General features: G+C 49.1%; 5 protein-coding genes and 1 long non-coding RNA gene across 8 annotated transcripts; 3 read left to right on the top strand and 3 right to left on the bottom strand.

Annotated features, from left to right (window-relative positions):
* Positions 1-12,349: 12,349 nt before the first annotated feature.
* Positions 12,350-14,139, bottom strand: LOC122372077 (extracellular matrix organizing protein FRAS1-like). Its single transcript, XM_043348950.1, has one exon. The coding sequence runs from the start codon at positions 13,952-13,954 to the stop codon at positions 12,398-12,400; it is 1,557 nt and encodes a 518-aa protein (XP_043204885.1). The 5' UTR covers positions 13,955-14,139; the 3' UTR covers positions 12,350-12,397.
* Positions 14,140-22,504: 8,365 nt separating this feature from the next.
* Positions 22,505-23,984, bottom strand: LOC122372078 (extracellular matrix organizing protein FRAS1-like). Its single transcript, XM_043348951.1, has one exon. It carries the CDS (start codon positions 23,621-23,623, stop codon positions 22,916-22,918), a length of 708 nt encoding a protein of 235 aa, XP_043204886.1. The 5' UTR covers positions 23,624-23,984; the 3' UTR covers positions 22,505-22,915.
* Positions 23,985-26,938: 2,954 nt separating this feature from the next.
* On the top strand, positions 26,939-41,453 carry LOC122372079 (coiled-coil domain-containing protein 6-like). 3 transcript variants are annotated; one of them, XM_043348954.1, is made up of 10 exons: positions 26,973-27,438; positions 27,611-27,760; positions 32,696-32,839; positions 33,253-33,341; positions 34,858-35,096; positions 35,573-35,708; positions 36,361-36,479; positions 37,089-37,285; positions 40,202-40,211; positions 40,589-41,453. In XM_043348954.1, exons 1-10 carry the CDS (start codon positions 27,223-27,225, stop codon positions 40,630-40,632), a joined length of 1,344 nt encoding a protein of 447 aa, XP_043204889.1. In that variant the 5' UTR covers positions 26,973-27,222; the 3' UTR covers positions 40,633-41,453. The 3 variants fall into 3 exon arrangements, with proteins under 3 accessions (XP_043204888.1, XP_043204889.1, XP_043204887.1); XM_043348953.1 differs by lacking the exon at positions 40,202-40,211 and having other exon boundaries at positions 26,939-27,438; XM_043348952.1 differs by lacking the exon at positions 40,202-40,211 and having other exon boundaries at positions 40,849-41,453.
* Positions 41,454-41,835: 382 nt separating this feature from the next.
* LOC122372082 (ring canal kelch homolog) lies at positions 41,836-58,888 on the top strand. The gene is made up of 17 exons (XM_043348956.1): positions 41,836-41,993; positions 42,348-42,448; positions 44,761-44,907; positions 45,239-45,345; positions 45,775-45,893; positions 46,306-46,402; positions 46,730-46,808; positions 46,963-47,059; positions 47,310-47,387; positions 47,727-47,805; positions 48,106-48,218; positions 48,572-48,684; positions 49,016-49,193; positions 49,923-50,063; positions 50,574-50,688; positions 55,822-55,962; positions 58,884-58,888. The coding sequence occupies exons 2-17, from the start codon at positions 42,396-42,398 to the stop codon at positions 58,886-58,888; spliced, it is 1,662 nt and encodes a 553-aa protein (XP_043204891.1). The 5' UTR covers positions 41,836-41,993; positions 42,348-42,395.
* Positions 58,889-60,823: 1,935 nt separating this feature from the next.
* Positions 60,824-64,864, bottom strand: LOC122372074 (transient receptor potential channel pyrexia-like). Its single transcript, XM_043348947.1, has one exon. It carries the CDS (start codon positions 64,190-64,192, stop codon positions 61,283-61,285), a length of 2,910 nt encoding a protein of 969 aa, XP_043204882.1. The 5' UTR covers positions 64,193-64,864; the 3' UTR covers positions 60,824-61,282.
* A 1,376-nt stretch (positions 64,865-66,240) lies between these two features.
* LOC122372080 lies at positions 66,241-67,498 on the top strand. Its single transcript, XR_006254813.1, has 2 exons — positions 66,241-66,351; positions 66,706-67,498. It is a non-coding gene; the product is annotated as an uncharacterized LOC122372080 (long non-coding RNA).
* Positions 67,499-70,174: the final 2,676 nt, after the last annotated feature.

The raw sequence follows: 70,174 nt of genomic DNA on the forward strand, positions 1-70,174 counted from the left end.
TGGGCTTTTGAGTCAATTATTTTCCATGCGACACCAATAGGCTTAATGATCATTTTCAGAGATGTTGGGGTTGCTGCTACAACCCCCTTTTGGGTTCCTGCTACAACCCATTTTATATATAAAGTTGCACTCGTGCTGTTCATAATTCCTCCCGATCCACCCAACAACGCCCGATCCCATCCGACCGCTTCCGAATCTCCGACTAGTCGGCGAGCGATCCACTCACGGCCGTAAGTTATCGTCCAAAGTTTTATAATCTGTGTCAATATTGTGTGCATACTTGTGCCACGGAATATATAGTCTACGGCATGTCGATATGTCGATATGTACCTACTACGATATGTCGTAGACTATATATTCCGTGCTTGTGCGATTTTATGTGCACCGCGGGAGTATCACCACTGAGAGGGTTGTGGGTCCCTACTCTCTCCTCTCTCTCTCTGAAGAGTCGGGGGGGGGGGTCGAGCCCCGTTTTTTACACATTATTTGAATGCCATCCTGACTTTTTTTGCAGAATAAAGTGGCCGAAATCTGGGGAGAAATCGAAAATGGGGGGGGGGGGGTTATGGCTACGAAGGTCAGTCCATGTCGCTGCCCAAGTGGCCCACCAGTCAAAATTCCTTAGCCGAGGCCCTGTTAGATGCTATGCAGATTGTAATGTGCATCAGGTACTCAGTGTCTGGCAAATGAAACATGCGATCATTCCATTGCTACTGGAGGAGAAAGCTTGGGTCACTAAATCCACTTTATGTTGATTTTGATGTTGATCATCATCACTGTATTTCTTGAAAAAAGGATTGTAGTAAAATTGTCAATGTGACAATCCATGCAACGATGTGATCATATTATGTGTTCATAGTCATTCGTGATAGTCATTATTGGTCCAATATACAATGGCAAAGCTCTCAGTCTCAGCTTTTCTTCCTGTGGATGGCCAGCAGTGACTCAGAGCTTAGAAGTATTAGTTTTCTTCACAGGGCTGGGATAAAAAGTACTGAGGGTAATCTTCCACCAAGGAACTCTACATTGACATGGTATGAGATGTAGGCACAAGTAGGTAGGTGCTCAGTTCCTATATAGTCAGTAGTTGTGTATGTTTAGTCGGGTTAGCTTAGATCAGATTGTTAGTTTTTTAATTTGCCAAATGTCCATAAAAATGTGTCCTGAGCAATGAGCATACCTGAACCTGACTAACCTGACAGCTGACCTAACCTCAATCATCACACATACCTATTTGCAGCCTACCCAAGACCTGCATGGCAGTAGCACCCAGTTATAGGTAGGTACTCACCCTAACTCAATCTTACCTGCTAACCTTCAACTTGCCAAAAGTTAGCTCACATTGCCAAGCTGTGTCTGCAGGGAAACAGTCAACTGAGGAACTGGCTCATTGGGTGGCTGGGCTGGTGTGAGTCTGTGCATTTAAAGTGTTTCTTCTCTGAAGCTGCTCTGCACTGCTGTATGTCATGTTAGATGCTCAGAAAATGTGGGAAATGATTACTAAGCTACTTTAGTGCTTTGTTAATGCTCGAGACATGAACAAGTACAGATCCTGCAGGGTACAGCCATGAGTTAGGTGCTAGGTGAGTATGTTCAGGGGCCCGGGAACTACTTTCCGACTGGGGGGCACACCATAATAGAGATTAACCTAGGGTACCCCCAAATCTAGTTTTCTCACCGGTTTTAGGCCACTTATTTTTCACCTCTCGGCTTTTTCAACAAAAAAAGAAAACATTTGCAAAAAAAGTGTGGTATTCCGTCTCAAAGCTGTGGGGGCACCGCCCCCACTGCCCCCCCCCCCCGGCTCCCGCGCCTATGAGTATGTTATGTGAATGTGCTGTTCCCTGTTTGACTGTAAGTATACAAACAAGCACAGGGTCACAGTTATATTCAATCTCCACATAAACATACAACAAAAACGGCCGTATAGCCTAACTCCGAACACACCACAGATAACTTAAGCCTTTGAAGGCACAAAAATGTTTTGATTAACAGGACAGGTTTACAATATATCCTCTGTCCTTGGGGGATCTTGCTGCCAAGTTGAGGTATGATGACTGAACTTCAGGATTGATCAACCTTTTCTTAGCCACTGCTTATATACGAGAAAGACCAAATGCTTGTTTGTTTTGATTTACAGGACATGTATACAATATATCCTCTGTTGCTGTCCTTGGGGGATCTTGCTGCCAAGTTGAGGTATGATGACTGAACTTCAGGATTGATCAACCTTTTCTTAGCCACTGCTTATAAACAAGAAAGATCAAATGCTTGCTCGTAACCTGCGTTGAAACCTGCGTTGATCCACCTTCAATGCTAAAACTGCAATATAACAGCACTATATGCTTCTTGACAAAATGCAATAGTATTAAAAATTTAGCCCTGATGGCATTCACTCTTGGTGGAAACGTAATTACAAAATATTTTGTAGTAACTATTAAATTCCGGCCGAAAACAGTGCACGGTTTAAAAAAGAATCATTCCAATGGCGGTCCATTCTTGCGGTCCTGAAATCGCCACTATTTCCGGCCTCTCCAACGCAACTCGTTGTCCAGACGTAAATATGCTCCAAAAATATGTGCTGAGCCAAGAACATATTTTTAAGTTTTATTGTTAATTTTTTTAATATCTTTTATACCTATTTTTGATATATTTATATTTTTATATAAAATATTAAAATACCTATATTCATATTTAAAAAAAAAAAATATAAAAATATAAAATACAACATCCCAGCCAGCAATTCGTCCGGGATGCGGTTGGGGACGGTCGGGATAGGCTCCGGATGTCCCGACTTGTCCCTACCGGGTTGGGTAGGCTTGGGTTGTCCCAATCGATACCGGACCTCAGAGGCCGGCGGTAGGGGCGACTCGGGATTTCCGGACCGCATGCTTAATCGGTTGGGACGCGATACGGATAGCCCAATCGAATCCTATGTTTAGACAGGCTTGTGATTTACGTTGTTATCCCAACCGATCTGAGAAGGCGCTTCGGGCACCATATCCGGTGGCCCAGAAAGCCTGGAAAAGCAACCAGATGGGCCGCGTGCAGGCAGACGCGTCCTCTGAGCGCAGCGGCCAGTCTCGCTGCCGCGTTGGTCAAGTGTCGATCCCTCCCTTGAGCTGCTGCCTCAGGATATTGCTTTTGAACTGGCTCTAGCAAGCGGTCGGTTCAACTGTTGTCGTTGCAGGGAAATCAGTCCGTCTTTGAGAACAGGGTGAGTATATGTAGTGCACACTTCATCCGTGATGTAGGGAGCGGGAAAGCTATAGGTAATACAAATTGTTATGTTCGTTGTGGTTGTACGGCATGTGAATTACACTCGTGCTGTCGCATGTTTGATCAGTTATCATGGACAGAAGATGTTTGGTCTCATTGTCAAATGTCGTTAATGGTTGCATTGTAGGTTTGAAACCTGAATTACCAGGCATACCTACCATGTAAAATGTCAGATGTGGGTTATTTTTTAGTGATTTTTAGTGTGTCCCAGACTTTGATTAATTACCTCTTGGTCATTTTCAGATGCTCTCTTCGCACAGTGGTGAACCGCCCGACCAGATGCCAGCCGTCTAGTTTCGCGGTGGCTCTCTGAAGCCCGTGACGGCAGACAGACACACTGTCCGCAGAGGAGCCGACACGAACAAGGCGCAGGCCTGCTATAATGACTGTGAACACCGGAAGTGAGCCCGCTGTGCCAGCGCCTTGCAAGTTGCAGTGGCGCTAAGATGATGGCCGACGCCACGAATGTGCTGGCCAGGCTGTGAATTTGTAAAAATTTGACCTGTGTGCAACCAGTAAATTTGTGAATATATTTCAGTGTCCAATGTAATTCATTTTGTCGTGCAGGCATTAGGTATAAAGGTAGAATTGGAGAATAGTGAAGAGGCGAGGGGCTTGCGGTGGCGCAAGCAAAGTGGTCGCATCTGCATAACAGCAATCTGCGGTTATGAGACTGCGGTTAATATGTCAGATGCCTGCGGTATTCCCGAACCGGCCGTGCGGGCCGAGTTGGGACATCCCGATCGGGATCGGAGTTCATCGCTTGTTAAAATGCCATAAGGCGGTCCGGATGCGTGCGGGATTTCCGAGCCGGCTGTGCGGGGAGATTTGGGGAATCCCGATCGGGATCGGATTTCAGCGCTTGTTAAAACGTCATAAGGCGGTCCGGATACGTGCGGGATCTCCCAACCGGCCGTGCGGGGTAGGTTGGGATATCCGGACCGTTCCAGCCCGTACAAAGTGTCTCATTTCCCAATCCCGTCCCACTCCGGTCCCGATCGGGGTGGTGCGGGCTGAGTCCGAAAATCCCGATCGGGAACGGAGTGGGATTGCTGGCTGGGATAAAAAAATAAAAAATATAAATTTATGATCATTAATAAAAAACATAACACAAAATAAAACTATCAAATATAAATTTAAAATATAAAAATATTTTCAATTTTTTTAAATCTAATGTTTTTTCATGTTTTTGATATTTTTATATTAACCCGCGCCCTGCTGGGGGGGGGGGGGTGTTTATACACCCCCCCCCCTTGTAATATTTCGCGAATATCTCAAAAACGCTACACATGTTGTGAAAATTTCAGACCAAGGTCATTCAAGGTCAGGTCACCAGGTCACTTGAAGTGACCTCACCTCATAAAAAGTTTCAATGTCTGTCATAGCTACACCGAGTGACCGATTGCTTTGAAACTTTCAGCGATTGCTAAGAGCAAATGCATGTACAAAATGTATATCTCAGAATTTTGATATCGATGACCTAAGGTCAGGTCAATTTTGCGACCTCCCCATTATAAGTCAAAGGGAGAAAATTGAAATGCGCCTCTTTTGGACAAAAGACATTATAAACACTCCCAAACACCGAATTACAAGTGGTTTAGACACACTGAACATGAAAATGGTGTCCGTGACCCTTTTTTATGCCCTGAGGTCATCTTAGGTCACGAATGGTAGGTATCTAACAGTTTTTCGCAAATAACTTTTGATAGAGGCATGCTAGAGCGATAAAAACGCCTTAGATGTGTTCAGCTCGACGATACGGATCGACTGATCTGCAACATGACCCTTTCCGGTCAGGTCATGACCTTGACCTGAGGTCAAATTTTCAAATTGACCTTTCAAGGTCAACTTATAGTTCATTCGATGCGTCTTGACGAGAGGAACACAATGCCGGTAAAGGTAAGCTCGTACAAGGCTTGGGTCAAAAGTTATTGCAGAAAAACTGTTTCCGAAAAAATCCGCTATTTTTGCAGTTGCCCCCTGCAGGCAAAACCGTTGAAGTTAGGTCAAATCTGAGAGAATTACTCAGAAAGGGCTTTAATAGGGCTATCAAATGCGCTTTTCCGCGGCGCTGTAGCGCTATTGGTTCTCGAGTTATGCGTTGGCTTCTTGGAAATTTTCGACATTCGACCTGGAAATCGGCGAAATTTTGCCTTCAATGACCTCTCGTGACCTTACCTTTGACCTGACCAAAAAATTGACCGAAGTGATTTCGTCATTATTTTTTACGCTCTTTCGAACGCCGCCTTCCGCGTATCGCTACGTGGCCCAGGAGCCGAGTTACAAGGGGGGGGGGGTGTTCAAACACCCCCCCCCCCCAGCAGGGCGTGGAAATCCAGGACCCCCAGCCGGGCGCGGGTTAAGCATAAAAACATATTTTATCTCAGCATATATCTTGGGAAAGGAGGAAAGGTCACGATAACAAAGAAGTACTTGATTTTTACATTTAATGATCCTCAACAAGCACTAAAACAGATATACAGCTCTTACATTATGACGCAAATTCTTGAGCGGAGGAGCGATCTGCCGGAGAAACTCCGACTGTAAGCTTGATATGGAACAGACTATAAAGACCGTCACATAAGTTTCTATTCTTATCTTACAGCAGTTTGTCGGAAGGAGCCATGAATTATAGCTAATCCATTTCTCAAGGTTTTCCACCACTATGGCTGAGATGGGCGGAACCTGCCGCATGTTAACGACTCTATGCCAATTACCATGTTCCCGGCGATGCGTGCTTTCTTTTAGATGATTCCATTAGTCTTTGCCTCTAGGGACAATGCCTCTAGGAATATTTAACACAGAATAAAAATTGGCCCGACTGAAGGTATGAGTTTTGATTGGACATACTTTCTCTTGCATGTTTGTCCTGCGCTTAACTATTAACCCGCGCCCCAGTGGCGGTCTCAGCCAACTTCGCCCTAGTGAGGGGGGGCATATGTTACCACCCACCTCTAACTCAAAAACTAAGAAGGCTAGAAAGACGCGGTAAAAAGCAGTCGATAGCTCTCAATGCGTACGTTTGAAAGTATTTCGGTCATTTTTCACCTTAGAGCAATATTGGGGTCACCAGAGGTCATCAAAGGTCAAAATTTGCAAATTGTCATTATATTTTTCAGAAAACATGCCGCTATCTCAGGAACTATGGTAGCTAGAAAAACGCATGGAACAACAAACGATAGCTTTTAAACTCTTCTTTTGAAAAGGTCATTATCAATATTAACCTCAGGTCAACGGTTTAGCCTCCAGAGGGCAAAAACTCCAAAAATAGCTGTTTTTACGAAAAGTGTTTTTCAACAATAACTTTCGACTACAAAAAGCCACGACATTTCTATTGCCAGAATCGTGTTCCCCTCGCCGAGACGCGTCGAATGAACTATAATTTGACCTTGAAAGGTCAACTTGAAAATTTGACCTCAGGTCAAGGTCATGACCTTACCGGAAAAGGTCATGTTGCATATCAGTCGATGCGTCTCAACAAGACAAACACAATGAGACCATCCCCAGCGTTCTATCTCTTTCCAATCGCGAGTTATTGGCAAAAAACTGTTTGTAGCCTCAAGTGACCTCGGATGACCTGTCTAGAGGCTATCAGTAAAAATGACACCTTGATCATTACGAGTGGACTAAATCATTGCAATTCTGAAATATTTGGACTGTTCCGATGCGTACACACGGATCTAGAGGCATTTTCATTTTTCTCCATTGACTTGTAATGGAAAGGTCACGCCACTGACCTGACCTTAGGTCACGGATATAAAAAATCCGAGATATACAAATTGTAGGCGCCCATAACAGCATGCAATCCACCAAGTTTAAAACCTTTCTGACAAACACTGCAGGCTGGACATGATTGCAAACTTTTTTTTAGGCTTGGTCAGTTAACTTGACCTGTTGACCTGACCTGACATGACCTGGGGTCAAAAATTTCACACATTGTCCAAAATTGATGTACCAAAAGCTACCCCAAGCGGCGCGGCGCTACGCGCCGCGGTTTTTTATTCACACGCAAAAAACGCGACAGGGTGGTAACATATGCCCCCCCCCACTGGGGCGAAGGTTAATGACCACAGCACCAATGGAATCCCAAGACAATTGAGAGCATTCGCAGGTAATTTGAACTTGGACGGTGCTGCAATTGCTTTCTTGATAATATATATTCACCTGAGTCCTTATAGCATTTCGTTTCCAGAAATGAAACATCAAACGTATTTTCACGTGGAATGACATTGGAATAAGTACCTATATTACACCAGCTACAAACTGCATGCAATACCAGTTCATGACAAGGCATCATGATTTTAAATGCATGCTACTAAAAGTTGAATGGACCGGTTGTTATTTAGTTAAACGTCATATTGTCACACTTTAAAGCGCAGAAACAATTTTTGATGACTGAATAATATGCTAGCCTACGGCAAACCGCTGAACTCAAAGCAGTGCGCGTATACCGGATGTCAGTCGCTAAGTCCTAGGTACCGGAAGCGGCAGTATGCGATCCAAATCCTCCCTCCCGGGAACTGAGGCTTCCCGTTTTAGCATAACACTCGTTATATCTAGGTATCTGTAGCAAGAAACACAATTAACTTTCAATGGCTGGTCCAACATCCATTTCACAAATCTATTACATTGTATTTCGTGGGTCACCTTTGTAAGTATTTCAAAGCTTCCATCCGTATTCTGTCTGTCGTTTCTCTCTCTCTCTCTCTCTCTCTCTCTCTCTCTCTCTCTCTCTCTCTCTCTCTCTCTCTCTCTCTCTCTCTCTCTCTCTCTCTCTCTCTCTCTCTCTCTCTCTCTCTCTCTCTCTCTCTCTCCCGTGTGTATTTCAAGCACCCGTTTTCTCTCTCTTTCTCCGCAGATATTCCTACCTACCGATGTGCCTGTCCGGTCGGCTTCAGCCGCTGTGCCGGCCGCTGCGTAACCCGACTGAACCAGACTGCAAACTACTCCACCGCCGAGAGGCTTTGCTCAGAGATCAACGCCCACCTCTTCACCCCTCACACCGACGAGGAGAACCAGTGCGCGTTTACTCTCCGCGCCGGGCAGTGGGCCTGGCTGGGTTACTCCGATAGGAGGGTAGAAGGGGAGTTTTTGGCGGCGGATGGGTGCGGTACGTACGCCTCTACGGGTGTACGCTGGCGGCCTGATGAACCAGATAACTGGCTGGGTGCTGAGCACTGCGTCGGGATGATAGCGTATGATGAGTGGAATGACCGGCCGTGTGGGGATAATATGTATCCACTCTGTCAGCTGGGGAACTGCCTGAGACCAGAGTGTCCCTAGGAGACGGTTTGAAAAAAAAAAAACATTTTATGCACGTATCATAAGGGTAACTAATTTTGTCAAAAGGTGGAATGTCATAAAGTTACGATATGTAAATATTGCTTGCTGCCAAAAGTACCATGAACCCACTGCACATTTGGTGACCACGGCCGAATCACCGGTGTAACTTATGTTGAACGTTTGATGCACTTTAGGTAGATTGCGGTAAGTCTTCTCGGGTGCATCGTATCAGCTGTTTTTAGGGCCTTGCTATCACAATCATCAACTGTATTTGGCATACATACGTTGAGGTTTGACAAGGTGGGCAATGGGCATCATCGGGATTCTGAGACAATAGGTTACACAATCGGCACTACCGTTAACAATATAAAATGTCTTCATGAAAAAAAAATGTGCTTAGCCTATAGGTATGACGATAGTTACGATAGATTCAGTGGCGAAGTTTTTAAAACTTCATCCATTTTAACCCTAGAACGCCTAGGGGGGGGGGGGGGGTTGTATCAACCCCCCCCCCTGAGGTTTTTTCGAAGTGCACGCTAAACGGCTTGTCGTAGCGGGCTGAAATTTTCAATACCCTTTGGGGCAACCTTTGCGCATCTTTTGCCGAAAAAAATTGATCGGGTCATGTCAGGTCACGGAGTTATGACGTCATAAGAGGTACAGCCTCCGGCCGGATTTTCACAAACTGAGTGCCAACGCCCGAGGTTTCCTGCCGGTGGTACGAACATCGGTTGATGGATCGTGATGAAACTTCCCATGCATGTTGGGGCAAGTATTGGCTATCATATGGTATAAGAAATTTGACCGGGTCAGGTCAGGTCACGGAGCTATGACGTCACAAGAGGAACAGCGTCCGGTACTATTTTTGAAAAGCGCCCGAACCACTATTTTGCTAATTCTTGTCACCTCAATGGGAATATGCAGCAATATTAGCTTCTATAGGGAGCAAATGGACCTCCCAAATCCAAAAATACAATCAGATTTCAAAAATTTAAATTTTGATTTTTCGAATTTCTGCCGCCGACTGTGACCTTGCCGACTTCCGGCGCTCCCAACGCGCCATTTTTAGAGCTAGGGAAACGAAATACATACCAAACGATAGAGAATTGATCAAGGAACACGATAGTGAAGGTTTGAAGTCGATATCTCCCACCGTTTTGCCGCAATCGCCGCCGAAAGTTGAAAAAGTCTATTTTTCCGAAAATTTGACCTTTGACCGGTCAAAAGTAGGTCAAATGTTGACCTAGGACCAAAAAATATACCACCAATCGCGAGATCTCGTTGAGAGCAATCCGTTGGTTTTTTCCGCTAAGCTCTACGACCTTCCGTTTCGAAACGCCAGGGGGGGGGGTCGTAACAACCCCCCCCCCCTGGTCGTTCGTGTTATGAGAAATGGCCTGGTCGTGCGAGGGTTAAGCTGCCGATAGGGGTACTTTCCGTGCAACTTAATTTGTGCGTTTTTCTGTATTTCTGATTTAATGTCAAAATTCTTTCAAAACTTCTCAAAATTTTCAAAAGCGTTAGCCATGGCATTCATCGCTCGATTTCCCATCACCTTGAGCAAAAATGACAAAAAAATATCAAGCGGTTTTCATTTTCCAGCGATTTTACTAAGCTTATAAATACTGTTAAATGGGGCTATTTGAGGCAGTTATGTAATGACATCAAATAGCCCCACTTAACGGTATTTAGAAGTTGTTTGTAGGGATTTGCTATTCCTTGCTAGGATTGCCCTAGCAAGGAATGGCTCTAAAATGGCCACATATCAAAGTGGAACAAAGAATGGGTTATACTTTGTCTTGTCTTATGTAAGTGATTTTCCAGCTCGAGGATTCAAGACATGGTCCTGCGAACTGAGGAGCGCGCACTACGGAAAGCCATCAGGGCGCGGTGCCTGCGGTCCTACCACGTACCGTCATGACAGCATTTAGGGAACGCTGGATGTAAAGCAGGACTGAGTCTGAGTGGTCATTAACAGCAGTTTCCGCACGTGGTGATAAGGTGTCCGAAATGAAATGGCTCTACAGTCATTTTGGCGTGCCCCTGACGGACTTCTAGGTTAGTGCATGCATACGTAATCACATAGTGTCTATACGTGCATTGGGGTGGAGTGGAGCGTCGACTGACGTTTACTCAAACTGAGTGAACCGCACTTACAGCACGCGTCGCCCTGCGTCCCGTGGCGCCCGTTTTTCAATTTCTTACTGGCTTTTCCTTTTTAGCTGAACTCGCATCCGAGTAAAAAAGAAATGGGGAAAAAGTTCCCAATAGTTTGAAATTGGCGGACTAAATATTTTTTTTTTGCATTTGGCTCGGCTGACTGATGCCTACTTTTGGCGGATAGTTTGCAACTAAATGGGAGAGTTCTTAGCTGCCGATTATATCTATTATCTAGATGAAACACGCACTCACATATTGCGAGTTTTATTTGTTTATGTTGCACTGTGGGGTGGGCATGCATAAATGCATTCTTTTGATGCAGTTGTGTAGTTTGACTCATCATTAGCTCATGTTGGGTATTTAAAACATGAAATACTCATATCATAGAGCCGAGTCAAGGTCAAGAGAAAGGCTCTGATGATTTATGAAAGTGGCAGTCTGCACCGAGTTTGTATCCATAATGGGCTTTATGAGACCCAAACCACGTTTAGAGTGACATTTGGCTCGCTTTACGGGCTGCTTATAACTTACAAGTGACCGTGGTCATTAATGGTAAATGCCGCAGAGGCGCAGTTTAAAATGTTTCCGGAGTGCCGAACTGCATCGGACGTGGGGCTAGGGTCATTTAGGGTGTCAGATCGTATCTTACTGTTCAGCGCTTGGATGATTAGAAACTGTGACATATAAGTGCATGTATGGCCTAAACTTTTGAATTCATTTTAAAAGAGATAAAACGCAAAAAAAAAATGATTAGAAACCTTTGCTAATCAATGATTAAAAAAAAAATGAAAAAAATGATTAGAAACCTTTGCTCTGCTCAATGTCAGTTCTGTTTTCTGAATTTTAGAAACATTCAGAAATATGTGTTGATTCCCATACGCCGAGATATCCCTCTAGCATTATCCTAGCCGTGCGGTAAACATTTGCACGTGATCTTTCCTGCACTGTTTTCCGGCACGGGTTGATGACTTACAGTTCTGGTGATTTTTTATAAAAATCTTAAAAAAGGCGATTTCAATAATTTAATTGTGAGTTTCTGAATAGATATTAAACGACGTATGGGAAATATCGTTCAGTTTAAGACCTCGGTTTCCGTTTTTCTCTCCCAGAGCCGTTCAGTTAAAGACCTCGGTTTCCATTTTTCTTTCCCAGAGCCGTTCAGTACCTATGCGAGGAAATACTGAAATACATTACACTGCGGATATAATGATCCGCAGTGTAAATTCGTGTGATATTAATTATAATGTGCAGTTTCTGAGCACACAGCAGGATTTAATACATTTCTTTAATACCTACACTGGGATTTCTTCAATATTACATGCACGATGACTGGTCCATATTAAGTAAATGTGGATATACGGATATTGGCTGTATTCCAAGTGCTGTTGTGTGATTTAATAAACACTTTGTTGCTATTGTTCTTTTGGCTATTACGGCATCACGACCGTTGCATAACGAACTAAATGAAGTAATGAACCCTTACACTGTTTGAATGGGCGAAACGATTATCAATAAAAAAGCTTTTGGTCAGCGATGCGATATGCTTTTCACAATTACATATTTAGCGCCAATGTCTAGCTTACTCTACCTTTCTTGAAAATATCCTGGAAAATTTTCAGCATTATTGTCTATTGTCTGTATTAGCTTTAACAAAGGAACACCTCTGAACACTCGCTTAGATATCGAGTGAGGCGAAGTCGTCGCACTTAAACTTGTCACAACACTTTGGATATTTAGCGCCCGGCGTACCCGGCTCTCTCTTGCATCCGAACCCTGCGCTCCAGGGACACTCCTTGGAGTTGATGAAGCCCCCGCTGCAGGTCTTCTCCAGGCACGGTGGTTCCGTCCACTTTTCCCCGTCGTCGAACGTTTTACGCAGAACTCTTGAGAAGCACTGGCTACTGTCGGGACATTTCTGTTTGTCGCAACATTCGGGGAAGGACGCGTTGACTTTTCCTTTGACGAGCTCGCACCCGTCCCAGCGTACGGCGACGGGGCAGGTTTTCAGCTTGGTGGTGCCATTGTTACATGTGTATGATGCGCAAGGATGTTCGGTCCAGGTGTCTCCGTCGTTGAAGGTTTTACGGAGAGATGCGGAGTAGCACTGACCAGCGGAACGGCAGGTTACCTTAGGACAGCAAGATGGAAATTGAGCTCCTGTGGTACCGGATTCTTTCACACATCCTGGAGTGACCCTCACGGCAGGGCAGTCTCGTTGGTTGGAGGTACCGTTGGCGCACGTGAAACCCACACACGGGGGTTCGGTCCAGGTTTGACCCGAGTCGTAGGTCTTACCGAGACGGTCTGAGTGACATTGGTCTGTCCGGGGACAAGACACGGTCGGGCAGCAGGCCGGATAGGGTGCGTCGGGGGAGCCATCCAGTTTGACGCACCCCCGACCTATGGTGAGGTCAGGACAACTGGTGACCTCAGTTCGTCCATTGTGACAGCGGAATCTTCCACACGACGGCTCCGTCCATGTTTGGTTGTTGTTGAATATCTTCTTGAGACGATCTGAGTAGCATTGGTCGGGTTTTGGACAAGAGATGGCAGCACAGCAGTTGGGGTATTTCGCTCCAGGAGTTCCCTCTTTTCTCACACAGCGGCTGTATTGGTAGATGGGGCACTGAATTCCCTCCGCGTACCCGTTGTTGCACTTGTACAGCTGGCAGGGAGGTTCAGTCCACTCCTCCCCGTTGTCGAAGACCTTGTCGAGACGTTGCGAGTAGCACTGATCTGGCGCAGGGCAGGACTGTTTATCGCAGCACTGTGGGTAGGCGGTCCCCGGTGTACCTTTCTCTGTCTTACACCCGGGACGGACGTGGTACATCGGGCACCCCTGGCCCTCACTGGTCCCTCGCTTGCACGTATACAGCGCACACGGTCTCTCAGTCCATTCTTCACCATCGTCGAAGGTTTTGTTGAGTCGGATCGAGAAGCACTGATCGGGACGCGGGCATTTCACTCGATCACAGCAATCGGGATACTCAGCGTCGGGCTCTCCCTGCACTTTCACACATCCTGATCCTGGTGGATACGAGGCGATAGCACACCCCCTACCCTGCACCAGCCCTCTCCGACAGGACATCTGCGTGCACCCTGGCTCCGTCCATCTTGCTCCGCTCGGGAATCTTCGACCGAGAGCTCTTGAGACGCAGCTTTGGGACGATCCAGGTGACAGCAACACATCTAGCAGCACCAACATGAGGAAGAGCTGACGCGCGTAGAACATGGTAACACTGTAGCGACGTCAAGCTGACTAACCTCTCTCGCGGAGGGTCCAGCAGAGGCAGCTTGCCGATGCCGCTCTCTGTCGCCTCTCGCTGCGGAGGCCTCTCCCTGTTACCTCTCGCTGTTGCCTCTCGCTGTTGCCGCTCGTTGATGGTGGCTGTGTGGTGTCGCTAGCCGGGACCAGTCGGTGACAACTGTCGTGTCTGGCCGGCCCGTCCGAGGCCACCAGAGGTCACAGCCGTCACCAACTCGTCACGTCACCCGCGTCACAGCTAGTACCGGGTCCTGCCGTCACGTGACAGCGTGACGCGCAGGGAGCGACAGATGAGCGTCGCGTGACGCTCAGAGGGTGACATATGAGCGTCAGGAATAGGGACTTTGGGCGGCGGGATGAGCCGTCTGACGCATGACGTTCAGAGGGTCAAGGGCGGCGATTATAGGTCAGTGCGTTGGGATTATGTCGATGAGGCGTTTGTCGAAGAGAGTGGGCGAGCCATAGAGTCATGTGTATGCAGAGGTCAAACCGCAATAGAAAACCGCAAACTCAGACCCAATTGCACGCTCAGCGCTTTTTTGAGAACTTGTAAAAATGCTGATGAAATCATTGCGTGCCTAACGTGGACGTTTTTCGAGCAGCAATGTGCCTTTCATAGGAAGCGAAGAGCCTTCTCCTTGCAAAATCAGTGGCGGATCCAGAGGAGGTTTAGGTCAAGTAACAGGGTGTGTGTGTGCTTGTTTTACGTGGCTGGTCGTGGCTCGTCGCGCCCCTGACATACGGGAGTGTTTTGTGCACGCCGTGCGGCGTTGCTGGTAGTTTCGTGGCATATGTGGCCGGTAGAGATGTCACTCGGATAGGTACCAACTTTTTGGTATACCGATACCAAACCGATACCAACTTGGTATTTGGTATTTCAATCCTAATGTGTTTGGTATTTTGTTGGTACTATGAACCCTTACTAATGTATAAGAGGCTAAGAAATTGGTAAAAAGTTGGTATTTCCCTCATCTTTCAAAGTTGGTTCGGTTTCGGTATTTCCCCACGGTTTTCGTTTGTATTTGGTTTGGTATCGGTATTCCGATTTTCTGTAATTGACATTACTAGACTGGCCGGTGACAGCTGGTAGAGCCTGGGCCCAATCTTGCCAATGCCGTAAATAGGATTTGGCCGCACTGGCCGGGGTTTACGGCACTGATATCAAAGATATCCTTTTTATTTACATCCAGCTAATCTTTTTCAATGATTTTGAAAGCGTGAATGATTATGAATGTTGCCTGAACGAATAAATAAGTGAATGTGGAATAGCTCTGAATGTTACCAAACTCGTGAATGCGCATTCACGGCATTTGGTATGCTTGGGCCCTGGTCCGTGGTTTAGCGTATTTCCATGTCGGAGCGCGGCCACGGCCCGGGCGGCCGGTGTGCCTGTCAGGCCCGGCCGTGACCTCCCGGTGCCCAGTGCAGGTCTGTTTGCCGACCGATGACCGGCCCAGCACGGCCGTGCGCGTGGGTCGTGCCGGATGGGCGATGGTGTTGTTTGGGGTTGAAATAGCGCGATTGTTATGCAAGACCAGCCATATTCGTTCGTGACTGCTGCTGGAGTACCTACCTACATACATAGTACCTATATACATACACAGCTATAAGTCTGACAACCCTAAGAAATAAGGGAGCTAAAACACCGGAATTACGTTGCACGCGTTTAATCACTGCAAATGCTTGCTTAATGCTTGGTTCGCAGAAATGCTTGGTTCGCAGAAAATTCATGTGAAAAGTTGTGAGAGGAATGTTCACGGATATATTTGAGGCAATATGAATGCACGTGGATTAATTGCGGTTGCGCTCCATTGTTTCTTAGGTTTGTCAGACTATAAGCATGTTTCCTATGTTTCTCGAGAAACAGGGGGCTGGGGGAGGTGTTGTATGTGAGTGAGTGGGTTAAGGGGGAGGCCGGCTGGCCGGCGGCCGATGGGACGCCACCGCGCCGGCCTGAAGAATGTAGCGTCTTGCTGGGGGGGGGGGGGGGAGGGGAAGGCTGTCCCCGGGCCTGCAGCCACTCCCTGAGGACGCCGAAACTTCCGCTACCTGTGGAGCTGGTAAGTGACCAGCGACCAGTGACCACGCTGTCGTGATGGGCCCTCCTCACCACCAGACATGTGCATGGATCCGAGAAAATGGATCTGGGATATCCCACGGATCCTGATCTCGGATCCGACGGGATCATAGATCCAGCTCTGTAAGTTATCGAGAGATCCGTCGGGATCACAGATCCGAGTCTCATTTTTTGCTTGAGATCCAGTGAGATCATAGATCCTCACTTATTTTTTGTCAACACATATATCCCAAAAAAGCACTTGTTTCAACTCACAAACGTTCTGTTTTAGTGATTTTATGTGATCGCACGTCATAATCCATAGTTTTGTGTCAGTTATTGGCATAGAAAGAAACCCTTTCACCTTCCAGGCGGTGGGGGGGGGGGCATTTTCTGCCCCCCCCCCCTTTAGTTTTTTTCGATATATATCAAGAACCGCTGCGCCGATCGTCACCAAACTTTCAGTACCCTCCCGGGAGTACCTGGCGCACATGGTGACCAACAATTTTTCCAAAGGCTATGATAGGTTGGCCGCTAATGACGTCAGAGTGACGTCATTTTTGCCATTTTCGGCCCAAAAAAAGGTTTCGCGGGAAGAGCTGTCAGGCCTACAGCTTTAGAGATACAGAAAAATGTTCCACACATAAAAGGTGTGGAATTTAAAGAACTATAAAACTGCCATTTCGGTTTTTCTAATGTTTTGGATTTTGACCCCCAAAAATAAAAAAAATAGATTTTTTGAATATAAAAGCCGAAAAATCCAAAACGTTTTTTGAATTTCGAAAAAACCGGAATATATGTGATAGTCCTTACCGCTTTCTATCTACATACCAAATTTGAGATCAATACCTCTTTTTTTGGCCAAGTTATAGCGAAAAAAAACTTCAAAATTGATGACGTTAAATTTTCAAACTCAATTTTTAGCAATTCTAGACCTCGTAGCGCAAAACAAAGACCACCATTAGACTCCCCGTGACAAGCTGCATCGAATCGATACCCATTTTATGCAAAAATATCAACTGAAATTTGACCTTTCTTGACCTGACCTTGACCTGACCTCCACCAGAAAGTGACCTAAACCGTACCTGATGGTCTTATAACCAATACCATTGAGTTGGAAATGAAAAACTGGCCATAAAACATGCATCGCACAACCTTAGTAAAGTTGGGTTCATGTGGTGACCCTTGGTGACCTTTGGTGACCTGACCTGTGACCTGACCTGGTATGACCAGTGACCTCTAATAGCAACATATGTACTAGACAACTGACGCCTTATCGCTGATTTTCGACAAAATGCGTTTTACTCGGTGTTATAGCGCTTTCCCTAGAAGCCCCGCGAACGGTGAAACATTTTATCTTTGACCTGACCTGTGACGTCATCGGTGACCCCGAGGTTAATGAAATTTGGTTTCCCTCGACAAATTTGACAGGGCTATCGAACGCCGTTTGCATTTTCGGATCCGTCCAGTAGTTTCGGAGATACGAGGGGGGGGGGCAAAAAAATGCCCCCTCCCCCACCGCGCGGAAGGTGGCTGGGAGTCCCACCGCCTGCCGGGTTAAAACATGGTTTCAAATGTGGTGCATGTTGGGATCCACTCAGATCATGATCCATGTTCTTAATTTACCGTCAGATCATATGAGATCATAGATCAAGATGTATTTTTCACGCCGGATCCGGTGGGATCATAGATCCCAACCTGTACTTTGCTTCGAGATCTACTGAGATCATAGATCCATCACTCTGATCCATGCACATGTCTGCTCACCACCTTCCGGTGGAGAGGAGTCCGTCTGGCAAGAGGTTCGTGCGGTGTGCACGTGGAGGGAATACATACACCGATAAGTGATAACTACAGAAATATTACTTTTTAAACGTGCGAGGAACATTGGTATATAAGCAGTGACCATATGATCATATGACCTTTTATGACCTTATTATGATCACTATGACCTTAGTATCGTATGCCCTTTCCTCATAAAATATGAATTGCCAAAAAGGATATGATATTGATATTTCGATCACAGCCTCTTCTTTAGAATTGATAACAATTCTGTCAACAACAAGTTATTGTCTGTTGTTAGCAATTCTGAAGAAGATCTGTGATCGAAATATAAATACCTATCGATCATTATATCCTTTTTGGCAATTAATATTTTACGAGGAATGGTCATATGATATTTAAACTGCTTATCTCGGATTTTTCCTAAAGGTCACATAAGGTCAGGTCGGTCACGTGAACTCACCATTATAAGCCAATGGGGAAAATGAAATTGCTTTTTTGGCACCGGGAACGATCTCAAACTATCTCAAGCACACGGAATCGTGATTTCATGCACTCCTTGCAAGGATCAATGCTTCACGTTTGCATTGTTGACCTTGCGTGACGTCATTTATGACATCAGGTCAATTCTGACCTGACCTTGACCCGAGTCTAACACCTCAATTTGACCTCACTCGAACAAAAAGTATACCATTCGACGCGCCTTAGCGAAGCAAACACGATGATGCCAAAATCGCGGCTCTGCGACCGTTTTTAGAAGTTATTTATAAAAAAATCGAAGTCGTGCCTTGGGCCACTTGACCTGACCTCATGGGTCATCAGTTGACCTGAGACATTAAAATCGGGTACCAGTCGTTGCGCTCGTTTTTTCCGCAACTCTCTAGCTTCATCAGGGGCGAAAAGGCGAGATGGGAGGATCCCCCCCCCCCCCATCGGCCGACGCGTATGCAGAAAACCAACAGAACCGGCGAGGTTTAAAAGGTTATTCACCATCCTTTATGATTTTTCCATTTATAGGTACTGTGTAGGTGCTTTCTAATTTGCAATCGATCTCCATTTTGCATCGAACCTGTAGGTATTCTTTATTGTTTATAGTTTATTTCAATTAACACCAACGGGCTGCTACCCAATAATATCCCGCGAGTTGCTGGGGGGGGGGGCGTTAAACGCCCCCACTTTTTTCGCCGGGCCATAGCATAAAAACTGCGCGCCGCAGGCGCGCCAAATTTTGGGTACCTGTAGAGAATTGATTGAAGTTTATTGTGACAAAGTTTCAAAAAAATCGATCGGAAATTTTTTGAGATATCGAGGTTTTAGTGACGTCATGATTTCTGAGTTTTCGACCAAAAACGGCACATGTTCAAAAAATTCTATAAAATCACAGAATAGACATACAGACATGCTGTAAACGCCATTAGACTGCCAATACCATGAACAATCAAATGGCTATCTTCGATTATTGATTATCGTTCCGCATTTTCCAAAATCTTGAACTGAATCTCGGCAATTTCTCGTGACTACTTCACCACCATGATACATGCATTTTTTAAATTTAACTTTTTGAGCCAAACAGGTACACATATGATAAAATGAATGTCACCATCGTGTTCTACGCCCCAAATTACCCATAAAACATGTGTCAAAGGCTGCGAATATCAGTTTTGATTTTCGGGGATATTTGCCTACCCGGTTGACCTGACCTTGACCCTGACCTATGCTTGACTGACCTCTACATGGCGCTGACACTCTTGTAGGCCTTATATGATGGATTGTGCACCGTTTTGACAGAGTTTATAACGAGAGGCGCCAATTGCAAAGTCCTGAAGTCCATGCTACTGAAAGCCCGATTTCAGGTGTTTGACCTGACCTTGACCCCACCTGTGACCTCAAAATTCAACTTTAAAGTACTCATCTGAAGCGTCTCGTCGCGTTCTTTCGTTTGCCGCCTCGTGCGTTTCGCTGCGCCTATTGGTTCTCGAGTTATCGGCTGGGGGCGTTTAACGCCCCCCCCCCCCAGCAAACGGTGGGTGGCGAAATACCCCAGCAACTGCCGGGATATGGTGCAGCGTTGTCATAAAACTCAAACTATCAGGATAATGCCTACGGAATGCCAATTAGTCCAGCTAATGTTCGTCTCCCGTTCAAAATCCAGGACGGGTCTGCTAGTAAAACAGCCTTACGGGATTTTTCTAGTTAGACATTTCCTATATTATTCATATGTTTGTTGATGACAATCGTGTTCAGTGGAAGGGAACGATAAAATGACATCTAATGGACATGCTGGTTAGTAAGTAGGTATATGGACAGTGGCGGTCGCAGGGGGGGGGGGCATCAGGGCCATGCCCCCCCCCCCCAAAGGCAAATCAGGGGGGGCCATCATATCATTTGGCCCCCCCCCCAAACAACCGATGGGCCCCCATGGGCGTATGGGGCCCTGGCCCGTATTCGATTGTCACGAGGCTCGAGAAACCCACGCCAGCTATTAACAGCTCCCATACCGGTCTTTGAGGGTCCTACACTCACCTCTGAGGGCCCTTCAGTGGCGGTCAAGCGCCCACATTGACCGCTGAGGACCCACGTTGACCTCTGAGGGCCCTCCACTGGCCTTTAAGGGCCCCTAAACCGGTCTCAGGGGCCCAACCGGCGGCTGAGGGCCTTACACAGGCTCTGGTGGCCTCATTTCTGTCTCAAGACTAGCCTTTAATTGCCTTTGAGGGCCCCGCACTGGATTCTGAAGACCCGATGTCGGCCACTAAGAGCCCGGATCGACCTCTGAGGGCCCCTCTGGGTCTTTGAGGGCCCTCCGCTGGTCTCTGGGGTCCAACGCCGGCCTATGCCGGTCTTTTAGGGCCCCACACTGACCTCTAAGGGCCCCATGCTAGCCTATGAGGACCCACATTAGCCTCTGAGGCCCCCGCACTGGATTCTGAAGACCCAATGCCAGCCTCCAAGGGCCCGCATCGGCCTCTGAGGGCCCATCTTGGCCTTTGAGGGCCCTCCGCTGGCCTCTGGGTTCCAACGCCGGCCCATGCCGGAGTTTTAGGGCCCCACACTGACCTCTGAGGGCCCCATGCTGGCCTGTAAGGACATACATTAGCCTCTATGGGCCCCGCACTGAATTCTGAAGACCTGATACCGACCTCTAAGGGCCCGCATCGGCCTCTGAGGGCCCATCTTGGCCTTTGAGGGCCCTCTGCTGGCCTCTGGGGTCCAACGCCGGCCCATGCCAGTCTTTCCGGGCCCCATTCTGACCTCTGAGGGCCCCATGCTGGGCTGTAAGGGCGCACATTAGCCTCTGAGGGCCCCATGCTGTCCTGTAAGGACCCACATTAGCATCTGAGTGCCCAAGTCGGTCTCTGATGGTCTCAAACTGCCCTTTGCAGGCCCTGTACTGGTCTCTGAGGGCCCTAAACTGGCCTCTATATGCCCCCAACTGGCCTATGAGGTCTCTACACCGGCCACTGATGGCTGTATTATGTTCTATGGGGGCTCAAGACTTACCTTTGGGCGTCACGCATTTGCCTCTGAGGGCCCACATCAGCCTCTGGGGCCCCATCTGGGGCCTTTGAGGCCCTTCGCTGACCCTTGGGTCCAACGCCGGCCTCTGGGGGTCTGACACTGTACTCTAAGGGCCACATTGCAGCCTCTATGCGATAGGCATCGCCGAAGCGTTATCCATGGGCCTATTAGTGTAGGAGCCACGGGTGCAGTGGGTGAAGTTGCACCAACAATAATTATCCAGTGGGTGCAGACAATGTATTCTCTACCCACAATAATCTGGAATAAAACCCATTTTCTCATCAACACTACTTTCGATGCAGCACGACAAATTCAGGATATTTTGCCCACTACTATCCATCTTTCGATGCATTTGCTACTGTGATGGTCTTCAAAACTTACATGTGTGCTCAAATGAAAAATAAGAAACGGAACACATGTGATTGAACACGTACCGATGACCCACTGTCAAAAGTTTTAGCACAATATCTTCAAAATGGCTAAGTTAGCCGGTTTTACTTTTTGCGGTAGTCAATTCACAGTTGCGTGAATTATTGACATTACCAATGCTTCCAAATGAACTTACCTTTTCGACATAGTACACTCTCAAAGCTGGCAATGAGCCTCCGCTCGAGTGCCGCTCCCTACCCCCCCCCCCCGCTTCACCGGTCATGGCTAGATTTCTGCACTCATGCACTACGCCCGTGGGCCCCTTTAAGCTAGCACCGGGCCCCCCGGGTCAGTGCAGGGGCCCCTTTGCCAAGTTGGCCCCCCCCCAAACGCCAAGTCTGCGACCGCCCCTGTATATGGATCATCAGGCCGCCAGTTTTAATGACTTAATGACATCGTAAAGGATTTAGGACATTTCCTGGTGTGCGCTAAGTGTGGCATACCTATAAGTAGAAGCCATATTGGCCAATCCTTTCTACCAGGAATTGAAGAATGTAAGTACCGGTCATTTACCTGCGTGACTTATAATTTAACATCTGATGAACGTTATGACATTGAATAGATGACGTCAAGTAGTGTTAAAAATTGTCCTTAAAAGGCCGCTAATGAATCGTCCGGTTGTGAATGTTTACGCTCCAATGAAATGGTCTCCAAAAACGTTTCATTTCTTACGCCGTATGCTTCTACTGCTGATGAGAATATTCGGTCAACTCTTTATAATCAAACAATAATTTATGCCTGTCTCGGCTCCATTTATTGGCCCTGATTCAGCCAATAACAACACGAACAACGTCAACACATATAGGAACACTGAACATCAAATCCCTCTCCACTGGCCATGAACACTGCTGCCAGAACGTTCTCAATCCCCGAATACAAATTGGTCCGGCCTAATTAAACGAATCACAGGTAGATGTTTCATGACAAAAGAACAATAGATATCACTCTCTTCAACAGGATGCGAGCTTTCAAAGCGTCCTTAGGTGTCTTTTGAATAAAAAGTCAATGAATTAGATTTGAATTGAAGCAATACCCATGACTTGTAAAGAAAAGTTGCATGGCATGTCAAAATCTAATCAAGTTTCGAATACAACTTTACATTCCCCTGATACGGCAGCATTATGTCAGCGCGGGTACGCCACTCAGGGTACTGAGACGGGGCACTGTACCCTGTCACAGCACTGGGGGTACGGTGCGCCGGCCGTACCATTGACCGCGGTACAGCCGGGCTGGGGGAACTGCCAGGGGCACAGCTGACCCCGCGACACTCCGCTGTCACACCTGTACAGGGTACACGGCGGCTCCGTCCACGTCTCACCGCTGTTGAAGGTCTTCTGGAGGCCCTCCGAGTAGCATTGGTCGGGTTCTGGGCATTTGACTTGGTCGCAGCATTGTGGGTAGTCGGCGCCAGGGATGCCGGGCGTCTTGACACAGCCAGGACCCATGGAGTAGGTTGGGCAGTACTGGATATGCGTGGTGCCCATGCGACATTCCCGCTTAGTGCAGGGGGACTCGGTCCACGTTTCTCCATCGTTGAAAGTGCGGTCGAGCGCAGTCGAATAGCATTGTCCCGGTTCGGGACATTTGATCTTCTCACAACAGGCGGGGAAATCGGCTCCGGGGGTACCCGGTTCGCGGACACATCCCGATCCGGGGGTGAAGGAACCGGTGGGACAGAACTGACCCCTGCTGAAGCCCCCGGAACAGGTCATACCCGTGCAGGGAGGTTCAGTCCACTTGGCGCCGTCTGCGAACCATTGCTGCAGGGAAGAGGAGTAGCAGGGGGTGGATAGGACCGTCTCTGGAAGGACGACAGCCAGCAGGAGGCTGATGGCGACTGATGTGGACATGTTGGTTGAAGCGTCTTCAAGATGGTGATCTTGACGGCAGAGAAAAGATCTTCAAGCTGGTAAGTGGTAAACTTGATGAAGTGATGACACCAGATTAATCTTCAAGACTGATGAAGTCTGCCAGCGAAGAAATTCTCAGAACAAACTTGTCAAAAGTGGTGGTCTGAGCCAGTAAACCTGCTGCTGATGACCCGAGCGACTGAAGTTGCCGTCAGCGCTGCGGGTGCGGCGTGTTCCCCGTGCCACCGGTGTCAGTGTGCCCGTCTGCGTCGCGGCGGCAATTTATATCAGCGCTGTCAGGGTTAGAGTCCGGGTCGTTGCCATTTGCTGACGTTACTTCAACGTCATGTGTTGTGTCAACGTCATGGCCGCAGACAGAAGGAAGTAGGCCATATGATTTCAGCACGTGGTAGGCTGGTAGCGATTTTTGTAGCATCGCGGTTGTCCTTTCCGCAGAGGAAAATCCGAAGCTGACGAGCAGACATGAAACTGGTTGGAAAACAGGTACTAAGAACAATAAACGTTCTACGTGTAAGTTGACGTTTCCTTAGACTAGCCCAAGACGATATTATGTGCTCGTTGATGATGGAATATGCATGGTGATTGTCGGGAATTTACCTCGGGTAAACTTTCCCTTGTAATGAAGACGCTATTACAGCCAACTCTTCAAAAAAGTGTGCGGTGAATAAAATCGCTGTTGTCACTGCATGCAGGCCTTTCCTTCAAGTGGCTAAAACGTCATAGGTAGGTAGGTATGTGAATACCCATCAGGCCATCCGTGGCCTTTCTGTGCTTTCGCACCGTTTTCTGTTCTGTCTAATGACACTTTCCGTAGCCACTTTCGCGCTTCTTACTCACTTTTGTCGGGTTTCTGAATGAATATTCCCAAATCCCAACGACTCCAACAGAGCATCCAATCCCAAGGTGTGACCTATTACCACTGATTTTCATACCTGTCTAGTACCTATCATCTGTCTGTCTCTGTCTGTCTGTCTGTCTGTCTGTCTGTCTGTCTGTCTGTCTGTCTGTCTGTCTGTCTGTCTGTCTGTCTGTCTGTCTGTCTGTCTGTCTGTCTGTCTGTCTGTGTGTCTGTCTGTCTGTCTGTCTGTCTGTCTGTCTGTCTGTCTGTCTGTCTGTCTGTCTGTCTGTCTGTCTATCTGTCTGTCTGTCTGTCTGTCTGTCTGTCTGTCTGTCTGTCTGTCTGTCTGTCTGTCTGTCTGTCTGTCTGTCTCTCTCTCTCTCTCTCTCTCTCTCTCTCTCTCTCTCTCTCTCTCTCTCTCTCTCTCTCCCTCTCTCTCTTTAGAAAAATAAAATTGAATTGCCGGTCTCTGAGGACTGAGGTCTGAAGAAGAGGAAGGTCAAAGGCAGCTCAATGACAACTCAGAGCCGGCATCTCGGGTCGTCGCGACTAGGACTGACTGAATGCTCGGCTAGATGATGGGAGACGAGACGTTGTCTTCAGCTCTGTTCTCCCGGAAGAGTGGGTCCAAGAAGATGTCCAATCGGTGTACGTGTAGTGTTTGCCTCTTTTCAGGGCCCAGAGGATGCCGCCACTTAGCCGGTCCGTAGGTAAAAGCGACACTGCAGGAGCCAGGACAGGGTGACCTCCTCCGAGCACGGAAGGTCTCGCTCTCGGTCCGGTGCAAGTCCGGTGCAGTCCGGTGAAAGTCCGGTGTAGGCTCTGGGCGAGGATGGCACTGGCAAGTGGCAGTGGCGCGGGAACTTCTTCCAGACTGAGGGGGCTGAACCATAATAGAGATCAACCTAGAGTAGGTACCCCCAAATCTAGTTTTCCCACCGGTTTTAGGCCACTTATTTTTCAGACTTTGACCCTTTCAACAACAAAAAAAACGAAAAAGAAATTGCAAAAAAGTGAGGTATTCCGTCTCAGCTGAGTGAAAAACTGCCGTTTTGGCACCTGGAGTAAAGGTTTTAATCTGTCAAATGAGTTGCCGAGCCAGTGAAAGAGGTGGATTTTTCACTTACATGCTTTCTTCCTTTGTAACCCACAACTTCTAATTTGGGAAGGACAAGCTGCCCAACGGTTCCTGGCCTCATGAAAAGTTGTGGGGCAGTGGGCACCGCCCCCACGGCCGCAGAGTTGTGGGGGCAAGCTTCCCCCACAGCCCCCTCACCCGGTTCCCGCGCCTATGAGTATGTTATGTATGGATGTATGAAATTATATTGGTAGATTTCCGATTTCGATAATCAATTCCTCCAGCTGGGGGGGGGGGGGAGGGCTCAAATGCATTACGAGCCCCCCAGCCGAAAAGCTAAGGGGGGGGGGGGTGCTCAGCCCCCGCTAGCCCACCGGTTCCCGAGCCACTGATGGCACTGCGTGCATAACGCATCTCTTTAGTTTCGTTCTGCTTTCTGGACTGCGGTTCGGGCTGAGGTCTGAGGTCGATGCCTCGCCGCCGTCGCCGATCGCTGCCCCCCACCCCCGGCCCCGGCCCAATGCCCATTGACGGGGCGAGCCTCGGAACAAAATTGAACATGATTTACCTGCCGTCTTCCTTCTCCCCCAGACTCCACTCAGTCTCTCAAAGGGCATAATTTTTCCTTTTTGTCTGTCAGTACCTGAGCTATGAGCTATGAGAACAATAAGGTGTTCATTTATGGTTGATGTTATGCTTTCCGAGATCGAATCGAGTCCAAGGCCTCGAGTCCATCGGGCCAAAAGACCTTTAAGGCCGCCCCACACTGGAACTCGCATGCGGGTTGCGGGTTTGCGGGTTTTGAGTTTGCGGGCATAATACTAATTCATAGAGTGATTAGACCGTTCCCTTATGGTAACGTCATGAATGCAGTGAAGCCGGTACACCTTCAGAAAATTACATTTTGCCGCAATACCAGCACAAGAACCAAAATTAGACTCCAACGAAAAACCCGCAAACCTCGCAGAACTCGCAGACCTCGCAGCGAGGAAAATCGAAAGTTGACTCAAAATCAACTTTTGGAATGCAATGCAAGGTCGCTCGCAAGCTAAAAACATGCAGACTCGCTTGTTAGATGGTAGTGTGGGTCACTCAGCCTAGATTGTATTATTTGATTTTGAAGAAACCCGAAAACCCAAAAACTCGCAACCCGCATGCGAGTTCCAGTGTGGGGCGGCCTTTACATCTGGTCCCTAAAAGCTAAATATTTTTTATATTTGTGGCGTTGGAATTATATTCCGATGTTTTTTTCTGCGGTTGCAATTGCTAATATCTGAATAATGTTTTTTTTTTGCACTATGTTTTAGACATGCATGGCACGCATTTTAATTTATGTAACCTGTCTCTCTTAGTGTTTGTCACAGGTGCGTCAACCTTTGTCTTTTCCGTATCATTGAAGTCATTTCATGCCATGCTGCGAGCCGCAGGTTCTAAACAATTTGTTTTCTATTGGACCTGCCCGCAATTCTCCATTCAATTTGTTGGGTGTGGGCTCTGATCTTGGCTCTGATGGTTGTTTGAAGATCTCCCTGTAAGCGCGTGATATTTTGTTCCATTGCTGAGTGTGTCTACAAATCGATTTTTCAAGTCTGCTGAACCCTGTACTGCAAGGGATCGATGTCAATGTGAAGAAAATAATATCATTTTGATATTTAATTTGCAATGGCGGACAGTGCGAGCGAGAGCGACTCGGGCTCAGTAGATGGTGGGTCAATTTTAATGCCGCCATCGCCCATCACTCGAGAGCAGCTGCAAAAGAGAATCGAGTCCCTCGCTCAACAGAACCGCGTCTTGAAGGTTGAACTTGATACATACAAGCTTAGGGTGAAGGGACTGCAAGAAGAAAACCGTGCTTTGAAACAGGCTTCAGTGAACATAGTAAGTAGCATTTTCCTGTTATTCAAGTGCTTTCTGAATTCTGTGATTATGTCTTGGAGTGTTGCTGGCTTTCGGAGTTTGTATCAGATTCCAGCAGTTTCTTTTCAGTTGTTGTGATAAGCAACATCACATAACCTACTATGAATTTTCAATGCTTCCCTTTGCTCTACAGCAAGCTCGAGCCGAGCAGGAGGAGGAGTTCATCAGCAACACTCTGCTGAAGAAGATCCAGGCACTGAAGAAAGAAAAGGAGACGCTGGCCATCAACTACGAGCAGGAGGAGGAGTGCCTGACCAACGACCTCTCCAGGAAGCTCAGCCAGGTGAGCAGAGCTTCACTGGCTGGGCATCATTGGCATGTGGCAATGATGGGCGTGCCACGCCACATGTGGCGTGGCATGTGGCATTGCCGCTACCTGGCTGCTTGGAAGGGTGTGAGAGTTCTAGTTAGCACTTGGTCCACTGGATATGGTGCTTAATCAAAATCAATCAACCCAGACTGGGCACTAATTCAGTTGACCAATGCTGCATTTGGGCACACCAAATGTCTAAAACCACTATTTTTGTCATCCATCATTAAATTCTAATTTATATTTAGATTGGTTATTGTTCTGCCTAATATCTGTACTTATTGTTATCAGGACACACTTTTTTGTCATTGTTCCAAAATCTCATTGTAAGAGGCAGTTTTGTTGAACCTCTTACAATGCATCATCTGCTAGTAGGAATAATCCTTGTCTTTTTATGCAATGTGCCTTTTTTGCCTATTACATTGATAGTCTTGAGCATAAGGCCATATTGAAGCATTTTTCCAATTCTTGTTGTATTCAACATGCTCTAACAGAAACTCCATCCTAAAAGTCTGTGTTTACAATAAGCTTTCATTATTCAGAGGAAAACTCCCACAACCTGCAATTTTATTGTTACGGTCATAAGTAAAATGTCAGTAGGAACTTTTTTGTTAGATAGATGGCAATTTCTTAGTATTAGCAGGTGACAGTAGTCATGCTTTTGGAAACTTGTGTGCTCTAAGCAACCACTGGATCAACTGACTTACAATCTACTCCCTTTGTTAGCCCCATTCCCTTCTGCAATTGATCAGACTACCTTCTGTTGTGTGGGGATAACCATCACAACACATGCAATATTTCCAGTCAGGGGTTTAAAAATTTTCCAGCCTAGAATAGGTAGTTCCAGGATGACGTCAGTCGATTGCACTGAAACTTTGCCTAGTACTGGGCAATAGGCACCCACCAATCATCTTGTACCTATCCCCTCACTGTTGCTTTTGGTTGGTTGCTGGCTAAAGCATATTTGGCATCAATGACATGATGTTTAGTGTCTTGTTGATCAGCACTTTTTGTCATCTAGCAATGCAATATTGTACTCTCATCAAAATGCTGTCTGGTCCTGTGTGACCTGTACAAGTGTACACTGTACACTGCACAGGCTGCTGTACTTGACTCCTTGAGTGTATTGTATTTCTGAAAACATTATGTGACATGACATTTTACGGAGGCACGTCTGAGTCTGACAGCTTGGCCGGGGGAAGCCTTGTTGAACAGAGAACGCCACCTCAGTTCACTGCCCTTAGATGACCTTTCACTTTGGACAGTTAGTCGCATACAACTCTGGGCGCATCCGTAACGGCGACCTCGGGTCTCTGAAAATTGCAGCTCCGTGTGACCTCTGTAAACTTGCAGCTTTATATGGCAATGCCCGTAAGGAACGATTTTTTCAACTGAACGACGTGCTCTGCACTTAGTGGTTCCATTAATATGCTTGCTTAAATGCTTAGCAGTAGCGCCACTCTATACCACGTTGCATTATTGAGAGTTTATCCCTTTTTGGATTATTTAGAATTATTGATCCATAGAATAACACGACTAGTGGCCTGCTTTGTGACTTGTCGTGAGGGACACCGGAACACAGCACGCAGGAGCACGGTGCTTTTATGGACACCAGTCCGGAACTTTTGTCCATAGACCGTAGGGACAGAATATGTGTCTCTTTTGTGGGAAATAATGACGCCCAGTGGTGTCCAGTAACAGTATAATTTTACACCAAACATCCGGTGGATTTGCTTCACGGGCATTGACATAACTTTCAACAGAGGTAGGGGTGCATACACAATGCATGGTTTGTTCGTCAATAGGAAACGTCGCGGAAGGCTGTCTGTCGTCAGGTTAAGGCACGCCGTTTGATGCCCCCTGGACACGTTGTTAAGGGCTCTGGGCACATCCATTAGTGCCCTGGGCACGCTCGTTGATGCCGGGAACACGCCTTTTTATGACGGGCACGCCCAGGCATGCCCGTTTGTCGTGATTCTCCCTATGCCTATAGCTGTCTGTTGTGGTGATGACGTCTACCGTTGTTGTATATATTGTCCGGTTGGAACGTGCCAAGGTGGCTGCGGTATTCCGGCCCTGCTGACCTATCCAGTCACGACGTGGTCGTAATGGATCCAGCAATGTCCCAAAATTTGTCGATTTGGGTGGGAAATGACATCCAAAGGAAATCCATTTTCCACTCTCACCACCAATTTTTAAGAACAATTTTCCACTCCCAACCAAGAAAACCTAGATTTTTTTACCTCTAGAAAGAGCGGTTGTGTGAATGCCCGGTTTAGCATCAAACATTCTACATACATCCTAGAATAAAATCCATGTTTTATGGCGTTTCTCACTCTTTTTGGATCTAATCAAATCGGCAGTTTTCCACTCTCTCCCCTCTTTTTGGTGGGTAATTTTCCCCTCTGACACCCCAGACAAAACTCAATTTTGGGACACTGGGATCCAGAGTACAAACTATGTTCGGAGCACTGTGGAATGTTTATGTTGGCCCAATCTATTCAGCCCGGTTTGCACTGTGTTCTAAAGCCTCTAAAAAAATGAATGGATCAATCATCAAGGTGTATCACGATTGAATACTTCCATTCGGCAGTTACTGGGCAGGAAAGGACCATCCATTCGAGCGAGCTTACGTGCGTCTGAGGCGGCTGCAGTAGGCTTCAAGGTTGTATGTCTGATACGATAATTACAGAAAAGTGTACTGCATCATTAAAGCCTGAAACAGACTCTTTCCGCAGTCAGGAAATCGCATGCGAGAGCCTATTCAAATACATGGAAGCACGCTCGCATCAATCGCACGCACCTCCCGCAAGCGATTGATGCGAGAAGAATTACAATGTATTTGAATAGGTTCTCGCATGCGATTTCCTGAACGCGGTAAGAGTCTGTTTCAGCCTTAAGATTAGATCATACATGCTAGATGTGCTCAGACAGTCACATGCAGGCTTCAGAGCTGATGTATGTATTTCACATGGGAACTCAAACAGGACATTAGCACAGAAGTCCATGCAGATGCGGGACGGCGGGTCGTGAGCAGCAGTTACCAGTTACCACCAACTGTGAACGAGACCATGCCAACTGGTGTAGCGGGCAGACGGGCACGCACACACGAATGCAGGAGCGGGACCGTGTCCTGAATGCCCACAACCTCTTACAGGCGAGCCACCATGGTTATGCCACAAACCAACACCCATACCCGCACATGCATATCTTTCAATACAAAATTATCCTAATAAATGATTATCTTAGTAAACGATGCGCAGCTGAACCAAAAATAATCCCAAGATGGCATCATTAGTGGCTACCGCTTGCATTAGTTATTTCTGAATTGAAGCCTCATGGGTGCATGAACTGCGTCGTAGAGTTTAGTTCGTTATTTCATGGGTGAAAGTCCGGGAGCGATGGCCTACATAGTACATAAGGCTCGCGACATTCGTCGTAAATGCCATTTCGTGGTGTCGCTCAGAATTTTGTGATAAAGCGGTACCCACATGTTAACCCTCTCGTGAAATAGTGTCCCAAAAATTGATTGAAACTCGTGAAGCAGTAAGGAGCAAGGCATGCTGAGACAAACGGAAGGCATGCTGCTCATGATCACTAAGAATCGCGGAATTGGGACTGAGGCGTAGTCAGTAGGTGGGCCTTTAGTTTCGATGCATTCCAAATGTTCAGAAGACGTCTAAAAATTGATAATTTTACATGAGCTTAGAGCTGGCTGGTTCTATATAATACTGAACGAGGCCGGTGTAAATAAATTTTCAAGACCGAGGTCCTTACTGATTTTTGAACGAGGCCGAAGACCGAGTTCAAAAATCAGTAAGGACTTCAAAATTTATCACCGGCCGAGTTTGGTATGTATTTTACTGTATGTATGCGAACGATAAATTTATGCTCTGGACCGAAGCTCTTAGCCGACTTAGGAACGAGAGTCGAGGCCAGCCCAAAATGTTGGCTTAAGTGCAAACTGGTAATGCATTTTTGACCGTGGTCAATTTGCGTACACCAGTCATTACCACACCCCTCCGGCTCCGGCTATTGTATTTGAATAGGCCAGACATACAGAATGTTGAAATTTCAGACTGCACTGATAAAATATTCACCGAACAATTACCTTTCATGTTGCTGTTCGGATGTAATGGCTTGCCCTGGCTCATGATTCAACGTTATATCCGCTTGTATTATATAATACTGAACGAGGCCGGTGTAAATAAATTTTCAAGACCGAGGTCCTTACTGGATTTTTGAACGAGGCCGAAGGCCGAGTTCAAAAATCAGTAAGGACTGAGGTCTTGAAAATTTATCACCGGCCGAGTTTGGTATGTATTTTACTGTATGCCAACGATAAATTTATTTTCTGGACCGAAGCTCTTAGCCGACTTAGGAACGAGACCATCCCAAAATGTTGGCTTAAGTGCATTCTGGTAATGCATTTTTGACCGTGGTCAATTTGCTTACACCAGTTATTACCACACCCCTCTGGCTAATGTATTTGAATAGGCCAGGCATACAGTAATATTCAATACCGACTGACGAGTGACTTTGAATTTTGAAACCACCTTACGTCCCACTCCCTGGTCAAGATGGCGTTGCCCGTTAATTGAATGCGAGGTGCCATATTGACCATGCTGGCCGATCTAGCTGCATATTCATATATCAAATCCGCTGCAAACACTTCAGACATTCGTTGTTTCCGAATATGCCACTACTTGGCTGTAGTGAAATGAATATGAACGAACTTCCGTTGCAATACCTACCATAAGCATTACATTCGGCAACGGCAAATATCTTGTAGCAAGGAGCTCGCGTATAGGAAATAGGAATCTAGGATTTGCAAATATGATACTAGGTACTGCTAATCTGATGGGCGTATATTGAATGCCGTCTGACTTGCGCTTACTTTTGTCACAGCTACGTCATGAAAAGGAGCATCTGGAGCAGACCTTGGAGCAGGAGCAGGAGTGTCTGGTCAACAAGCTGATGAACAAGATCCAGAAGCTGGAGTCCCAGACGCTCAACAAGCAGACGACCCTGGAGCAGCTCAGGCGGGAAAAGGTAGGAAAAAAGACTCTGAAAGACTCTGAAATACTCTGAAAGACTCTTGAAAGACTCTGAAAGACTGAGAGGAGTTTGAAAGAGAAACAGAGGTACCTATGTAACTTTTTTTGTGTTTTGTATCGGGAAGGTGATTTAAATATTCATGCACGACATTTAAACCTGTTTTCGGGAAAGATGCGATATAGAATAATTTTGTCATTTTTAGGCATTTGATCAAAACTGTCGAAATATCACGAATGAAACGTAAACTAAATGATACGAATACATTTATGCGGCAGATCGTAATTCCATGCATCTGCCTGTAGATGAGTTCATATAAAACATTATTCATGGCTAACTCGGACTCCTGATAATTAATGCCATTGTCCTTGGCACATTCATAATGCCTGACTCCCGACTCCTGACTCCAGGTGGAGTTGGAGAACACATTGGAGCAGGAGCAGGAGGCGCTCGTCAACAAGCTCTGGAAGAAAATGGAAAAACTCGAGGCCGAAAAGAGGTGAGTTTTGATATTTTGGGGTTTGTCATCCAACTGAAGCCGATCGAGTACACGTATTTCTCGCGGCCTCGCGATAACAGTAATTTTCCGACTTATTGTTTTTCATTATCTTACTCGGCTACCATGCCATAATGCTTCATACGGTTTTCATGTCTTTGTAAATTCATATACTTTGTCAACTACGTACTATGTAGGTCAAAGGACCACATTGAATTGTTCGCAAAGCATACCAGGCTTTCACAGCACAGTGAGTTGCTTTTCATTTCTAGCTCACTATTGCGTATCAAGCTACATTTTTATGAAACGTCGACCCCATAATATGTGGTGCTCCCCCAAGGCCTTTTCTTTTTGTTCTTTTCAAAGTGAGGCGAACAAATGGTTTGAATTCAGCGACTGTAAAACCACGGTAAAACTAACGGCGTCTGCCAGAACCTCGTGTAAAATTTTAATGGCTGTCCCGCTTGCTTGCTCTTTGTTTACGCTCTTTCGGCATTTCTCGGTGCAGAGCTTACTCATATGAATTTTATTCATTTGACTTTCGTACGTCAGAGTCAGGCCGGTGGGCGGTTGGCCCCCTGCTGCGTAGGTGCGTTTCATACTCACTAGTTCGGGTGCAGTACCGTCATTTAGGGACCACGGTAGATTTGGGAGTCATTTTTCAGTAGAGGCGAATATATTTTATCCTGTGCAGCCATATACCTAACAAAGCAGTCTCGCTGTGTATTATGCAGACGGACGTTATATACCCAACCTATTAGCTCAACGTTTTGAAGCAAACATTCTGGAGCTGAAGTATAGGTCGATGATGATAATTCATGTTTAAATTCATGATGGTACAGAGCCTGAAGGTAAAACAAGCAATTCTACGATGCTGGTAGCTATGTTTGTGAGTTTCAACCGCGGGCCGTATACAAGCAAATACATAATTACGACGATCGTTACGCGTTATTAGGGATTCTGTGTTATCTCGCACATTTCCACCAATCGTATGTTACCGATAGTTGCCTATTGCCTAATCCATGCCGACTTCTCTGTTCGTTTGGCGTCACTGATGTGTTGCCGCAGGGGACTACATTCGTATGACTCGCGATACGCTGGCGCTATTCATTAGACGAGAGAACATTGACGACCATGACCGTTTTAGTTCGTCCGTATGATAGTTGTACGGTAGGATGTGCTAATCGCGATACAATCTACGCACTCTGACATTTTATAATGACAGGCCTGACTTCGGCCTCCTTTTCCTAAAATGACCCAGCCATCAGCTGGCCTAGGTACTCCTCTAAAGATTTGTCCCAGAACTCCCAGAACCCGTATGCGGTAGCTTGCTTACCAGAAAAGGGCAGGCCATTCATTCGCCCACTCACTCTTCGATTTCTCTTGCCAGGTTGACGCTCAATCGCATCAATGCTTGAACCAAGGCCATGGCTGGAACTCTTGCCAACTAAGGGGCAGTCAAACTTTCTCAGTTTTAACCGTACTCGTGCGCTGACTCGCTCCCCACCTCCGTTTTCAGACTCCTCTCCGGCAAGCTGGAGCGCGTGGAGCGAGGTTCAGACTCCGAACCGCCCTCCCCTGGAACTCCGGCCACCTCCACTGCCTCCGCCACCGGGGGAGGAGGCGGGGGAGGAGGGGGAGGGGCGGAGGAGCGCGAGAGAGACTCGTCCACGGCGGGGGACCTCAGTCTGTACATCCAGCAGCTCAGGAGGGAGGTACTGGCGCTGAAGAGTCAGCTGCAACACTCCAGGAGGGAACGTGAGTGAAGCTGGGGCGGTGAAGGAGGGGGAGGGGGAGTGGTTTAACGTAGACATCTGTAGATCTTGGTATGCTAATGATTCATCAGTTTTCCGTATAGGACTGATATTGTTTGTAGTTTCACGTTCTTAGACTCTGAAGATGGCGCAGTACTGCTACTAGTATATTTGTGTGTGCGTTGACCGTAGTTTTGTTTGCTCAGACTCTGCGAAGATCAGGGCCACTACAGATGTAGCCGCGGTAGTTTTATGTGCTCAGGTTCTCAGAAGACGGCTCAGCGGTGACTATAGTTTATGTGATCAGACTCTGTAAAGATGGTCCAGTACTTAATATTTATGTGTGTTCTGACCATAATTTTGTTCACTCAGACTCTGTGAAGATGGCCCAGTACTGACTGTATTTCTGTACGCTCTGACCGTATTTTCTGTGCTCCCAGACTCTGTAAAGGTGGCCTGACTGTATTTCTGTGTCCCCAGACTCTGTGAAGATGGCCCAGTACGCCCAGGAGGAGCGGCACGTCCGTGAGGAGAACCAGCGTCTGACGCGGCGACTTCAGGTCGAGATGGACCGGCGGGACACACTGTGCAGGCACCTGTCCGAGTCAGAGTCCAGGTCAGACAAAGATAGAGTCAAGGGAGCTCGTGGATGCAAGATGATTCAGTTTTGGAGTCGATGTCAGGCCAGGGAGGACACATGAGTCGGATTGAGGTTATTTTGGATAATTGTTAGTTGATATGGGTCAGTGCTAGTTGTGACGGTGAAGTCATAGTGTGGTTTTACCATGGAGCGGCGGGACACCCTCTATAGACACGTCCTGTCCGAGTCAGAGTCCAGGTCAGACACGGGGGAGTCGAGAGTCGGGGAGTCATGGTAGTTCGGTGTTAGAGTCGAGGTCAGGGTCGGGGCAGAGGCGTGTGAGATCAGATGGGGTTCAGCTTAGACCAGTGTTAGGTCAATATCAAGTTGAATGATTGAAGTCGTGAGGAGTGGTCGGTGTAATGATTGACCGTTTTGACAGTCACAAATACAACGAGGCCGGGTCTTACTTTGATTGTGATGATTTTCTCACGACTCTGTGTGCTTTGTCTCGTACTTTGTGCAATTCGTGAGTGGGGGTATTCTAGCTTATAAGCGGTAAAGGTTGCCTGGGATCACCGCTCGAGTTTTAGTTTTTGTTCCGGCTGTTACACTTATTATCAATTGTAATTGTAGACTGAACACTAATGCTACACCCCTCTGATGGATCTCCTCTCTCCCCTTTCAGTCTGGATATGGACGAGGAGCGCCAGCTGGAGATGTCTGCCGGCTCCCGGCCCCGCACCGTCTCCAGTCCCGGGCCGGCGTCACTGACCTCGCCCGGAGGCAGCCGGCCGCTCAGCCCAGGTTAGTGGGGGCGGGAGGGGGGGGCAGGTCACAGGTCAGTACAGTCCCTGACCTCGCCCGGCAGCAGCCGGCCGCTCAGCCCAGGTCAGTGAGGGGCGGAGGGAAGGGGGCAGGTCAGTACAGTCACTGACCTCGCCCGGAGGCAGCCGGCCGCTCAGCCCAGGTCAGTGGGTACAGGTCACAGATCACTGTTGAGTGGCGGGTTACAGATTAGTGGCCAGGGCAGGACAGCCAATTGGGGTCTTATGTCAGTCAGGCCAGGTCAAGTCACAGGTCAATGGGGTCAGGTCACAAAATATTGCTGGGTTAGGCCCGGTCCATTAAGACCATTGGAGGCCGGCGGAAGGATTATAGTTATTTGGTGGAGACATTGGTCTGGGCGGACACCCTGGTGGGTCGCACAGGAGCATACCTCCAAGGTGCTACTCACGTTGGATGATGGTGACTCTGGTCCGGAGGAGTGGTTTGGAGGTGTGGGATGTCCTCACATAACCGGGCGACGGGCACTGCCGACTTTTGTCCAGCACAAGCACAATGCAAATGTCTCTCATTCGAGTTCCCTCCCAGCCATCTGACCCTTACCCCCCCCCCCCCCATCCCTGTTTCCAGGTCGGGATATGTTCGGGCCGCCGTCGCCGGTCGTCCCGCGCTGTCAGAACTGTGGCGCCACCGTGCAGCAGATGCCGCCGCGGCCCCGGCCGCCCACACTGCCACCTAGCGGCGCCGCCGGGAACGACAAGTTCGTCAAACCGACGGCGCCGGCCATCAGCATTGGCGCTCCGGCCATGTCACCCGGCAGACCGAGGGTGAGACTAAATGCTTACTTCAAAATCTAAGCGGTGTTGCGGCATTGGCGGTTATGTGCGGCGTGTATGCCGCATGATTAGTAAGCGGCGACCACTAAATTAAAAACTTAAACGCTCCAACCTGTTTTCAATGAATAACACTGCATACCGAAAATGCCAATCGCTCTCGTCATAAGATATTTAGATTTAAATAACTAAGTTATCTGCATCATCATTTTGAACCAAATTAATGCTTTCAACTTAGTACTCACTCATTCCTTCCTTCGTTGGCTCCAAACAGTTTTTCGATTGTCTGGAAATCGTATGCCAAATCCCGCACCTGTATACGACTGGTGCATATAAAGGCCGATGTAAGAATTTCAATAGGCTCTCACATGCGATTTCCTGGCTACCCAAAAAGTCTGTTTCAGTCATGCTATCAAAACATGGTATGTCAGCCCTGTCACCAGCTTATGACTGCTCTGCTTGTAGTGCCCCTGACCGTCACCGACTCCCTTCCCTCCTTAAAAGCCTAGTTTCCCTCCATCATCTCTCCACTAGATTTAGGTGATGCTCCGACAAATTCACAAACAAGACCGAACTTGTCCGGAGTTCGGACTGTGAGTTAACCCTCGCCCTTTAGGGGGGGGGGGGGGGTCGAACGGACTCCCTTCGGTTTTTCGCGAATAACTCGCGTAAAAAGCGGCCGATCACGACGTAACTTTTAGTACCCTCGCGTTGATTAATTTTACACCTACCCTGAAAATTTCATGACCCTGACGCAAATAACCTTTGACATGTGACCTACTTTTCGAGACCATGTTTGGCCGGATCCACGATTCAGCGTATGTCGGCTCGCATTAGCAGCGCGTTTGCAGTCTTTTCGTGGTTTCAAGCGTTCAAACATGTGATATGATGTTGCCCCCATGCATTAGGGTGGGTGTCAAGGTCACCTGAAGGTCAGGTCATTGACCTTTGGTGACCTCGGTTCACTTTTTCGAGTTTGACATGTTTCTAGGCCAGTTTTTCGAGCTGAATTCGAATTAAGCAACCACATGAACGTTTACAAAGTAGTTTTGGTGCCTTCGTAACATGTTACGAGGCTGTCAGAGGCGGTTGACACCTAGGTACTACAAATACCCGGCAGGACCTCTACTGGTTGACCTGACCTGACCTAACCCGACCTGGCCTAAATGAATGAAGACATCATCTGTGATCAAAACTAGCATGATATTCGTGATCAGCACCCCGAAAAACCCCATAGCAGCCACACTACGACGTTCTAACAGGTCCCAACTTTCCCGCCTTTTGGGTCATTGACCTGACCTGGAAGGTCAACCGATGACCTAGGACCTTAACCCGCGCCCGGCTGGGGGTCCTGGATTTCCACGCCCTGCTGGGGGGGGGTGTTTGAACACCCCCCCTTGTAACTCGGCTCCTGGGCCACGTAGCGATACGCGGAAGGCGGCGTTCGAAAGAGCGTCAAAAATAAGGAGGAAATCACTTCGGTCAATTTTTTGGTCAGGTCAAAGGTCAGGTCACCAGAGGTCATTGAAGGCAAAATTTCGCCGATTTCCAGGTCGAATGTCGAAAATTTCCAAGAAGCCAACGCATAACTCGGGAACCAATAGAGCTACAGCGCCGCGGAAAAGCGCATTCGATAGCCCTATTAACGCCCTTTCTGAGTAATTCTCTCAGATTTGATCTACCGTCAACGGTTTTGCCTGCAGGGGGCAAAAACTGCAAAAATAGCCGATTTTTTCGGAAACCGTTTTTCTGCAATAACTTTTGACCCAAGCCTTGTACGAGCTTACTTTTACCAGCATCGTGTTCCTCTCGTCAAGACGCATCGAATGAACTATAACTTGACATTGAAAGGTCAACTTAAAAATTTGACCTCAGGTCAAGGTCATGACCTGACCGGAAAGGGTCATGTTGCATATCAGTCGATCCGTATCGTCTAGCTGAACACATCTAAGGCGTTTTCATCGCTCTAGCATGCCTCTATCAAAAGTTATTTGCGAAAAACTGTTAGATACCATTCGTGACCTAAGATGACCTCAGGGCATAAACAAGGGTCACGGACACCATTTTCATGTTCAGTGTGTCTAAACCACTTGTAATTCGGTGTTTGGGAGTGTTTATAATGTCTTTCGTCCAAAAGAGGCGCATTTCAATTTTCTCCCATTGACTTATAATGGAGAGGTCGCAAAATTGACCTGACCTTAGGTCATCGATATCAAAATTCTGAGATATACATTTTGTACATGCTATTGCTCTTAGCAATCGCTGAAAGTTTCAAAGCGATCGGTCACTCGGTGTAGCTATGACAGACATTGAAACTTTTTATGAGGTGAGGTCACTTCAAGTGACCTGGTGACCTGACCTTGAATGACCTTGGTCTGAAATTTTCACAACATGTGTAGAATCGATGTATGATAAGGTGTACCAAAAACGGCGGCGCTCCGCGCCGCCGTTTTTGAGATATTCGCGAAAAACCACAAGGGGGGGGTGTTCAAACACCCCCCCCCAGCAGGGCGCGGGTTAAAATTGGATATCATCGGCTTCCTCTCGTCACTGGCAACACGCTCGTTTTTTCCGCGAAGCTCTAGCTTGATCAGGAGCGAAACGGCAAACGGCGAAACCTTATGCGTTCGTGGCTGGAAAAACACCAATACGGGCGAGGGTCAAGTTGAAAGTATTAATTTGGTTCAAAACAATGATATAGATAAGTTAGTTATTTAAATCTAAATATCCTATGACAAGAGCGATGGACATTTTTCGTATGCAGTGTTATCCATTTAAAACAGGTTAAAGCTATTGAGCTTTTAATTTAGTGGTCGCCGCTTACTAATCATGCGGCATACACGCCGCACATAACCGCCAATGCCGCAACGCAGCTTAGATTTCGAAGTAAGCATTTAGTCTCACCCGCAGACCGATGCAGGTTAGAGAGGGAACGGGGTGGGGTGGGGATGGGGAAGGTGTTACAGGGAAGCCGGGGGGGGGGGTAAGGGGTATTTTAAGGTAGAGAGTCTGTTGATTGCACGCGAGTGTGTTCAGTGGAGAGGAGTCCTTGTGATGTCCAAACTTCCAAAACGAATCTTACGGGTTAGTTCTGCCTATTATTTTCCGGCCAATGTGTATTGGTGGATGCAATGTACTCCTTTGATTTTGGGTGGCTTGTTTCAGATTATGCTTTAGTGCTTTTCAAGTTAAATCCCAATGTTTGAGTTCGACCGTTCTTCGAAAAGCTCGCCCGTGTACGAATATCGCTACTTATCGTCTTGCCTCTGACTTTGTGTTTCCGTTTTCTGCCGCCAGATGTCTCCGACGCTGTCGTCGGGCCGGGCAGCCACCCCGACTGACCCGCCGGCCTCCCCCTCTTCGACCGTACCCGGGTCACCCATGGACACTTCGCGCGCCTAGTCTACCGCCCGCCCCGCCCCCTCTGCGCGTGGCCACGCCCCCCAGCCACGCCTACAGCCACGCCCCTCAGCTCGACTTGGACGCTGGCCTGGCAGACCGGCCCTCGACCGACCGCTATGGATTGGTGATACACTCTCCGTGTTTCTTTTTGGCAGCGATGGAAGAGAGAGACCACAGTTACAGAAACAACAGGACTACACGAACTCGCAGCCATTCGCGGTGTATGTTCGGACAGCTACATACATTATATTCTCGATTTGACGCTATACATGTTGATGGATACACATGCATACATGAATTACATACATGCAGACGCACACACATGCAGACAGACAGACAGGCAGACAGACACACAATATACAGAGAAGGTTGCCCTGTAATTCGGTACCCCTCCCTTTACTTTTCTTTGCTCCCCGTGCCGCGCCTTGAATGTTTGTTTTTTTCGTGCCGGTGTGAGCGCGGGCGCCATGTTGGCCACACAGCACGTGTTTCGCACGTACGGCGAGGGCGTGCACGTGCGGGGCGACCCTGGCACGTGCGCTATGTGTGCTTTCCTCTCGGTGTTGCCGCTGCCGCGCGGTCCGTGATTGGTCTCTGAACTGGAACGACGGCTGTCTGGATCGACAGCCGGTCTTACGGTGCGCTTGTGCTGCTACCTGGCGGCGGCTGTCGGTACTGCTACTTACGCCTTTCGACGCCAGGGTCGGGGTTGGCGCTGCGTCCGCTGATGTCGCTTTGATCAATACAATACGATACTGTGTTTTTGGGATTTTGTGTGTGGACCGCTCTTTTGTGTAATGTTACAGCCTGTAAGATCAAACATGGATCTGCAATAGCTTGGTAGAGGCATCTCCAGGTGTAACGAACAAATGGATCGTTTTTCGCGCGCGCCTTTCGCGTTTATCAGTTGTCCCGGTCGGTTATTTCACTTGCTATATCGTTTCAATCATGAACCCAGAGGCACTCCGCCTTTTTTTGCGAAATGATACGCATAACATTATAGATATGCGGGCACAGTGGATTTTCCCGTTTTTGAAGGTCTACTTGTAATTTTACTCGGGAAATAAAAATAAAATCAGCTGATTCGCATTTTTGCAGCAAAACATGCGCCAAAAGTGTCCCACTCGGCTTTGTTTACGATTGGCATGTGACCTTTGAGCTCGTGCTCGCTGGGTGCTTCCTCGACCTTCGATCGTTCGCGGGTTCCCGTTCTTTTGCCGCTGGACCGCTGTGCTGTCAGGTTGCTGCAACTACTCCGTGAAGCAGAAACTGATCGCCGGGCACACCTGTAACTTTGCAGGTTAGCGGAACAGGAACACTGCTAGCTTCGTTTCTTGCCCTGTGGCCTGTAGTACTAAAAAAAGCTACTTTTACCGTTTATTTAAGTGCTTTTTTAAATGTTCAGGATTTGTGTTTCCTATCTTGATCTGCATATATCGATATATGTCATACCCTCATATTCGTCCTGTGACCAGTAGCTCAGTTGTCATTGATTATTTATCAGACTGCTCTTCATGCTCGCTTGTAACCAGTCACAGTCATCAGCCGTCAAATGGGCCATTATGAAGGCGGCATGGGCATCTTGCCAAGTGATAAATATGAGAATTGATCGCTGGATATGTGTTGACACAGTATTTCTCATTTCAACTTTCAGGTTGCCTTGCTATCATTGCAAGGACTGTTATTTTCTGCTGCATTCAAAATGGCAGAGATGCTGCCCCAAAACCCAGTGGAGGAGGAGGAGACTGAAGCCAAGTAAGAAATGCTGGCAGTGGCATCAGCCCTCAGGTTCCTGACCACTGCTTTGCTCCAGCATCCACGCTCCCTGATTCACTGCTCCCAATGTTCCATCCAGACTGGAAAAAATACACGTTATGCCGAATATGTCTGGCGGGATTGCGCCAAAAATTTCAGCGCACGTCCGGCGTAACTTCGCACGCGTCGAATTCAGCGCATGGCGGCAGACAAATTTTTCGGCGCAGGGCTGAGGGCGGTCTCATATTTTTTTTTTTGGCGAAAGACGGTCACCGAATTTATGCGGTACGCTGGTCAATCTAGCAGCAGATTCGCCCCGTGGGCGGCTCTGGAGAGGTTGCGGGACGAGACGTCCCCGCCCCGGTCGTCACGTTCTCGAACTGGCGAGCCGCCCTGAGTCTACTCAGCGGAGGAATGGCCGCCCAGGTGAGGCCTCAACCTTTGGCGTAGAGATAGGTATGGAAAATCTTGTTGAGTCGCCAAGCGTCATTAAGCAATAGCAGTGGGTTCCTGCCCACTGCAGTATCGAGGGGAATGAGAGCGCGGACGACCGGGCAAAACAGGCGGCCGCCCTGCCCTCAAACGCCCGATCGCTGACCAGGGCGGTTCATTGTGCGGCCTCGCATCAGTGGCGCGACAACTGCTCAGAATCACTATTCAAGCCACTCCTCGGGAGCACGCCGCCGCTCCCTATCCCCGGAGAGGACCGAGAGGATGCCATTTCGGTGCGCCAGATCAGGGCGGGCCACCGGGGCCGCTCGCTCCAATACGGCACCGAATCGGCTGTCTCCACTCCGCCGCGTGCCAGCAGTGCCCAGACAAGCGGTGCCCAGCGGCGCTCTGCACCGTGAGCCGAGAAGAGGCTGATGTGCCGGAGCACGTGCTGCTCCGCTGCCGGGCCCTCGCTGGCTCCCGCCGAGGTATTGGGTTTACGTGGAAATAAAAAAACTCATTTGAACGCTCAAACATGGGAGAGCGTAGAAGGCCCCGAAACACTCTGTCTGGTTGATATGGCCTTGATCAGTACATGTGCACATGTGCTTTTTATGAAAAGGGGTTAATTTTCGCACAAATAGGCATCTAATTTTTGGCGCAAATCACCCAGAAATTTCGGCGCAAAATTGCTTGCGCCGAATTTCGGCGCAAGAGGGTCTCACGGGCGTCCGGCGTAGTGTATGGATGTTTTCCAGTCTGGTGTTTCATCAAAGCTCCCAATGTTGATGTTCCCACAAAGTGGCCTAATTTGCACTGCAGTGGTCATTAAGCCTTTTGGGGGGACAACTGTCAAACAAGTGAGCATGAGAGTGGGCTATGCATGTGTGGAAGTGTGAGAGCAAGATAGCACATGCTGTCTTCTTCTTCTTGGTGGATCAAAGAGTGTAGCCACACTTATCACACTTAACCATCCAACAACACTGCACACCCTAGTCTGGCTGAGAGGGTATTTCCTACTGACTTGTACTGTGTGCATGACACTGTAGGCATTGACCATGTCTAGTGGTTTGCCAAATTTGAGCACAGCCAGCCTAGCCATTCTTGAGATATGGAAGCATCATCCTTCATGTGTTTATGTGCAAGCTGGATCCCAACTGACTTTTGCACAGCATCCTACTCGCCAGTCCCTACACCGTTATCTGTACTGTGTGTAATGTAACTGTGTACCAAATTTCAACGCAACCGACGTAGCCGTTCTCTAGATGTGGAAGCAACCCCTGCACGTGCGCTCGTGCATCAACACCCCGACCATGACACATTGGAATGCATTGTCTGATTGGCGCCTACATACTTACATGGCAAGTTTCACTGCAATCGGCCGAGTAATTACTGAGATATTACAATGGTAACAAAACTGGCGTCCCTTGGTTCTGTATGTGGCACGTGCATGTGGTGTCACCTGCATGCATCGGAAGTAGTTGAATAAGGGGAATAAGGGATGAAGCTACGCAACAAAAGACCGGGAGTGAATCGGTCTAGTGGTTGCACAGATAAAGCCCAGCAAAAGTGGCAGGCCTGCCGCTCATACTCAGAAATTGCCCATATTCTATGGGAAAACTTCACTTTGCCCTGTCATTCATAACCAACTGGAGCGGGTATGCAGTCTAGGGACTCGTAACTTCCAAATATTTTCATTGTTATCCCTCCAATTTATTCAGCCTTTGCTTGTATTGTGTAACAAAATTGTTAATTAACACATGGTTCTTCGATATTCTCCAATATTCAGTGTTCTTCAGTCTTCCACCTTACCTTCAGAGATGACCCTGCCTTCATCTCTTTATAGCCGTCTTACAACTTCACCTCCATCACGTCCACAGCCAGCTGCTGCTTCGTCACGCATCGCAGAGCTCCCTGGACGAGAGTTCCCAGCGTCAAAGCCAGCGGGAGCCGGCGCCGGACCGACCGCCCTATCGGAACACCTCGCACAGCGCGCGCGCCTTTCAGCAGATGTTCTCCATGAGACGGTCAGTGGTGGGGGCTGTAGGGGCGAGTTTGGTCGGTATTTGGTGGGGAGGTATGAGTTTTGTGCCTTCGTTCTAGCCTTCAGGGACGAAGAGAGTCTGTAACGACAAGTTTCGTGGGTGAGGTCAGATGTACAGATGTACTAGGTCAGATGTAGGTATTGGTTCTAGGTTTGACCCTGAACTCGTAGTTGATTGAAATTCATATTTTCAGGTGTTTTGTTTATAATTTGAATACAGATATATGTCGATACTAATAATGATTATACTGTCACTTCGTTCTCCCTGTTGTTTGAACAATCCCATCACCGATGACGTCACTCCTTTTGCACAGGGAGCGGGCGTTATGTGACGTCATCCTGGAGGTGGACAGCCGAGAGATATACGCGCACAAAGTGGTGCTGGCGTCCGCCAGTCCCTACTTCCGGGCCATGTTCACAAGTGAGTGTGAGGGGAACGGGGCCAGGGGGTAACAGGGACAGGGGGAACGCTGGACGCTGGACAGAAAAGGAAGGAGGGAAGGAGATGGGAGGGAAGTGAGCGAGAGATAGAGAAAGGGAGAGAGGACTTTGCTGGAGACAGGAAGCTAGGAGATAGAGAGTACTGCTCTGCATCCTTGATAAGCAGTGCTATGCAATGGCATCAAGGTCATTGAAGTTCTGTTCTTACGACTCTCAGATCTTCTCCGCTCCAACCGACTGAATAAATCGCAAATAGATCGCAATGTCAGCCTTCGTGACAAATGCGATTCGTCAACACCCAATCCAACATAGTTACCACCTAGCTAGTCACTTCTTGCACCAACGATCCACACACACTCTGAGCACCATTACGTTATGTTCTTGACGGCATGTTCTCCGCCATGTTCAGGTTTCGAGGAGAGTCGTCAGAACCGTGTCAAATTGCAGGAGATGGATCCCACTGCGCTAGAGGCGCTGGTGGATTACATCTACTCGTCAGAGATTCGCGTCACGGAAAACAACGTGCAGGTGTGTAGCTACTGTTGTTTGGTGGTTGTTGTGGTTGTTTGGTACCTATTGCAGTTATGTTGATGGTGTTCATATATTTTCCGCTGCTTTGGAAGATAACTGGTTTATGAGAGGAGTTCTAGAAGTTGATAAATGCAATTATAAAACGATTGATCGCGTTCACCAGTTGGAATGCCGTAGAGGTGAATTCACAAGCCCGGTTAAATTATAAGCCGGTCATTTCTGACGCTATCGTCAATTTCCTGATGTTACACGGTTAAGTTTCCGTTCAATATCTGACACAGCTATCGTGGATGCCGGCTTTATCGAACGTGCCCATATTCACTTTCTGACGCACCCGTCCATATCTTTCGTCCCCTCCTGTGTCTTTCTTTACCACATGTCTCTAACGCTGCTGCCGCCGGTGCCGCAGATCCTGCTGCCTGCCTCGAACCTGCTGCAGCTGGGGGATGTCCGAGACGCGTGCTGCGAGTTTCTGCAGAGCCACCTCCATCCCACAAACTGCCTCGGTACGTACCGCTAGGGGGGGGGGGGGGTCGTTGGCACACTTCCGTTCCCATGTTATCGGGATAAGAGGCTCATTTCACCTCGTCTCCCCGAATTTAAGAAAATTATACTTTTTGCGACCTTTTGCTCGACGCATAAATTCATTTTATATTACGCTTGACTTGTCTGGGCACGACATTCTTAATAAACGAGAGGGGAGCTCATTTTTGTAGACAATGTCACATTTTGAGTCATCAAAGTGCAATTGTATTTGTTCCCAGCAAGATGGTGACCGCTTATGTTATAGTGACTGTGTGTATTGATCTAGCCTTTGTGTGTTCTCTGGCCAGGTATCCGTTCGTTCGCCGATCTCCACGGCTGTGTCGACCTGAAAACAAACGCCGACGCCTACATCGAACTCAACTTCTGGTGAGAGGGTTGGAATTGGTGAGCTTGTTAAGCCTGTTGTATGCCGTTTTTGATGGGTTAAATTTAATTATCATGGTTTCTAACGCTCCACTCCAAAAGTTATATGAAGTGCCGTGTTCTAGGAGTGTCTAACTCGTCCCTCCAACTCCCGCAGTGAAGTGGTGGAGTGTGAGGAGTTTCTCACTCTGACCGCCGATCAGGTGATACAACTCATCTCGTGCGATCGACTCTCCGTGGCCAACGAGGAAAAGGTGCGCGTTTGTTATCCTTAAGTTAACGTTCTCGCATTTTTGTAACAGAGCGCTTTCTGTGGGAGCTATTTCTTGCGTTCCAGCCCGGGTCCCTTACTTCTGTATAATATTCATTTCTGATCCAGGCCGCTCGTTTTTCTGTCAGATGTCCGAACGGCTCTGCTTAAAGCATTTCGTGGCTCCCACCCGAACCCTAAGTTCTAGTAACCGTTCAATATCCTGACTCACTCCGTTCGTTTTTCTCTGTCAGGTTTACGAGTGTGTGTTGAGATGGATCAACTACGACCTTCCGGCCAGGGAACAGCACCTAGCCGACCTCATGTCACAGGTACGGATTGGAGAGACAATCGATAATGTCGCTAGGCAGCAATGCAGTCCGGCTGGTGCTCTTTAAATCGAAACTTGCCAGCGATTTAATGAAAAGCGCACATAAAGCCTCAGTACCTGAATTTCTGGGTAGCTTAGATATCAACCTACTCTTAATTTTACATTTTGACAATATTTTCGTGCCTATGACCTGTGACGCGTTGTATTTAATTGTGAACTTGAAGCGATCTGCCAGCGTTCCATACGCAGTCTATACTCTGCCTTTTGCCATGCCTTTACTCTACCTTACCATACTTTGCCTTTAACCATTTCACTCACTCTGCGATGTGTGTGTGGTCAGGTTCGTCTGCCGCTGCTGTCCCGCGACTTCCTCGTGCAACAGGTGAAGAAGGAGCCTCTGCTGCAGCCGAACGCCGCCTGTAAGTACTGAATGATCTACCTACCCGGCTGGGGGAAACGCTGGACGTATGTCAGTCCTTTTAGGAATACCCGTTGATTTTCCTACCCTGCAGCAGGCTGCTGAAGCGATTTCAAGTCAGCCACTGTCAATGAATAAATTCTGCCGTGGACTGTGTTTTTATAAGAATTTGTAATATCAAAATAAGTAATGCAGTTTTGGTAAAATGTCATCACATCACTTATCTGTGACTTACGAAAGAATATGTGGAGCTGTAATTGCGAGGTGTTGTGCCATTTAACACAACTTTTTCTTTTTTCAGGTAAGGATTTTCTGATCGAGGCGCTGCTGTACCACCTGTCCGTGTCTAACGAGGGGGGTCCGGCCGTGGAGAGTCTCCGGACCAAACCCCGCCAGCCCGTCGGACTGCCGAAGGTAAGGGGTGTAAGATAAAGGATAACATTAGGAATACTGGAGAAATGAGAGACAGTGCGCGTTGTTGAGACCAGCAGGGTCTTTCACCTTGATTATTATTGTTATTATACAACATCATCTATAATTTTATTGTTACCCTTTTGCGCCGTCGCACGTCTTTTCGTGCATCAGTAGAAATAATAGTTTGAACGGGGCCTCACTGGCCCGGTGGCCTGAAACGGAAGGCAATATCATCCTCCACTCTGCTCTTGGCACGTATTTCCCATCAAGATCCCGTGTTATGCCATGATAGTATTGCCTGCTACGCTACCGCTATGTCACATGTTCCACCGGCTTGGTCTCCCCTATGTCAGATTCTGCTGGTGGTGGGTGGCCAGGCGCCCAAGGCGATCCGATCCGTGGAAGCGTACGATCTCAAACAGGAGAAGTGGCTCTCGCTCTCCGAGATGCCCATCAAACGATGCAGGTTTGTCTAGTCTGTCTGTTATATGTCTGTCTCTCTCTCTCCGGGACAAAAATACGATTGCAAATGTTCGTATGGCAAAGGTATGTACGTCAGCCAAATATGCACGTAGGTCAAAAGTACGTATCTCAAAATTATGTTCGTATGGCAAATTTACGTCAACAAATTTACTTAGGGCAAAAGTTTGTATCTCATTTTCTTTTTTGCAGGGCAAAAATACGTCAGCGAATGTACGTAGGACAAATTAGTTTGTATCGTCAATGTTTTTGTAGGACATTAATACTAAAACCCGCCTACCTAACCACCAGTGACTAGTTCCGTTTTCCGCCGCCAGGTGCGGCGTGGCGGTGCTGGACGGCAAAGTCTACACGGTGGGCGGCTTTAACGGCTGTCTCCGTATCCGAACTGTCGACCTGTACAATCCCCAGACAGACACCTGGCAGGGATGTGTCAACATGGAGGTGCGACGATCCACGCTGGGCGTGGCAGTGCTCAATGACTGCATCTACGCGGTGAGAGGGAAGGGGAGAGTCACAGTAAGGGCGAGGTACAGTCTGTCTTAAAAGTACCGCGCAAAGTGGCGGTGGATCCCTAAAGCCTGACCGAGGAAGGGCCTGCTATAATTTGAAAGTCACCGAAACAATTGACAATTGGGGAATGGACGAGGATGTCCATTGCTTCGGTGACTCAAATTTAGCAGTCCTTCCTCGGTCAGGCTTGATGGATCCACCGTTACTTTGCGCGGACAGACTGTACGGTGTTTTGGGCAAGGGAGGGAGTAGGGTCACCGCAGAGCAGATCTGTTGAGTGTTTAGATGGAAAAGTTTTTGCGTGGTGTATGGCACACGGAGCATTATTCCTTTCAGCTTTGATGTGATTTTCCATGTGTGTAGCTGGTTGAGGAACTAGAATTGGACGGACTGACTGTCTGGTAGGGGACTTCTAGGGTAGTTTCTGGCGGTTTCGGTTTGAGCTGCGATATATTTCTGGATCGGGTTACCGTCAGTTCTGGTCTGAAGACCGTGATATCCTAGGCCGATCATCAGATCCTGATCTTTTCCGCCATACTTGTAGCACCTATACAGTAATTCGTAACAGGCTACCGTAACCGGTTACTTGCCCTGCCTCCGTGACCTGACCTCATAACACCAGGCGTAACCCTTATGGGACCCAATCGCATACCCCTCCCCCCACCCCCACCCAGATCTGACCCTTCCTTGACCTCCCCCCATTTCACGCAGGTGGGCGGTTTTGACGGTTGCACGGGTCTCAACACGGCCGAGGTGTTTGACCCCAGGGTCGGAGAGTGGAAAATGATTGAGCCCATGTCGGTGAGAAGGAGCAGCGTCGGCGTCGGAGTGGTCAACGGCATCCTGTACGCGGTGAGTGGGGAGCAGAGTTAGTCGGTGTTGGGAGTTGAGTTAGCTTTTGCTGGGGGTTGAGTTCTGAGCGTTCTGAAACCATATATCGGCGAGGGGCTGATGAGTTAAGGCATGATATGATAGTTGAATGCCCGTCGTCGTGATTGTTGTGATTGGTGTTCGAGTTGAGAAAATTTTCGATCAGCTGTTAAGGTGGGTTTTATGTAGTACCTTACTTGTGAACGGTCGTTTATCATGTTAGTGTCAAGAGCAGAGCTGCGTGTAATGTTAATTATTACTGGGTTTTAATTGGCTTTTAGTACGAATTCGATCTCTAAGCATCGCCGCCCATAACCCCTCTATTTTCTTCACTTCTGTCCACCTTTTACCCCGCCCCCACCCCCTCGCAATTTGGCGGTTATGACGGTACCGTGGTAACTCAAAGTAACATCTCTGCCCCCTCTCTTCTTTACCCCCTCTGCCCCCTGTTAAACCCCTCTGTTAACCCCCTCTGCCCCCCCCCCTCCCCAGGTGGGCGGCTATGACGGCGCCAGTCGGCACTGTCTCTCCTCCGTGGAGGCCTACAACCCCGAGCTGGACCGGTGGACCATGGTGGCGGAGATGAACGACAGACGATCCGGCACCGGTGAGGACCAGGGGAGGGGAGGACGGGAGGAAGGGAGGGAGTGTGAGAGGGATAGACAGATTGGCCCACCTTCAGGTCGAAACAATTCACTGGAAAATTATATCTTTTATTTATAAAGAAACACCAACACTTCAATACCCGTTTACGGCCGCAGCAACATCCTAGCTCCATTTGCCAGGGACCATTTGCGGCATTTTGTCTCTGGTAGCGTAGAAAATTATAGGGTGAAGTCGTATAAGAGTACGCACTTAGTGGATTTCTTGCTCTCATTTGTTTAATATTTGAAGGAAAGAAATCGCAAATAGGGAATATTAAAGTTAATTGAATTAGCCATCAACCCATGGGGCAACGATCCTTCAGCGTAAATGGAAGTGGTCTAAAACTGACATTTTCTGAACCGTTGCACTTGCGTACTCTTACCATATGGGGTGTGTAAGAGTACGCACGCCAGGCGGGTGGAGTACGCAAGCATATGAACACACACCTATGCAGCTTGCACTGTCCAAATGCTTAACTTCAAACTCAGAAGGCATTTAAGTTAATTCTAGTATCCAAAAAGAAAAACATAAAATAAATCTTTCAAGTCTATAAATCAGGAAATAATCATGTCGTGTGTTTCTAAAAAAATGCACAATCAAAAAGGAGAATAACTCGTATTTGGAAGAATTTCGGGTACGCATCTGCATCACAGTGCTCCATTGATGATATACCTACCTACAAACAAACGTCATTGAGCGATAGATTAATAATTATATATTTCTGTATATTCGATTTAATGTATAATTCTGCGTACTCTTACCCTCCTGAACAGTGCGTCCTCTTACCGTACATGCAATTCGCGCACAAAACAACCCCGAAACGTTGTGCAAAACTTCGCAAACAGAATATTGCACTGTACAGTATTTCCCCAGATAACCTCACAAGTTTCCCACAACAATCACGGAAATGTACCTCATCTCAACTGCCAAGTATCAAAATTATTGTACCATATCATAATAATATCATAACGCTCGAAAATAATATTCATCGCCTTAAACTCAACAGCGTCGCCGCTCAACGCCCACGTTCCGTTGGTGACATGCACGCACTGGCGGCTTCATGTCACTTCATGAACTCGACAAACCTGCGTTGCTAAGCAACCGAAACAGCTGATGCGTACTCTTATCGCCCGCGTACTCTTACCCGCCCTTACCCTACTTCTTCCTCGTTTAGGAAGGCAACTAAATAACCTTTAATTAGACTAAGTTTGTTGGAATTAACGCATGAGAGCAGCAACGTTTATAAGGAGGCGAACCCCCGCGTTCTATCTCGCCCATATTTGCAAAAAAAAGAGGGAAGTCTATATTCCCACATTACCCCAGTCGCTGCGCCGTTTTTCGCCTCTGTCTCAAAGTGCGCCACTTGTGTAGTTAGCCACCCTGGCGCCTTTTGCCTTTGCTTCGCCGCCATTGTCGCTCTGTGTCGATAGCGGCGCGCTGCGTCAGGCTGGCGGCGAGCGTGGCGCATTCGCCGCCGCCGCTGCGGCTGACGCGGCGCTGACAGTGCGAATGTGCCCCCCCCCCCCCCGGAGCTGGACAGGGGGAGAGGGGGGGGGGGGGTCAGTGAGCGGTCTGGCGGGACCTGAGAGGACACCGAGAAAAAATGTCCCGGCTCGCTCTACTGGCGGTAGAGGTTTTGCAGGATGAAAGAGAGCGTTGTATTGTGTTGCTAGGTGACTGAGGATCTGTCGTCAGCCGATTTGCTATTTAGGCTTTGTTGGTGTATGTCCGGTGTTTAACAGGCAGAGTGTTGATTCATACTGATGTTGACTGAAATTGTGCCAGCTCAGGATTTTATTTCTTTATCGCTGACACATGTTGCGATGTTTGCGTGGAGCATATCTCACGTTGACCACGATTTGCTTGTGCGTTACAATGCCACACATTACGATGACATGACATACGTGATCTGCGATACACGCTTTCCGTTTTTGACTTGTTACAGCCGGGGACTTACACCAAGTCCCCGGCTTCTACGAATTTCGCTATCTTCATTTTCGCAATTTTTGCAGACTCCCCACCACACCATAATTTTCCTCGTTATTCGCGCCATCATCCACGTTAATTGTGTTTGAGATTGTCATCCCCGGAATTACCCAATCAATTCGGCGCGTGCAGTACCCTGAATAGCTCCGCTCGGAGGCTGGTGTCTGTTTGGTGGTTGAGTGCCGCGCTGTGTGAAGGGAGATGGTAAGACGGTGAGCGTTACTGGGCAGATAGGGAGGCCGGGGAGGCTGAATGGGGGAGGGGGGAAGGGGGTAGTGGAGGGAAGGAGAAGAGGCAGGGTAGGGGTTGCGTAAAGATAAGATAGGGCAGGGGTTGGTTAGAGGAAGGGAAGAGTATGGTTTGATTGATTAGGTAATGGGTTGTGTACTATGTGTAGGATGGGATGTGTTTTTCAAGAGTGGCATAATAGAGATTGGATATTCTAGGGGAGGAGTTATTGGGGAAGGGACTATCGGTAGAGTTTAACACTAGGGTTGGGAAATAGTAAAAGTCATATCTTGTAATTGCCAAACAGTAATCAGTAGTCGATTGACTAATTACTTCCAAAAAAACGGTTAATGCTTCCGCCTTTTCATTTTACTCCGCCCACAAAGAACAGCGACGAAGGCTCATCGCACCATAACTTCAATAGAAATCTTCAGTCAAATGAAAACCCAGTGAAAATCCAATGAAAATCCTCTGAGGGTGGAATTCACCACCCGTGCCAAATGAACTCTGCCACCGCCAGCCTGCCGACTTTTTCCTCGCCATTATGTGGCGAGCTCAGCAGCCGCAGAAATTGCGTTAGGCGCCGCGTGTGGAAGCTGAATATTTCTCTTTGCGTTACAGGCTGGGCTCCGGACTGGTTCCCGGTATGGTTTGAAAAAAAGAGAATGAGACCAGTGGGGATTTTAGTATTGAAAACAGTGTTCTGAGCACGAGAAGTTCGCTGGCTCGTGCTTCTCGATCCAAATCGTGAAGGGAAAATGTTGAAATATTCCGAGATTGTAAGTGCGTGCTGAGACGATCGTTCACTCAGCCGGAACCTTCAAATGCTGTTATCCCACCAGAGACGAATCCCCTGTTCTTTTTACGCTTAGCTGTCTGAGCTAGCTATTGCATAATCATGTTTTTCTGTTGTACAGTCGACTACAGAATGATGTTCCACTCCTCAGAAGCTATCAGTTGACCGGAGCGCTAAGTTGTGCCGTTTATCACGCAATTAAGCGTGTCGATTGTGAGCATTGGGACAAAGCTATGTATAATTTGTGAACTCAGCCCGTGTGATGCGGCACAGCCTACCACTCCAGGCAAATAATTGCCTGTGAAAAGTGGAACATCATTCTGTAGTCGACTATACCTACTATGAAATTCAGCAGAACGCCCTCTTTGTTCGACAAGTTTCCTTTTGAAGCTCTCAGCTCAACAAAACCCACCTACTCTGCATAACATCCACACATTCCACCCCGAGTAGATAACCAACCCTTAATTCTACCCGCCACTATATTCAGCCCCTATCCATTCTCTCCTAAGATCCGGCCGGTGGCGGTATCTACCCTCGCTGCATTTCCCTCTCATTCGAACCATAACACACCTCCCCTAGTACATAACCCCGTCTTTACTGGGTACGTGTGCCGGCTTTATTGAAACTCTCCGTCTTCGAGCGAGTACAATTGTCTGGGCCGGCGGGCCGTGATGACAGCGTCTGGATCCACCCAGGTCCTGTCGGGACAGATTTGTATGGGGCTGACGCGGCATGGTAAGCGGGTCTAGACGACTGGAATGCTGCTGGGGTCGCCTTCCGGAAGGGGAGGGAGAAATATACTGTCTTTAAATATTTTTAGTTATATAACGACTGTTTTCAATATTCTTGGTTACGCCGTTGTATGAGCTTTAGTGGTTGGAGTCGGGACCGTGCCTTTTTACGAGTCAACGGGTGTTTTAAATCGATGGGCAAGCAATTTGACTACCTTTGTCCCCACTGTCGCCCGTCCCCAGCTCTCTCTCTCTCTCTCTCTCTCTCTCTCTCTCTCTCTCTCTCTCTCTCTCTCTCTCTCTCTCTCTCTCTCTCTCTCTCTCTCTCTCTCTCTCTCTCTCCTCTCTCTCTCCCTCTCCTCTCCTCTCCCTCTCTCTCTCTCTCTCTCTCTCTCTCTCTCTCTCTCTCTCTCTCCATCTCTCTCTCTCCCTCTCCCTCTCTCCTCTCTTTCCCCTCTCTTTGTCTCTGCTCTGTCTCGTCTCTCTGTCTCTCTCTCTCTCTCTCTCTCTCTCTCTCTCTCTCTCTCTCTCTCTCTCTCTCTCTCCCTCTCTCCCTCCCTCTCTCTCTCTCTTTCCCCCTCTCTCTGTCTCTGTCTCTCTCTCTCTCTCTCTCTCTCTCTCTCTCTCTCTCTCTCTCTCTCTCTCTCCCTCCCTCCCTCCCTCTCCCTCTCCCTCTCCCTCTCCCTCCCTCCCTCCCTCCCTCTCCCTCCCTCCCTCCCTCCCTCTCCCTCTCCCTCTCCCTCTCCCTCCCTCCCTCCCTCTCTCCCTCCGCATCCACTCGGCGTGTGTTCTCAGCACTGGCCGGCTCTCACTAATGAACTCAGGATAAGACGGACGGCCAACCTCCGGGCCCTGGACTCTTATGTCTGGACTCCGGATTCCGGATTCTGGGCTCAGCCTCGGTGGACTGTCGCTTCTGGCGAAACGGGACTTGGAATGGGGGGAAGGGGTGGTGCTGAAAGTGGGTCAGTGGGGAAATAGGGAGAGTGGGAACTGAAATGTTTACGAGAGAGGGAAGAGGGAGAGGGGAATAGAAAGACAAGCAGGAATATAGACAGAGAAACAGACCAGCAGACGAACAAATGCACAGGTGAATTATTATGACAAATGTGGAATATTATGCACAAACGTTCGTGAATTTATAAATATCGCAACTGACCCCACCCCTCCCTATCCACCGTGTCTCCTTACATTTACCCCCCCCCCCCCCCCCCCCGACCCTCCGTAACCTCCCTGTCCCTCACGGAACCCCGTATCAATCCCCTTAAGGTCACTCCCATAAACACTGACGCCCCTTTCTCTCTTCCGTTTTGACCCCTCACTGGCCCTTCACTGACCCCTCCCCCGCCCGCAGGTGTGGGTGTTCTGGACGGCCTTCTGTATGCGGTTGGCGGCCACGACGGGCCCACAGTCCGAAAATCAGTGGAGGTCTACAACCCGCTGATTAACACCTGGTCGCCGGTGGCCAACATGTCAACCTGTCGACGGAACGCTGGTGAGAGGAACGGGGAGGGGAGAGAGGGAGAGCGAGGGAGGGAGGGAAAGGGAAGGGAAGGAAGGGAGGGAGGGAGAGGAGGAGGTGACGTCATAGAGACAGTAGGTATGTCCTCTCAAGAATGCTTTTTAGTTGACATTAACTTTTTGTAATTTGTTTTGTTTGTGCCTTTATCGTGCCTTTATCTTTATCTTATATTATTATAACATTGTTCGCTGTTACGTAACCTGAGTGGTCAAGTATCCTGAGTGGTCAAGTATCAAACAATGCGGTCGATTCCTATATGTTCACCTTGCCTGGTGCATAGATGTGTTTCGCATCAATCACCGTACTTACCATGTTAGTGAATAATATTTTATTATTATGTTCCTGTATGTTTGATGCAGTCTTGCAATGCAATCCAGCCATCCAAGAAACTTTGCGCGAGACGTTTTCTTGGATGGTTTTCTTGGATAGCTTGATTTCATCGAGGGCTTCTGTTTTAAAGAAAATTTGTAAGCTTTGCTGCACTGTTAAGTAATTAGAACTGCCAGTATTTCAGTACCTAACGTGTAGTTAATGTTACTTTATTTTATTTATGCATATTTCGGCCTTTTTTAAGCAGATAACGAGCGATATAAAGAAACATACAGGAAATAATATCCAGGACTCTACCGCGAAGAAATATTTCTATCTCGAGTTTTCAAAGAATTTCATGCACTCGGCCAAGGCCTCGTGCATGAAATCCTTTGAAAACTCTCGATAGAAATATTTCGTTTTCGCGGTAGTATCGTCCAAGAATGTATATTCGCTCATCCTCCAGGCATTGTCGGGCACATAGTGGCTCACTAAGTAAACAAATCCATCAACGAATTACACACTCCGTTGGCGAATGTTTTAATAACATGATATGCGCGGCTGCTGCCCAAGAAAAAGACTTATTATATTGGTATAATAACTTTATATTGATACAATAGCCTAACTATATCTAGGGGGCCGGATTTATCCAAATTAACTTTAACCCGCGCCCGGCTGGGGGTCCTGGATTTCCACGCCCTGCTGGGGGGGGGGGGGGGTGTTTGAACACCCCCCTTGTAACTCGGCTCCTGGGCCACGTAGCGATACGCGGAAGGCGGCGTTCGAAAGAGCGTCAAAAATAATGACGAAATCACTTCGGTCAATTTTTTGGTCAGGTCAAAGGTCAGGTCACCAGAGGTCATTGAAGGCAAAATTTCGCCGATTTCCAGGTTGAATATCGAAAATTTTCAAGAAGCCAACGCATAACTCGGGAACCAATAGAGCTACAGCGCCGCGGAAAAAGCGCATTCGATAGCCCTATTAACGCCCTTTCTGAATAATTCTCTCAGATTTGACCCTAACGTCAACGGTTTTGCCTGCAGGGGGCAAAAACTGCAAAAATAGCCGATTTTTTCGGAAACAGTTTTTCGGCAATAACTTTTGACCCAAGCCTTGTACGAGCTTACTTTAACCGGCATCGTGTTCCTCTCGTCAAGGCGCATCGAATGAACTATAACTTGACCTTAAAAGGTCAACTTGAAAATTTGACCTCAGGTCAAGGTCATGACCTGACCGGAAAGGGTCATGTTGCATATCAGTCGATCCGTATCGTCGAGCTGAACACATCTAAGGCGTTTTCATCGCTCTAGCATGCCTCTATCAAAAGTTATTTGCGAAAAACTGTTAGATACCATTCGTGACCTAACCTTCCAGGCGGTGGGGGGGGGGGCATTTTTTTTGCCCCCCCCCCCCTTTAGTTTTTTCGATATATCTCGAGAACCGCTGCGCCGATCGTCAACAAACTTTCAGTACCCTCCCGGGAGCAGCTAGCGCACATGGTGACCAAAAATTTTTTCCAAAGGCTATGATAGGTTGGCCGCTAATGACGTCAGAGTGACGTCATTTTTGCCATTTTCGACCCAAAAAAGGTTTCGCGGGAAGAGCTGTCAGGCCTACATCTTTAGAGATACAGAAAAATGTTTTAGACATAAAAGGTGTGGAATTAAAAGGGCTACAAAACTGCTATTTCGGTTTTTCGAATTTTTTGGATTTTGACCCCCAAAAATCAAAAAATAGATTTTTTGAATATAATAGCCGAAAAATCCAAAAAGTTTTTTTGAATTTCGAAAAAAACCGGAATATATGTGATAGCCCCTACCGCCTTCTATCTACATACCAAATTTGAGATCGATACCTCTTTTTTTGGCCAAGTTATAGCGAAAAAAACTGTTCAAAATTGATGACGTCAAATTTTCAAACTCAATTTTTAGCAATTCTAGACCTCGTAGCGCAAAACAAAGACCACCATTAGACTTCCCGTGACGAGCTGCATCGAATCGATACCCATTTTATGCAAAAATATCAACTTTGAAATTTGACCTTTTTTGACCTGACCTTGACCTGACCTCCACCAGAAAGTGACCTAAACCGTACCTGATGGTCTTATAACCAACACCATTGAGTTGGAAGTGAAAAACTGGCCATAAAACATGCATCGCATAACCTTAGTAAAGTTGGGCTCATGTGGTGACCCTTGGTGACCTTTGGTGACCTGACCTGTGACCTGACCTGGTATGACCAGTGACCTCTAATAGCAACATATCTACTAGGCAACTGACGCCCTATCGCTGATTCTCGACAAAGTGCGTTTTCCTCGGTGTTATAGCGCATTCCCTAGTAGACCCGTGAACGGTGAAACATTTATCTTTGACCTGACCTGTGACGTCATCGGTGACCCCGAGGTCAATGAAATTTGGTTTCCCTCGACAAATTTGACAGGCCTTTCGAACGCCGTTTGAATTTTGCGGATCCGTCCAGTAGTTTCGGAGATAGGAGGGGGGGGGGGGGCACAAAAATAGCCCCCCCCACCAGGTCGCGTTATAAACAGACCCCACCAGGGCGCGGGTTAAGCTCGTCGTCCACAGGTTAGGCACGCACTATTACGCGCTGAATTTTACATTGGAATCTGTGGACTGCACGTCGGCTGCAGTTTCAGCGCTGAATGCGCGGCAAAGCGCAGTCAGCTGATGATTCGGCGGCCGTTCGGCGCCGAATCACGCGCTTACGAATTGAAATAGGTAGTTCAACTTTTCAGCGCGTGCTAGGCTCATAACGATTGCGCGCTGAATGCGCGTTTAACCAACGGACGGCCAGCTTTACCCTCTGATTCGTGTTACGCTTCCATGAGGGCCGGGATGTGGGTGGGCCTCATACTGTTACGGGTCGTCCACGGGCGGTCAGACGACCGCAGCGCCGCCTGCAGGTCAGATTCCAAACTAACAGCGAGCCGAAGCATTGATAGACGATTTTGTTATTGAAAAGCTCACACTTGTGTAAAGGGGAATGTAAAACAAAATGTAAATACAAAAAGGGCAATGTTTTACTCTTAAAGTTCACACACTCTTCATTAGCTGCAACCTTTGGAGGGACGATCATTGTTATAAACGCTTGCAGACGGATAAAGTAGTGGGCTACTGTTGAATATGTAATAAAAACTGAGCCCACTGTCCCATACGGTACCAATGAGATCACATGACACCAGGGAAAGTCTCCAACACTTGCACGCAACAATTTTGTAAAGACATACTCAGCCCGAAAAAGTTATCGGTTTGGTCATTAAAAGATGTTTGTTGACTGATCAGCAAGTGGCAATTGTATATTTTCAGTCATTAACCCGCGCCTTGCGGGGGGGGGGGGTGTTTGAACACCCCCGCTTGTGGTTTTTCGCGAATATCTCAAAAACGGCGGCGCGGAGCGCCGCCGTTTTTGGTACACCTTATCATAAATCAATCTACACATGTTGTGAAAATTTCAGACCAAGGTCATTCAAGGTCAGGTCACCAGGTCATTTGAAGTGACCTCACCTCATAAAAAGTTTCAATGTCTGTCATAGCTACACCGAGTGACCGATCGCTTTGAAACTTTCAGCGATTGCTAAGAGCAATAGCATGTACAAAATGTATATCTCAGAATTTTGATATCGATGACCTAAGGTCAGGTCAATTTTGCGACCTCCCCATTATAAGTCAATGGGAGAAAATTGAAATGCGCCTCTTTTGGACAAAAGACATATAAACACTCCCAAACACCGAATTACAAGTGGTTTAGACACACTGAACATGAAACTGGTGTCCGTGACCCTTGTTTATGCCCTGAGGTCATCTTAGGTCACGAATGATGTCTAACAGTTTTTCGCAAATAACTTTTGATAGAGGCATGCTAGAGCGATGAAAACGCTCTAGATGTGTTCAGCTCGACGATACGGATCGACTGATATGCAACATGACCCTTTCCGGTCAGGTCATGACCTTGACCTGAGGTCAAATTTTCAAGTTGACCTTTCAAGGTCAAGTTATAGTTCATTCGATGCGTCTTGACAAGAGGAACACAATGCCGGTAAAAGTAAGCTCGTACAAGGCTTAGGTCAAAAGTTATTGCAGAAAAACTGTTTCCGAAAAAATCGGCTATTTTTGCAGTTTTTGCCCCCTGTAGGCAAAACCGTTGACGTTAGGTCAAATCTGAGAGAATTACTCAGAAAGGGCTTTAATAGGGCTATCGAATGCGCTTTTCCGCGGCGCTGTAGCTCTATTGGTTCTCGAGTTATGCGTTGGCTTCTTGGAAATTTTCGACATTCGACCTGGAAATCGGCGAAATTTTGCCTTCAATGACCTCTGGTGACCTGACCTTTGACCTGACCAAAAAATTGACCAAAGTGATTCCGTCATTATTTTTGACGCTCTTTCGAACGCCGCCTTCCGCGTATCGCTACGTGGCCCAGGAGCCGAGTTACAAGGGGGGTGTTCAAACACCCCCCCCCCCCAGCAGGGCGTGGAAATCCAGGACCCCCAGCCGGGCGCGGGTTAAACAGTCTAGTTTTCTACTGCAAAGGTATCTTTCAGGCACATTCTTGATTCTATGTATCAATCGACGTACACAAACATCAAAATTTATATTTAACCGGTGACATACTAGGACATTGTCAAATTCAATGTCTTAATTCAATTATACAAAAATATCACATTTACAAAACTGCAGTTCATTTCCGGCCGGGCACATCTGGTCGACACGCAGTTTTGGACAGTCACCAATACCTCACACAATTCTGACCAAAGGCCATACACTGTGTCTTAGTTCCTCATCTTTATACTGAACTCAGCTGCGATTAATTGTGGAGCTGTCCAGCTGATATTTCTGTTCTTTGGTGAGCGCATTCATCGCCGTCCATCGCAGTGTTGAACATACCTCCATGGGAGGCAGCAGCTATCCGGTCCACCTCCTACCACCAATATTCAACGTTCAGTCCATTACCACCGTGCGGCTAACACTAACGGACGCCAGGAGCCGGCCGCTGAACGGAGCTGTTCCGGGCGGCCGTCTGGGTCAGCGCGTCACCGACAGCCAGCCGGCGCTGCAGGGTAGTGACCTTCCTGGACAGGTCGCCCACACTGACCAGCACCGTGTTCAGTTTCTGACAGAGCGCGACGGTGGCGTCCCGCTGCGCCAGAGCCTCCTTCCGCCAGCGCTCTCGGCGGCGCTCGGCCCGACCCGGCCGGCGGGGCGGACCCGTCCCCGTCCCCGCCACGGCCGCAGCGTCAGGGCTGGCACCGAGGCGGTCCCCTGTTTTCCGGACGCGTGGTGTGTCGGTTGGTGGGCGAGGCTGTGTGCTGGATATCCGACTGTCTTGTGCTGGGTGTTTGCTGGCGGTTGCCCTGTCCGACTCAGGTGGGTTCGGCACCGGCTTTGCCTGTCCCTTACCAGCTTTCGTTTTTCCGTCCACTGCGTGCGCCGGCTCCGGTGTTGAACTAGCCTGTCCTCTGCCTTCTCTGGCTGCTCCACCGTCCACTGCGTGCGCCGAGTCCGGTGCTGGCCTCTCCTGTCCTCTGCCTTCTCCGGCTGTTCCACCGTCCACTGGGTGTGGCAGCTGCGGGTCTGGCGGCAGCCGATCTGTCTTAGAGCTCGCCGTTTGGAGGACACCGCCCGGAGACGGCGCGGGCGGCGCTGCGACAGCGGAGGACGGCTCAGCCCAGGGGGCCCGCTCTGGCGGACTGACGCCGGAGGGCGTCTCGGCCCAGGCTGCGCGCGTCAGCACCAGCAGCTCCTCGTCGGTGACGGAGCTGGGCCGGCTGAGCTCGGCCAGCAGGGCGTCCAGCAGCCGCTCCAGGTGCTGGTCGGCCGGCTGCTGCTGGCGGCGCCGCAGCAGCGTCAGCAGACCGCGCTGCATCCAGCCGCGCGTCTGCAGACCGCTGGCCACCAGCGCGCCGCCGCCGGACGGCCGCAGGTACACGGTGCGCCGCTCCGGCCGGCTGTTGGGACGGAACACGGCCGGACTGAGGTCGTCCTCTGGCTGCGGGTCCAGCGTCACGGCGCCGCGCGCTGCGGTGAACCCGCACTGGGCGCCGGCGGCCGGCGCGCGCAGCAGCGGCAGCACGGCGGCACGCTGCTGCTGACGGCGCAGCAGCCGGCTGGGCAGCAGGGCGCGCAGCAGCGTCGAGCGCAGCACCGTCTCCACCTGCAGGACCTGGACGGCCGTGTGGCGCAGGCTCTGCAGTTTGGCCTCGCGGAACACGCCGCGCGTGTCGGCCACCGTCATACCGATCAACAGGTTCACCGCCATGATGGACATGAGCGCGATGAAGAGCGCCAGCAGCGGCCCGGCGCTGGCGCCGAACCCCGAGCCCAGGAAGACGTCGTCGTAGTTGTACTCCCCGACCATCATCATGGTCGTGGTGATGTGGGAGACTGGCAGCGTCATGAACGGACCCCAGACATCGTCCTGGCCGGTCGACGGCGCGCCCAGCAGCACGTGAAAGCCCACCGCGAACCCGATCACCAGCGGCGTCAGCAGCAGCACGAACAGCATCAGCCGGCGCGCCGCGCTCACAAACATGTTGATGTAGACGCCGAAGGTGGGGAACCGGCCCAGCATCAGCGTGAGTTCTAGCCAGGCGGTTGGCAGCGTCCACGCCACGGTGTGCTCGAGCCAGTGGAAGCGGTCGCTGGTGCCGCCGTGGGCCGCCAGCAGCGCGCCAATGAGCATCAGCAGAAGCACCTCCACCCAGTTCTCGAAGCTGCGCACGTACTGGTGCGGGTCGTGCACCACCTGGAAAACCTCCCGAACGGCCATGATGGCTGCCAGCGGCGCCACACCGACAGCCAGCGCCGTTTGCGCTCCGTCACTGGCCCGTCCGAGGCGCGCCCAGCAGTAGCCACTGACCATCAGAGTCAGCGCGGCGCACAGCGCCAGGTTGACGTAGTACAGGTGACGCACGCGACACCACTTGGCGTGCAGGAACGGCTCGACGGCGTCGTGTTTGAGCAGGTGGAACTGCTGGCTGGCCACGACGGCGGCCAGCAGACGGTCCTCGGTGGCCGGCGAGCCGCCGCAGAAGGCCGAGAACGTCACGCTCACCTCCAGCGTGCTACTCTCGAGCGGCGCGTCGTTGGTGGTGACGCAGCTGTCGAGCGCGGCCGGCACGGCGTCCGGCGCGCGCTGCAGCAGCGCCAGCAGTGTGGCCGCGTCCACCGCGGCGCCGGCGGCCAGTAGCGGTCGAGCCGTGTCCGGTCCGGCGGCCAGCGCCAGCGGCGGCCGACCGGCGCTGTTGGCGCGCTGCAGGCAGGCCGGACTGAGCCGCAGCGCCAGCAGCGTGGTCAGTCCGCTGCCCGACTGGACGGCCTCGTGCAGTGGGCTGTTGCCGGCCGAGTCGGCGCGGCCGCAGTCGGCGCCGAGCTGCGCCAGCGCGGCCAGCGCCGCCGCGTGGCCGGCGCCGGCGGCTAGGTGACAGGCCGAGCGGCCGGCGCTGTCCGTCTGCTCCAGATCGGCTCCGGCAGCCACCAGCAGGCGCGCCAGCCGGCCCGTGGTGGTGGCGTCCAGCCGGCCTGCGGCGGCCAGCGCGTGCAGCGCCGTGCGCCCGTCGGGGTCGGCGCGGCGCGGGTCGGCGCCGCGGCTCAGCAGCAGCGCCGTCAGCGCCACGTCGCCGGCGGCCACGACAGCGTGCAGCAGCAGGTTGGGTCGGAACTGCGTGACGCCGCGCCACCGACCCTTCAGCGGCACGGCCATCAGCGGCGCGCTGAGGTCGGCGCCGCGCTCCAGCGCGCGCACCGCCCGCCGCCGGTCGCCGCTCATACAGGCGCGGAACAGCTGCTCCTGGGGGCTGAGCGCGCCGCCGACGGCGCTGTCCAGCTCGTCCCGACAGCGGCGGCCGGCGGTGCGCCGCAGCGCCGGAGCCCGCTGCATGACTCCTCCGACACCAACCGAAACACACTACACACTCTCAGACAGGTCCGCCGCCTCCACTGTCACTCTGCGCGCCTCCTCGGTCGACTGATGGCACGCTATCGGCGCTCCCAGCGCAAACTGACACGTACCGGCCTGACTCAGTCGCCGCCGCGCCGGTCTATCGAGCCGTTATCGTGTCGCGTTGGCTCTCCATTTCTGTCGGTACACTGACGCACGGACCACTTCATACACTCGGAACTACGCTGGTCGGTGTGTGGGTTTGATGCAGCACACAGGACCGTGTAAGGCTGTGTCGGGGGCTGTGCCATATTATGCCAACTACCAGGCCGTAGCACCACATTGACAGACATAGCTGTCTAACATTTATGCGTTGTTCGCATTTTTCGTCCTTATTCGCATGTCTTAACGGCTAACGCCGACCTTTGCTTTTTCGAATGTTGTGTAGGATAAGTAGAGAGACCTTTTGCTTTATGAACTGTGAAGTCGCTGTCTTTGGACCTGTTCAATGTTCGGTTTCTGCTCTTGTCTGTCGTGCTTCTTCTGGCCGTTCCTGCTCAGTCTCTGCGCTCTTCTTGTCTGCTTCTTTTCGGTCTCTTGTCTCCATGCCTCCCGCCAGTGCCGCTTGTCCACCGTGGCCTTCCGTCAGGTTACCGAACCAATGAACCGGTTACTATCGCGACGCCACTCTAAACTGTCACCACTGTTCCCGGCACACCCGTCACACCGCCGCTATCGGCCGGATACAGTCAGCCCCCAGCTCCACCTTCTTCTGCGGAGTCTCTGATGTCATTTCAGTTACCTGCTTATCGGCACTGGACACTGAATGGAACGCCACCTCTCTCACACCCGTCAGAATAGACACTGAAGTATCCGAAACCACAATCCACCGTTACGCCACGATGCCATGTCACGCGGCGGTGTTTGCGTCTGACAGTGGGGGCGAGACTACCGACCGTCTTGGCATGCCTCCTCCACGCGCCGCGCCCCTCCCGACTGGACAAACACCCCACCGGGCCACGCGGACGATTGACACACAAGGTCGAGCAGAGTCCACCTCACACGCAGCGCCGGGCCGGAGTGTGGAGGAGTGCGCTGTGCGAGCCGGCCGTACCGTTAGGCGCCTCCGGGTCACGGGAAGCGGTAAATGGGGAACCACCCACCATCTGTTCTGTGGTACCGCTCGGCGTTCACTTACTTACCAGGCGCTGACGGACGGACACCGCCATTTCTGTTGGGTTGTGGGGTTGCACCGACGGCAGTATGCTGTGCGCAACGAGAACGTAGAAATAGAATGGGGGGATGTTTCGCTAAAACTCCACTTAACTCCCTTCCAATGCAACGTCGCATGAATTTCTTTAACCGAATTCTCAGTATCATGCACGTAGCGCTGTTTGGCAGTCATGCTTTTGAAACAGGGTTTAATTCAGGTCACCAGCGTGACTTCATAGCTGGAGTGGCCAGTTTTTAACGGATCAGGGCGGGCAACTGTAACTCGCAGCTGTTCGCTGCTGACCTGCTGACCCATGACGATTAACTTTTATGATTAATTAGATAAGACAAACAATTAGAGACGAGGCGCAAACTAAGTACTTTCGGGAGAATTTGTGCCAGTTATCGGCGGATGCTTTTGCGTACAAAGTTTAATTTGTATTTTTAGATACTAGACAGGTATAAGACGAAAGAACTTTCTTGTTCGTGCTAACGTGTTAGCCTCAGCGTCACAGTCGCAGTCGACTATGCTATCGGAAGAAAATCGGTTAGGTTTCCCACTGCGTGTCGTCGTCTCAGAACGGATGTTTTGACGGTCCCGTCCCCTCTGCGTTTGCTCTGACTAGTGACTCAGTAGTTATTGGATAAGGTGGTCCAATCCGATAATTCTGACCAGGCCGACTATCAGTCGAGCATAGACGCTGTGGACCAAGGGATCCGTATGGTTCGCCTAACTACAAGACGGACTATGGGCAGTTGTCAAACTTGTGAGATAGTATTGATTGACCTGTGGTTTGTGGGCTGATACTAACCGACATTTCTTTGTTCCGTTGCAGAAAGAGTGGCGTGAGGACTTTCCCAATTTTAAGAAGAAGGTGGCGCGCTGCGTGCGGCGGAGTCAAGAGGAGTGCTGAGTGGTGTTGCCGGCCCGAGGACCTGCTGCACTGGTGCGTGTCCTTCCAGCCGGCCAGCCGGCGGTGGCGGCAGGCGGGCCCCGTGCGCCGGTGCCGGCCCCGTCCACCCCCTGTATATCGTACCGTCAACCATGTGTCAACGCACGGAAACATGACGACCTGTGAATTAGCAACGGTGCTGAAATTTTTAGTCTCCTTTGATCGTGAACGCGCTGGTACCCCAATGTGATTCCAGGTTGGTAAACCTCCCGTTAGATTTATCGCGTGGTTTCTTTTTCACGGCTCCGCTGAGTGTTAAATCGGCTGTGGAACATGCGTGCTGCGTTGGCCGGAAATGAAGCAGCTCGGAGGATGGTCCCGTGTTTGATGTCGTTGAACGTGTTGCAGGCGGCCCCGTGGAACTGCGCTGTGATAGGACGATCGCTGGGGCCGGGCGGGCCGGCCGCCGCTCGCCCTGGTCGCTGGCTAGTAGTCGGGGCCCGGCGCGCGACGGCGGCAGGAGGACCGTGCCGACGACCGACGGACGACGGACGACGGACCGACGTACGGACGGACGGAGGGCGGAGGACGGCGCGAACGGAGACGGACGGCGGACGGAGGGGACGGCACGGCGCTCGACCGGAGCCACGGCGGAGGGACAGGGACGGGACAGCCGGGAGCGGTGAGTGGGACAGCTGGGACGGAGTGCGGGGACGGACCGACGGACTGGGCAGTGCTGGGGGGTCCAGGAGGCGGCCGACGGGCGGTCTCGACCGCCGGCGCCGGCCAGCCGACTCGTCTTCTCGCGGCTCGCCGGCCGCCTGGTGACGGCAGCCGTCACTCGAAACTGTGGACTCAGCCGCCAGATGGCAGTGAGCGTGCGGTGTGGTGAGTGCCGAGCGCGTGGCGTCGTCTTCTTACCTCAGTGTGGGTGTGAGTGTTGTGTCTTGTTGCGTGCTTATTTCGCCGACTGGGGAGGGCTGGTGGCCGGCAGGCTCGGATTGCTGAACAGAATCATCAGGCGCGATCTGTGGCATAAAATAATCTCTGCATTTGAGCTCGTTATTGGTCGTTTTGGTTTGGAAATAAATAGAAAGGTTTACGAGGAAGGTAATTGCTCTCGCCTACCCTTGCCGCATGTGTACATGCCTGTATGTAGTGGGGTATTTTATTTTCGGTGTGAATAAAGTAAGAATTTGTTCTTCCTACTGTAAATCGCTATTGACAAAAGCCTTGGTTTCTTCCGTTTCCTCTCTTGATTTGTGTTATGTTGTCCTGATGGCCTGTACCTTTCTCATTCGGTGGCAGAGGCTTCGAGACTGGAGGCAGCTTATCGTTTGCCTTCCAATTTCCTGTTGAGCCAGCCGGCAGTTTGCAAGGAAGGATCACACTAAGCTCGAGAGGACCGTGCCACCATCTTTCTCCTGTCCTAGGACCTTTAATTGGGTAGCATCGGCTTCCTTTCGTCGGGGACAATACGCTCGTTTTTTCGCGAAGCTTTAACCCTCGCGGGCCCGGGGGGCGTTTTTCGCCCCCCCCCTGGCGAATATTTGCGATAGCTCCCGAACGCTTAGGGATAGGAAAGCGAAACTTTCGGTACCTTTTCTCCAATCAATTTGATATCGTCTGAAGTAAAAAATTTGGACCTAGCCCCCTTGATGACGTCACAGGGTCGATTTTTCAAGACCCCTGCACGGCAAACTTCGTGGTCACAGACGCAAACTTCAAATAGCTGCTAAAAATAGAGTTTTAGAGCTAAAGACAAATTAGGAGCACGGTTGTGTAGCGTTTGTCCTAGAGAAAAATAGAAAAATAGTGTTGGTAACCTGAGGTCAGAGGTCAGGTCAACGACCCCGAAATGTGGTTTTAGTTTTTCGCAAATAACTTCGACAAAAATGGTCCTAGAGCTACGACAGTGGTACCATCGCATTCGTCTTGTCAATCCGCGTCGAATGATATATTTTGTTTGGAAAAGGTCAAGTTTTATCTAGCATCTATTTTCCTCTAAGCCTTCATTTAGAGCTTCTGGATGGCAAAATTGTCTTATTTATTATTACTAACTTGAATCAGTGAAATAGCCTCTAGCAAGGATACTTTTCTGTGACTTTGACCTTTGGGCAGCCTTGTATCGTAAGATTAACCACAAATAGGGAATTGATAAGCCTCAAAACATTTCAAAACATCTTGGAAGTTAGCACGCAAGATGTACGAAAAAATGCAAAGTTTGAGGACAATTTTGAGCGTGACCTTGACCTTGACCTTTGATTTTGAGCACAGGTTCGGAATTCTCAGATTCTCTTCATTCGTTTGACACCCAATTTTGCCGGTTTGATGCATCCTGCCGTCCTCTAGAACGCTAACTTTGAGAACACTACACATGTGCCGGTTTTTGCCTTTGACCTTGACCTCTGACCTTGAAAATTGACCTTAGGTAAAAAATGTTAGGTGCTTTAGAATCGTCTCGTAAGGACCTTTCGTTTGGTATCGCTTTTGTTTCCGTAACTCCCTTATTTACGGAGTTAGACAGGAGGGGGGGGGGGGCGAAAAACGCCCCTCCCCGGGCTGCGGTGGTTGGGATTACCCCCGGGCCCGGCCGGGTTAACTTGATCAGGGGCTGAACGGCCAGGGACGGGTCCAACGGACCCTCCTGTGCGCTAGCGGCTGGCAAAACAACAATACAGACGAAGATTAACACATCCTGGTCGGGTGAGGGATTGATGCCGCCCCTCGACGTCTTTTTTCGCGATTGTTTGGTTGGGACGCATCGGCAATAGCTGAAAGTTGGCATACTTTGACATTTCATTTGAGCCGGATATTATGACAACCGCATTTTCAGGTCAGGTTAGGTCACCACTCTATGACGCCATGAGTAAATCTCTGCGCGGTCCTAAATGTCGGTCGCAACCTCACAACGGGGAATATCATACAGGAAGATAAAATTCAAAGCGCATGGTAACCTACTCAGAGTAATCACAAGTTCAATAGGTATTAGAGGTGGCAAAATGTGGACCCGAGGACCCGGTCCAAAGAACCAGTCTGGACCCATATGGGTCCAGACCGGTTCCTGGAAATTTTATGACGGGTCCAACCGGGTCCTGCCATAAACTATACATCTTGCACACTACACATTATTGCAAATATGAAGTGAATTAAGTGAATGTTTATTTGCACACAGTAGCTCATGAGTATTCCCAATTGGAAATATGTAGACTGTTTTATATGATGCCACTAATGATACCTACAAGTAGTTTGTATTAATTGACTTTTGGGGAACGGGTCCAACTGGTTCCGATTCCAACTAAGACCGGGTCCGACTGGTTCCAGAAAGGTCCAGCCGGGTCTGGTTCGAGTCTGGTTCCCAAAATTTTCATCTTTTGCCACCTCTAATAGGTATCTTGAATTTTTCATAAAGGTCTCCAGGTTCAGGTCGTTCACGTTACTAGCAATAATTCAATGGGCGACTATAAAGGCCTGACTACACTATGCGTTTTTTTTACGCGCGTTTTTTTGCGTGTTTGCGTTTTTTCGCAATATCGTTCTTTATCTGAGGTCACTGATACCAGGTCAGGTCACAGCGAGGTCAGGTCACCGGGGGTCACAATATGAAAGTGTCGTGTGATACATGTTTTATGGTCCATTTTACATGACAAATGCGATTATGTGGGTTAGGCAGCCTTTGGGGCCAGCCTAGGTCACGTTTTGGTGAAGGTCAGGTCAAGGTCAGGTCAAATTAGGTCAAATTTCAAAGTGATATTTTTGCATAAAATGGGTATCGATTCGATGCAGCTCGTCACGGGGAGTCTAATGGTGGTCCTTGTTTTGCTTTTCGAGGTCTAGAATTGCCAAAAATTGAGTTTGAATATTTGCCGTCATCATT

Source organism: Amphibalanus amphitrite, unplaced genomic scaffold (genome assembly GCF_019059575.1).
Source record: "Amphibalanus amphitrite isolate SeventyFive unplaced genomic scaffold, NRLGWU_Aamphi_draft 001312F_arrow, whole genome shotgun sequence".
Lineage (NCBI taxonomy): Eukaryota > Metazoa > Arthropoda > Thecostraca > Balanomorpha > Balanidae > Amphibalanus > Amphibalanus amphitrite.

Coding starts and splice junctions, on each gene's coding strand:
- LOC122372077 (XM_043348950.1), bottom strand. CDS start 13,954: ATGTTCTACGCGCGTCAGCTCTTCCTCATGTTGGTGCTGCTAGATGTG.
- LOC122372078 (XM_043348951.1), bottom strand. CDS start 23,623: ATGTCCACATCAGTCGCCATCAGCCTCCTGCTGGCTGTCGTCCTTCCA.
- LOC122372079 (XM_043348952.1), top strand. CDS start 27,223: ATGGCGGACAGTGCGAGCGAGAGCGACTCGGGCTCAGTAGATGGTGGG. Junction 27,761..32,695: donor TCTCCAGGAAGCTCAGCCAG/GTGAGCAGAGCT, acceptor CTTTTGTCACAG/CTACGTCATGAAAAGGAGCA. Junction 36,480..37,088: donor CAGCCGGCCGCTCAGCCCAG/GTTAGTGGGGGC, acceptor CCCTGTTTCCAG/GTCGGGATATGTTCGGGCCG.
- LOC122372082 (XM_043348956.1), top strand. CDS start 42,396: ATGGCAGAGATGCTGCCCCAAAACCCAGTGGAGGAGGAGGAGACTGAA. Junction 46,809..46,962: donor TACATCGAACTCAACTTCTG/GTGAGAGGGTTG, acceptor CAACTCCCGCAG/TGAAGTGGTGGAGTGTGAGG. Junction 47,806..48,105: donor GCTGCAGCCGAACGCCGCCT/GTAAGTACTGAA, acceptor TTCTTTTTTCAG/GTAAGGATTTTCTGATCGAG.
- LOC122372074 (XM_043348947.1), bottom strand. CDS start 64,192: ATGCAGCGGGCTCCGGCGCTGCGGCGCACCGCCGGCCGCCGCTGTCGG.